General features: G+C 30.8%; 1 protein-coding gene across 6 annotated transcripts; it reads right to left on the bottom strand.

Moving 5' to 3' along the window:
• Nucleotides 1–5,224: 5,224 nt before the first annotated feature.
• On the bottom strand, nucleotides 5,225–26,320 carry Sdb (SAXO downstream of blistered). 6 transcript variants are annotated; one of them, XM_075313914.1, is made up of 7 exons: nucleotides 26,170–26,320; nucleotides 23,230–25,238; nucleotides 17,086–17,361; nucleotides 16,952–17,016; nucleotides 16,829–16,884; nucleotides 12,514–16,758; nucleotides 5,225–12,426 (listed from the first exon to the last, which is right to left on the bottom strand). In XM_075313914.1, exons 2-7 carry the CDS (start codon nucleotides 24,952–24,954, stop codon nucleotides 5,912–5,914), a joined length of 12,882 nt encoding a protein of 4,293 aa, XP_075170029.1. In that variant the 5' UTR covers nucleotides 24,955–25,238; nucleotides 26,170–26,320; the 3' UTR covers nucleotides 5,225–5,911. The 6 variants fall into 6 exon arrangements, with proteins under 6 accessions (XP_075170029.1, XP_075170024.1, XP_075170028.1 ...); XM_075313909.1 differs by having other exon boundaries at nucleotides 5,225–16,758; XM_075313913.1 differs by having other exon boundaries at nucleotides 5,225–16,758; nucleotides 23,230–25,192; nucleotides 26,170–26,302.
• Between the last annotated feature and the right edge of the window lie 34,628 nt (nucleotides 26,321–60,948).

Here is a 60,948-nt window from a genome sequence, read left to right as displayed (position 1 = left end):
GACAAAATTTTCCCTGGAACTAAAATTTTTGACAAAATTTTCTATAGAAATAAAATTTTGACAACATTTTCTATAGAAATCAAATTTTGAAAAAATTTTATATTAGAAATAAAATTTTGGACAAAATTTTCTATTAGAAATAAGATTTTGACAAAATTTTCTATAGAAATAACAATTGGACAAAACTTTCTATTAAAAATAAAATTTTGACAAAATGTTTTCAAAGTTTGACAAAAATTTTCTCAGGAACTAAAATTTTTGACAAAATTTTCTATAGAAATAAAATTTTGACAACAGTTTCTATAGAAATCAAATTTTGACAAAATTTTCTATTAGAAATAAAATTTTGGACAAAATTTTCTATTAGAAATAAGATTTTGACAAAATTTTCTATAGAAATAAAATTTTGACAATATTTTCTATAAGAAATAAAATTTTGACAAAATTTTCTATAGAAATAAAATTTTGACAACATTTTCTATTAGAAACAAAATGTTCTATATAAATAACAATTGAACAAAATTTTCTATTAAAAATAAAATTTTTACAAAATTTTCTATAGAAATAAAACTGTGACAAAATTTTCTATTAGAAATAAAATTTTGGGCAAAAATTTCTAGTACAAATAAGATTTTTACACAATTTTCTATAGAAATAAAATTTTGACAACATTTTCTATTAGAAACAAAATTTTGACAAAATTTTCTATATAAATAACAATTGAACAAAATTTTCTACTAAAAATAAAATTTTGACAAAAGTTTCTATCAAAAATAAAATTTTGACAAAATTTTCTATAGAAATAAAACTTTGACAAAATTTTCTATAGATATAAAGTTTTGACAAAATTTTCTATAGAAATAAAATTTTTACAAAATTTTCTATAGAAATATTTGTTTGGAAGATTTGTGGTAAAAGCTACTGTTCTGGCAACTCTGTTCTGGAGGTCCAATGTTTCCACCACCTTTTCTCCAGAAAAATACCCCATGACAGGTGTTGAATCGTGGATTTTCGAAAGAAAGAAAACGAAACAAAAGTATACATTAAAATCATTATATTATCATACTACATTCATCCTATTTGTTCGAATCACAGCTGGTCACCTTGGTATAACTTGCCAATGATATTTGAATAAAAATAACAGTTGCATATTTTGGGGCTGCTGCTAATATTCGCAATTACGTTACCAATATATAATTCAAACTTGATTCGTTGCCACCACGTAATGCAGATGAATATCAAAGACATTAACCTATTTCGTTTTTTTTATATTCGTTGTAAACCGTTAATATTTTTAAGCTGATGGGAATGAAATTAAAGACTATGGACAAAAGTAAAAATCGCTATTTTACAAAAGAAAAAAGTTTCATCTACTTTAATACTACTTTTATCCAGTTCGTTCGGGTCTTGGTTGCCGTCTCTCTAGTATGAATTGCCAATGTAATGTGAATAAAATATGGTTGGATATTTTACGGCTCATGTTAATGTGCGCCATGACGTTACCAATAGGTATATAATTCAAACTGGCAGCGTTGCCATAACATAATTTCAGATGGTCATCAAAGACACGAACATCTGTTGTTTGTACAAAAGTGATCATAGATGTCGCTATTGAATATTTTTTCATAGCATACAACCAAGCAGCTTACTTGAAGTAAGCAACTCCCTATCGTTAGAAAGTTAGCATGCTTTCAACAGACGGCCAGAACTATGGGTTACAAACAATATGACAAAATTAGCATAACAAGATTTTGGGTATTAATGACATTACGAGATCCACATCATAATGAACGGAACCCACCCTTGTGCAATGGTTAGCATGCCTGCCTTGCATACATAGGGTAGTGGGTTCAACCCCAGTTATGACCGAATACCAAAAAGCCTTTCCCCTCTCAGTAATGCTGGTGACATTTTCGAGTCTTTCAAAGCTTCTCTAAGTCGTACCACATTGCGGTGAAAACACCGCTGAGACTAGGCTATAAAAAAGGAGGTCCCTTGTCATTGAGCTAAACATAGAATCGGGCAGCGCTCATTGATAAGAGAAGTTCACCACTGTCGTATTGCAATTACGATTGCCACTCTAGCCAAAAATAATCTGAAGAAAATTTTACCAAAAACCTACCAATCAAAACACAAAATTTTATTTTGTCAACATTTTATTTCTATAGAAAATTTTGTCAAAATTTTATTTCACTAGAAAATTTTGTCAAAATTTTATTTCTATAAAAAATTTTGTCAAAATATTATTCCTCTAGAAAATTTTGTCAAAATTTTATTTCTATAGTAAATTTTTGCATAATTTTATTTCTATAGTAAATTTTTGCAAAATTTTATTTCTACAGAAAATTTTGTAAAAATGTTATTTCTACAGAAAATTTTATAAAAAATTTATTTCTACAGAAAATATTGTAAAAATTTTATTTCTATAGAACATTTTGCCAAGATTTTATTTCTATAGAAAATTTTGTCAAAATTTTATTTCTATAGTAAATTTTTGCTAAATTTTATTTCTATAGTAAATTTTTGCAAAATTTTATTTCTACAGAAAATTTTGTCAAAATTTTATTTCTTCAGAAAATTTTGTAAAAAAATTATTTCTACAGAAAATTTTGTATAAATTTTATTTCTATATATCATTTTGTCAAGATTTTATTTCTATAGAAAATTTTTAAAATTTTTTTTCTCAAGAAAATTTTGTCAAAATTTTATTTCTATAGTAAATTTTTGCTAAATTTTATTTCTATAGTAAATTTCTGCAAATTTTTTTTTCTATAGAACATTTCGACAAAATTTTATTTCTATAGAAACTTTTGTCACAATTTTATTTCTACAGAAAATTTGCGGAAATTTTATTTCTATAGAAAATTTTGTCAAAATTTTATTTCTATAGAAAATGTAAAATTTTGTAAAAATTTTATTTCTATAGAAAATTTTGTCAAAATTTCTTTCTCAAGAAAATTTTTATTTCTATAGTATATTTTTGCTTAATTTTATTTCTATAGTAAATTTTTGCAAAATTTTATTTCTACAGAAAATTTTGTTAAAATTTTATTTCTTCAGAAAATTTTGTAAAAAATTTATTTCTACAGAAAATTTTGTCAAATTTTATTTCTATATATTACTTTGTCAAGATTTTATTTCTATAGAAAATTTTGTCAAAAAATTTTTTTCTCAAGAAAGTTTTGTCAAAATTTTATTTCTATAGTAAATTTTTGCTAATTTTTTTTCTATAGTAAATTTTTGCAATTTTTTTTTACAGAAAATATAGTATAAATTTTATTTCTACAGAAAATTTTGAAAACAATTTATTTCTACAGAAAATTTTGTAAAAATATTTGCAAAATTTTTTTCTACAGAAAATTTTGTAAAAATATTTGCAAAATTTTTTTCTACAGAAAATTTTGTAAAAATTTTATTTCTACAGAAAATTTTGTAAAAAATTTTATTTCTATAGACAATTTTGTAAAAATATTATTTCTATAGAACATTTTGTCAAGATTTTATTTCTATAGAAAATTTTGTCAAAATTTTATTTCTATAGTAAATTTTTGCAAACTTTTATTTCTACAGAAAATTTTGTACAAATTTTATTTCTTCAGAAAATTTTGTAAAAAAATTATTTCTACAGAAAATTTTGTACAAATTTTATTTCTATATATCATTTTGTCAAGATTTTATTTTTATAGAAAATTTTGTCAAAATTTTTTTTCTCAAGAAAATTTTGTCAAAATTTTTTTTCTATGTAAATTTTTGCTAAATTTTATTTCTATAGTAAATTTTTGCAAATTTTTTTTTCTACAGAAGATTTTGTCAAAATTTTATTTCTATAGAAACTTTTGTCAATATTTTATTTCTACAGAAAATTTGCGGACATTTTATTTCTATAGAAAATTTTGTCAAAATTTTATTTCTATAGAAAATGTTGTCAAAATTTTATTTCTATGGAAAAATTTGTCAAAATTTTATTTCTATAGAAAATTTTGTCAAAATTTGATTTCTATAGAAAATTTTCTCAAAATTTGATGTCTATAGAAAATTTTGTCAAAATTTTATTGCTATAGAAAATTTTGTCAAAGTTTTATTGCCATAGAAAATTTTGTAAAATTTTTTTCTATAAAAATTTTTCTCAAAATTTTATTTCTATAGAAAGTTTTGTCAACAATATATTTCTATGGAAAATTTGTCACTTTTATTTCTATAAAAAAATTTGTTTTTGAATATTTTCTCTTGTTGTTTTTGATTTCAGCTTAAAACCATGCATTGACTAAACTACAAGTCTAGCTTAACCAACAGAGGAAAAGTATGCTTGTCAAATTTATTTGGGCAAAGCCCTATAGACTGCAAGATGGTTGGATGTACAGCTGTTTCGGAATTACCACATTCCTCATCAGCATCCTCTACTTGCAGCAAAACTATCAACCAATTATCAGAATAAATTCGGGTAATTCACTCAACCCAAAGTGAACTACACTTGAACCTTCCGAAAAAAGGTTTGATAGTCGGCTGCTGCCTAAACAACACTTGTAGTTTAGTCAATGCATGGTTTTAAGCTGAAATCAAAAGCAACAACAACGATTGAAGAGAAACCAACAATAACAAACAAAACAAATTTCCTATTTCTATAAAAAATTTTGTCAAAATTTTATTTCCATAGAAAATTTTGCCAAATTTTCAAACCATTGTTATTTTTGGGCTTTTAAGGTCAGGTATTTTTAATGCGAATAAAAGATTAATTTATTCCATTTTTGTCATCTATCGTTTCGCTGGGCGATTTTAGCTTATTCAGAGATGGTATTTTTATTGAATATTTAATCTTTCGTCCGATTATTTTCTATTGCACTTTTAAAGTTTTCTTATTCGCTAACATATAACATGAGACAAACACAAAACTTTAAATATTTGCTGAAAATAATCAGATTTAAAACTAAATATTACAGGGCTTTCCTATTATCTAGATCACAGTTGAATATCGACTGAATTTTTTTTTCTATACAAAATTTTGTCAAAATTTTATTTCTTTAGAAAATTTTGTCAAAATTGAAGTACCTCTTAGTACCGGAATAGTTTAAGTGAGCCTGAAATATCGGGCGGCCACTATAACAAACCTAATCTAACAACCATGATAATAAACAAGAAACTTGTTAACTATTGTCTTTGTGTAGTCATCCTTGGCATTCTGCCTGTCTCCACTCTGTTTTCCTAACATACATAAAGTAAACAAGAGTTTTGCACATTTCCAAAAAAAATTATTGTTATTTATTTTCGAGCAGTGTTCATTTTTTATATTTGTAGTATTATTATTAATTAATAATATCTGGAGTTGTCTTTATTGTTTGAATGTATAAAAATATAATTTGTTTTATAAACATACAAGATATGTAGTATAGTTTTTAGTGTTATGTTTTCTCATTTACTTGGTCAATTAGTAGGTAATTGTGTTGATTATTATAATAAAAAAAAAAACATAGAATATAAATGTTAACAACAATATATGTTTGTATGTGATACAATAAAATTGATAATAAAAAATAAAATAAAAATCATTAAAAAAATCAATATAGCAATTGCTTTTGTTAATCAAACGATTCTGTATTTAATAAAATTACGATATACATATGAACCGTAGATAATGAGAATTAAAAAGAAAAACATATGGAATGGTTCATAAAGGGAAAATATTTAAAATAAAAACAAAACATTTAAACGAAAGTAGGAGATACATAATAAGAACTTAATCCAATTGAATAATACAAATTTTTATTTCATTTTATTTTATATATACACAAATACCGGATATATCCTTTAAGGATATATTCAAATATGTATACAAGTATGTTGTGGATTATTATTATATTTTAGATGTATTATATAGTATGTTACATATGTACTTAGTTATGTTTTAGTTTTAGATTTACTTGGTAGTTTTGAAAAATTTATGATCATGAGTATCCCTAGTGTGTTGGAATGCACCTTGTGTTATTTTATGCACAGCACATGTTGTGACCGGAATTGTTTTATACTCCATTTTGTAATTGCTTGTCGTGGACGAAGATGTGTTATCACCACCCAATGATATGGAGGATTGATTACCACGATGGCGGGTCACTACTCGTTCGCTACGACTATAAGAGGGGAAATCTATGCCACCGGAAGTGTGATGGTGATGATGAATGGCGGATGCAGAGGAGGCAGAAGTGGAACCTTTATTACTCTGTTGTAGTTCCTTGGTTTCACGGTGTATTGTTGAATAACTACGACGTTCACTGGCATTATGAACGGCACACGACGATGAAGAACCATCGGATTCCTTTTGACGATGAATACTGCTATAGCTTTGCCTTTCACTGGGGAACCAGTTGCTCGAAGGTTGTTCATTTAGATTCATTATACTCTTACGATGGATTTTGGCATTCGATGTTAGACTACCAAATTGATTGGATTCGGCTGGAGCATTTTTACGTTGCAATATGGTATTGGCCACATTGGACTCTGAGGAGAATTCTGTTCTACGATGATGGAATTGTTTACTGCCACTGGTCATGGCTGTGGAGGAATTGGCATTATTGCTTTCGGTTATATTGGAGCTTGTGTTGGATGTCTTGGAAGTTGTAATATGACCATTTTCACCACCAGACCTAGAGGTGTCGACTGATCGAGGTGAATTGCCTCCACTTATTAAACTCTTCATATCCGAACCACTACCATTTCTTTGATTTACTGTCCTAAGGGTAGTTGCCGTGGTAGAGGAACTCTCATTTTGTGTCTTCTGGCTAGTGGTTGTCATTTTGCTGGCAATGCATTTAGATTCATGGTCATTATGTTGGGTAATGGTTGAAGTTGTCACAATGCGTCCTCCTCTCAAGACCACTCTTTCACCACTACCACTGCCAAAAGTACCATTGGTAGTATTCCTGCTAGTAACCATTTTGGTGTTATCATTTTGTTGGCCATGTATACGGTTGACACTATTATTGGTATCATGATGGATAACATTTTTCGATGTTTTGCTATCATGATGTTGTATAACAGTTTTATTTATAACATTGCTGCAGGTAGAGCTCTGTTGATTCACCACATTTTTGTTAATAACATTGTTAGTGGTATCATGTTGATTTACCACATTTCTGTTAATAACATTATTTGTCGTATCATGTTGGTTTACCACATTTCTGTTAATAACATTGTGAGTGGTATCATGTTGATTTACCACATTTCTGTTAATAACATTGCTTGTCGTATCATGCTGATTTACCACATTTCTATTGATAACATTACTTGTGGTATCATGTTGATTCACCACTTTTCTGTTATGAACATTACATACACCACTATTTACAATATTCCTGTTATGAACATTACATGTGGTATCATGTTGTGTTAGTTTCCTATTGGTAACATCGGTATTATCATGGCGTATGACATTCCTGTTGATACTGGTGCTATCGATCTCGTTGGTATCATGCTGAGTAATAGACTTCTTCGAGCCTGTTATACGATTTTGTGTTACCGATACATCTTCATTGTAGATATTCTCAACGTTTTTGACATTCTTAACCTTGGTCGATTTTTCCACATTCTCAATGACATTGACCTTACCTTGACGTCGGACATATTGAGTTTCTGGTTCTTTCTTGGCATTTGTTCCAATGACAGTGGTAACCTTTTTGGTTGACACGATAACCATACCATCAGCAGGTTTCTGGGTATTTAAATCGCCAACAGGTACTGCATTCTTGCCCGAAGCATAGCTCATTTGATTGGTGGTCTTGAGAATGGAAGTATCTGTACCCAATGTTATGGAGGAGCTATTGTGTACCACCTTCTTTCTAGTTTCACGAACACTTGTGGTTGTCTGATCTGTCTTTGTTTGATTTTTACGGGTAATATCCATGGTTCCTTCCATTTTGAGATTATCCACTGGTTTCTTGGGTGTAACTCTATCTACCACATCTTTAGGGCCTGGCTCTTTGTCCTTTTTGTAAAATTCACCCTCAGGTTTGAGATTATCGCTAGGTTTGATCGGTGTTGGTCTCTTGACATATTGGTAGGTGTCCTTCTGTTCAAAGGTCATTTCACCCTCTGTACGTAAATTATCTTTATGTACTACACGTTGTACTCGATCAGCCGGTTTATATGAAGGCTTTTCTGGTGTAGTGAAATCTCCTTCGGGTTTCAAATTATCCACCGGTTTCTTGGCCACTGGTCTCTCGCCAGGTCTGAAGCCTTGCTTTTCGGGTGTATAGAAATCACCTTCTGTTTTGAGATTGTCGGAAGGTTTCTTGGGCTTGGGGCGTTCAGCTGGTTTAAAACCTGGCTTTTCTGGTGTATAAAACTCACCCTCTGGCTTTAGATTATCCTCATGGCGTACCTGTTTGGGACGTTCACCTGGAACAAATTTAGTCTTTTCCACGAAGGTCATTTCACCTTCGGTACGTAAGTTATCTTTTCTGATCACTCTTGTGGTTCTTTCTCCTGGTTTATAACCTGGCTTCTCTGGTACAGTGAACTCGCCCTCTGGTTTCAAATTATCCTTAGGTTTCTTCTGCACAGGTCTTTCGGCAGGCTTAAAGCCCTCCTTTTCGGGTTTATAAAACTCACCCTCAGGTTTTAGATTATCCTTGACCTTTACCGGTTCGGGACGTTTAACGTATTTGTATTCTTCCTTTTCTGTAAATGTCATTTCACCTTCAGTACGTAGATTGTCCTTTCTCACAACCTTTTGAGTTCTCTCTGCTGGTTTATAACCTGGTTTCTCTGGTACCGTAAACTCTCCCTCAGGTTTGAGATTATCTTTTGGTTTTTTCTGCACCGGCTTTTCTGCTGGTTTAAAGCCTGGCTTTTCGGGGGTGTAGAAGTCACCCTCAGGCTTGAGATTGTCTTCCGGACGGACCTGATCAGGTCTCTTAACATAACGATATTCTTCCTTTTCGACGAAAGTCATTTCACCCTCAGTACGCAAGTTATCCTTTCTGACAATACGCTCAGTTTTTTCGGCTGGCTTAAACGGAGCCTTCTCGGGACGTACAAAGTCACCTTCGGTTTTAAGATTATCCTTAGGCTTCTTAGGTACAACCTTTTCTGCAGGTTTATATCCAGGCTTATCAGGTGAATAGAACTCTCCTTCGGGTTTCAAGTTGTCCTCTGGTCGTACTGGACTGGGTCTTTCTCCAGGTTTAAACTTGGGCTTCTCAGGTGCATAGAACTCTCCTTCGGGTTTCAAATTGTCGGTTTGTTTCACTGGTTCTGGTCGCTTGACATACGTGTATTCTTCCTTCTCAACGAATGTCATTTCACCTTCCGTACGTAAGTTATCCTTTCTGACCACCTTTTGTGTCCTTTCCGCTGGTTTATAACCTGGTTTCTCAGGTGTATAGAATTCACCTTCTGGTTTGAGATTATCTTCTGGTTTCTTTTGAACTGGTCTTTCGGCTGGTTTGTAGCCAGGCTTTTCAGGTGTATAGAAATCACCTTCAGTTTTGAGATTATCTTGGGGTTTCTTAGCCACTGGTCTTTCGGCAGGCCTAAAACCTGGTTTTTCTGGGCTGTAGAAATCGCCCTCCGGCTTAAGATTGTCTTCAGGTCGTACCTGAGAAGGCCTTTCTCCAGGCATGAATTTGGGTTTCTCTGGTGCATAGAATTCGCCTTCGGGTTTTAAGTTATCCAAACGTTTTACAGGTTCAGGTCGCTTAACATATTGATATTCCTCCTTCTCAGTGAAGATCATCTCACCTTCTGTGCGCAGATTATCTTTTCTTATTATCCTCTCAGTCTTCTCAGCTGGTTTGAATGTTGGCTTATCCGGAACAGTAAATTCACCCTCAGGCTTCAGATTGTCTTCTGGTTTCTTTTGTACAGGTCTTTCAGCAGGTTTGTAGCCCGGCTTCTCTGGTGCATAGAAGTCACCTTCGGGTTTAAGATTATCCTCAGGACGAACTTGTTGGGGTCTTTGACCAGGCATAAATTTAACCTTTTCAGGAGTATAGAATTCACCCTCAGGTTTAAGATTATCTTCCGGTTTCTTCTGAGCAGGCCGTTCAGCTGGGCGATATCCAGGTTTTTCTGGTTTATAGAAATCGCCTTCGGGTTTCAGGTTATCTTCCGGACGAACTTGTTCTGGCCTCTTGACATATTGGTATTCTTCTTTCTCCACAAATGTCATCTCTCCCTCAGTGCGTAGATTATCCTTCCTGATAATGCGTTCAGTTTTCTCAGCAGGTTTGTAAGTCGGTTTATCAGGAACCGTGAATTCACCTTCAGGTCTTAGATTATCTTCGGGCCTCTTTTGCACGGGTCTTTCAGCCGGCCTGTAACCTGGTTTCTCGGGAGTATAGAAATCACCCTCTGGCTTAAGATTATCCTCAGGTTTCTTCTGTACAGGTCTTTCGGCTGGTCTGTATCCCGGCTTTTCAGGTGTGTAAAACTCGCCTTCGGGTTTCAAATTATCCTCTGGTTTTACTTGCGATGGTCTCTCACCTGGTAAGAACTTTTGCTTTTCAGGAGTGTAAAATTCTCCCTCGGGTTTGAGGTTGTCCAATCGCTTAACAGGTTCTGGTCTCTTGACATATTGATATTCTTCTTTCTCCACAAATGTCATTTCACCTTCGGTACGAAGATTATCCTTTCTTATGATTATTTCTGTCTTTTCTGCTGGTCTGTAGCCAGGTTTGTCAGGAGTATAGAAATCACCTTCTGGTTTGAGATTGTCTTCAGGTTTCTTTTGAACTGGCCTTTCTGCTGGTTTAAAACCGGGTTTTTCAGGTGTGTAGAATTCACCTTCGGGTTTCAAGTTATCTTCTGGTCGAACTTGCGAAGGCCTTTCTCCTGGCATGAATTTGGGTTTCTCGGGAGTATAGAATTGACCTTCTGGCCTAAGATTGTCCTCAGGTTTCTTTTGTTCAGGACGTTCAGCGGGTCTATAACCAGGTTTCTCAGGTGTATAGAACTCACCTTCTGGTCGCAAATTATCCTCTGGTCGAACTTGACTTGGTCGTTCTCCTGGCATGAACTTGCTCTTCTCTGGGGTGTAGAAGTCACCCTCAGGTTTTAGATTGTCTTCAGGTCTCTTTTGTACTGGTCTTTCGGCAGGTCTGTACTGAGGCTTGTCGGGAACAGTAAACTCTCCCTCTGGTCTAAGATTATCCTCAGGTCTTACCTGGGACGGTCTTTCGCCCGGCATGAACTTGGGTTTCTCAGGTGCATAAAACTCTCCCTCAGGGCGAAGATTATCTTCTGGTTTCTTTTGTTCTGGTCTTTCAGCTGGTCTGTAGCCAGATTTCTCTGGGGCGTAGAAATCGCCTTCAGGCTTCAAGTTGTCCTCAGGTTTCTTTTGAACAGGCCTTTCGGCCGGTCTATATTGAGGCTTATCAGGGACAGTAAATTCTCCCTCCGGCCTAAGATTGTCCTCAGGTCTTACCTGGGAAGGTCTTTGGCCAGGCATGAACTTGGGTTTCTCAGGAGCATAAAACTCTCCCTCAGGGCGAAGATTATCTTCTGGTTTCTTTTGCTCTGGTCTTTCAGCTGGTCTATAGCCAGGTTTCTCTGGAGTATAGAAATCACCTTCTGGCTTCAAGTTATCCTCAGGTTTCTTTTGAACAGGCCTTTCAGCTGGTCTATATCCGGGTTTTTCTGGAGTATAAAAATCACCTTCTGGTTTAAGATTATCCTCTGGTCGCACTTGTGATGGTCTTTCACCGGGCATGAATTTCGGTTTTTCTGGAGTATAGAACTGCCCTTCAGGCTTAAGATTATCTTCTGGTTTCTTTTGCTCAGGTCTTTCAGCAGGTCGATAACCTGGTTTCTCTGGTGTATAAAAGTCACCTTCGGGTTTCAAGTTATCCTCAGGCTTCTTCTGCACGGGTCTCTCCGCTGGTCTATACCCAGGTTTTTCTGGTGTGTAGAAGTCACCTTCAGGTTTGAGATTATCCTCTGGACGTACTTGGTCTGGTCTCTTGACATATTGATATTCTTCTTTTTCTACAAATGTCATTTCACCTTCAGTGCGAAGATTATCCTTTCTGATAATGCGTTCAGTTTTCTCGGCCGGTCTGTACTGAGGTTTATCGGGAACAGTAAATTCTCCTTCAGGCCTCAGATTATCCTCTGGACGAACTTGAGAAGGTCTTTCTCCAGGCAAGAATTTTGGTTTCTCCGGGGCATAGAATTCACCCTCTGGACGAAGATTATCTTCTGGTCTCTTCTGCTCTGGTCTTTCAGCTGGTCTATAACCAGGTTTCTCAGGTGTGTAGAAGTCTCCTTCTGGTTTAAGATTATCTTCAGGCTTCTTTTGTTGCGGTCGCTCTGCTGGCCTGTATCCGGGTTTCTCGGGGGTGTAGAAGTCGCCCTCTGGTTTAAGATTATCTTCTGGTCGAACTTGTGACGGTCTCTCACCAGGCATGTACTTAATTTTCTCTGGGGCATAGAATTCACCTTCAGGTTTAAGGTTATCTTCTGGTTTCTTTTGTTCGGGTCGTTCAGCTGGCCTATATCCTGGTTTTTCAGGCGTATAGAAGTTACCCTCCGGCTTAAGGTTATCTTCCGGTTTCTTTTGCACGGGTCTCTCAGCTGGTCTGAATCCTGGTTTCTCAGGTGTGTAGAAGTCACCTTCAGGTTTGAGATTATCCTCTGGGCGAACTTGATCTGGTCTCTTGACATATTGGTATTCTTCTCTTTCCACAAAAGTCATTTCACCTTCAGTGCGGAGATTATCCTTTCGAATAATACGTTCGGTTCTTTCGGCCGGTCTGTACTGAGGCTTGTCAGGAACGGTGAATTCTCCCTCGGGTTTTAGGTTATCTTCAGGACGAACTTGGGAAGGTCTTTCACCGGGCATGAATTTAGGTTTCTCGGGAGCATAGAATTCTCCCTCTGGACGGAGATTATCTTCCGGTTTCTTTTGTTCGGGCCTTTCTGCTGGCCGGTATCCAGGCTTCTCAGGAGTATAGAAGTCACCTTCTGGTTTCAGATTATCTTCTGGGCGAACCTGTGATGGTCTTTCACCAGGCATGTACTTTTGTTTTTCTGGTGTATAGAACTGACCCTCCGGTTTGAGATTATCCTCTGGTTTCTTTTGCTCGGGTCTTTCTGCTGGTCTGTACTGAGGCTTATCTGGAACGGTGAATTCACCCTCTGGTCTAAGGTTGTCCTCTGGTCGAACTTGAGATGGTCTTTCACCAGGCATAAACTTGGGCTTCTCAGGTGCATAGAATTCGCCCTCAGGTTTTAGGTTATCTTCGGGTTTCTTTTGCTCAGGTCGTTCAGCAGGCCTGTAGCCTGGTTTTTCAGGAGTATAGAAATCACCCTCTGGCTTGAGATTATCCTCTGGTTTCTTCTGTACTGGTCTTTCGGCTGGCCTGTAACCAGGTTTCTCTGGTGTATAGAAGTCACCTTCAGGCTTAAGATTATCCTCATGTCGAACTTGGGATGGTCTCTCACCAGGCATGAATTTAGGCTTTTCTGGAGTATAGAATTGACCTTCTGGCTTAAGGTTATCTTCTGGCCTCTTCGCCTCAGGTCTTTCAGCAGGCCTGTACCCTTGTTTTTCAGGTGTATAGAAGTCTCCTTCGGGCTTCAGATTATCTTCAGGCCGAACTTGATCGGGTCTTTTAACATATTGATATTCTTCTCTCTCTACAAATGTCATTTCACCTTCAGTACGTAGGTTATCCTTACGAATAATTCGTTCATTTCTTTCGGCTGGTCTATACTGGGGTTTGTCGGGAACGGTGAATTCTCCTTCTGGTCGGAGGTTATCCTCTGGACGAACTTGAGATGGTCTTTCGCCGGGTCTGTATTTAGGTTTCTCAGGAGTATAGAACTCACCCTCTGGCTTAAGATTATCTTCGGGTTTCTTTTGCTCGGGTCTCTCAGCAGGCCGATAGCCGGGCTTTTCGGGAGTGTAGAAATCGCCTTCTGGTTTTAGATTGTCTTCAGGTTTCTTTTGCTGTGGTCTTTCAGCTGGTCTGTATCCAGGCTTTTCAGGTGTATAGAAGTCACCTTCGGGTTTCAAGTTATCCTCTGGTTTTTTCTGTATTGGTCTCTCAGCTGGTCTATATCCTGGCTTCTCTGGTGTATAGAAGTCACCTTCAGGCTTAAGATTGTCCTCATGACGAACTTGAGATGGTCTTTCACCAGGCATGAATTTAGGTTTTTCTGGAGTATAGAATTGACCTTCTGGCTTAAGATTATCTTCTGGTCTCTTTTGTTCAGGTCTTTCAGCTGGCCTGTAGCCTGGTCTGTCAGGTGTATAGAAGTCTCCTTCTGGCTTCAGATTATCCTCAGGTCGAACTTGGTCTGGACGTTTCACATATTGATATTCCTCTTTCTCGATAAAGGTCATCTCACCTTCTGTGCGTAAATTGTCTTTTCTTATGATACGCTCTGTTCTTTCAGCGGGTTTATATGTTGGCTTATCAGGGACTGTGAATTCCCCTTCAGGCTTGAGATTGTCTTGGGGTTTCTTTTGTTCTGGTCTCTCTGCTGGTCTATAGCCCGGCTTTTCTGGAGTATAGAAGTCACCTTCTGGTTTGAGATTATCTTCAGGACGAACTTGACTGGGTCTTTCACCAGGACGATACTTTTGCTTTTCAGGAGTATAGAAATCACCTTCTGGCTTGAGATTATCTTCTGGACGCACCTGGGTAGGTCTTTCACCAGGACGATACTTTTGCTTTTCCGGAGTATAGAAATCTCCCTCTGGTTTGAGGTTATCCTCAGGCTTTTTCTGTATAGGCCTTTCTGCGGGACGATAACCAGGCTTTTCTGGGGTATAGAATTCACCTTCGGGCCTTAAGTTGTCTTCTGGACGAACCTGAGACGGCCTTACCACATACTGGTATTCCTCTTTTTCTACAAATGTCATTTCACCTTCAGTGCGAAGGTTATCACGCTGTATAATTTTTTCGGTTCTCTCTCCCGGGCGATATTGTGGTTTATCGGGTTTAGTAAACTCTCCTTCTGGTTTGAGATTGTCCTGTGGTCTCTTCTGAACAGGTCTTTCAGCAGGTCTATATTCAGGCTTGTCGGGTGCGTAAAAATCGCCTTCTGGACGCAGATTATCTTCGGGCCGTTTAGGCTGGGGACGTTCGGCTGGGCGGTAACCAGGTTTATCCGGAGTATAGAAATCACCCTCAGGTCGTAGATTATCTTCAGGGCGCACCTGAGAAGGTCTTTCACCAGGTTTATACTTAGGTTTCTCTGGGGCATAGAAGTCACCCTCGGGTTTGAGATTATCCTCCGGCCTCTTTTGTTCTGGCCTTTCAGCAGGTCTATAGCCAGGTTTTTCCGGCTTATAGAATTCGCCCTCAGGACGAAGGTTATCTTCGGGGCGAACCTGTGAGGGTCTTTCACCAGGCCTGTATTTCGGCTTCTCTGGAGTATAGAAATCGCCCTCGGGCTTAAGGTTGTCTTCCGGCCTCTTTTGTTCTGGTCTTTCTGCTGGACGATATCCAGGCTTTTCGGGAGTATAAAATTCACCCTCCGGGCGAAGATTATCTTCGTGACGTACTTGTGTGGGTCTCTCACCAGGCTTATACTTGGGTTTCTCTGGAGCATAGAAGTCACCTTCGGGCTTAAGATTATCTTCGGGTCGTTTTTGTTCTGGCCTTTCAGCTGGACGATAACCAGGTTTCTCTGGCGAATAGAATTCGCCTTCTGGTCGGAGGTTATCTTCGGGACGAACTTGCGACGGTCTCTCACCAGGTTTATATTTAGGTCTATCGGGTGTATAGAAATCACCTTCTGGCTTGAGATTGTCTTCTGGCCGTTTTTGTTGAGGTCTTTCAGCTGGTCGGAAACCTGGTTTCTCGGGCGTATAGAATTCTCCTTCTGGTCGCAAATTGTCCTCATGGCGTACCTGTGTCGGTCTCTCACCTGGTTTATATTGAAGCTTCTCAGGAGTATAGAAATCACCTTCAGGTTTAAGGTTGTCCTCAGGTCGTTTTTGTTGAGGCCGTTCAGCTGGTCTGAAGCCGGGCTTTTCAGGTTTATAAAACTCACCTTCAGGACGTAAATTATCCTCAGGACGAACTTGGGATGGTCTTTCACCAGGTTTGTATTTAGGCTTGTCTGGAGCATAAAAATCGCCTTCAGGCTTAAGATTATCTTCAGGCTTCTTTTGTTGAGGACGTTCAGCAGGTCGGTAGCCTGGTTTCTCGGGAGTGTAAAATTCTCCTTCTGGTTTCAAATTGTCTGGCCTAAAAACAGGCTCTGGGCGAGATACATACGTATATTCTTCCTTCTCAACAAAAGTCATTTCACCTTCGGTACGAAGATTATCTTTGTGAACTACACGTTGGGTCTTTTCAGCTGGCCTATAACCTGGCTTATCGGGAGTATAAAATTCACCCTCAGGTTTAAGATTATCTTCCGGTCTCTTTTGCTGTGGTCTCTCGGCTGGTCTGTAGCCCGGCTTATCGGGCGTATAGAATTCACCTTCAGGTCGTAAGTTATCCTCATGTTTAACTGGTACTGGTCTCTCGGACGGACGATATTGTTCTTTTTCCGGTTTATAGAATTCACCTTCAGGCTTAAGATTGTCATGTGGTCTCACTGGCTTGGTTCTGATGATATATTCATATTCTTCATTCTCAAGAATAGTCGTATCCTTCGTAGTATCAGTCGTATAACGATCTGGCCCACCCGGTAATGGTTTGGGAGAGTCCTTGGGACCTTTTCTGATTGTGGTTAGAGATTCATTATTTTCATAATCATCTTTGGACCAGGTATTTGTGCGTATTCGGGTTTCCACATTATCAACCATATCTGTAATGAAAAAGAAAGCATGAAATTGGTTAGAAGACAGAAAGATTAAAACACAGTTTAGATATCAAACCTGTAGATTCGGTTTTAACGGTCTTTGTAGTTTCACTGGTCGTGCAATGATGACGTCTATCAAAAAAAGGAAATATTAATAATTGATATGAATGGATTAAATAGTTGAATATGATGAACTTACCCACAAGTACATATCTCACATATACACATTTCCGTATGGGTACTTTTCCATTTATCGACTCCATCCTGAAATTTTTTTGAAAACCACAATCATTATAGGGAATTTTATTGTGCCCAAGTAATTCTTTGACTTACTTTTCGTGAATCGGTAATTTTCTTATTTTTATTAACGATCTTTAGCCTTTCATCTGTTTCATCATAGATGTTCTCTGTGATATCCTTGCGTTTTGAGGTCTTATTCAAATTATATTCCAAATTCTCATTTTCTTCCAAGATCTTTGAATTTTTTTCAATCTCCGTAAATTCATCTATGTAAACGGTCTTTTTGGGTGCCTCGACAATCTTCTCAATGACATCGGTACGCGTTTTTTCATCCAGAACACGCCAGTCATTTATGCTTGCATCGTAAATCTGTAAATCGGAAAGGAGTAGAGCAAAGAGATTTGCATCAGTGGAGCAAAGAGATGTGTATCAGTTTTCAAGTTTTTATAGGTTTTCTCATCTCAAAACACTATAATGCCAAGGAAATAATTGAATATTTAAATTTATATAGAAGAGCTGAGTCTGTGGCTGCTTAGGGCCCACACTAAAGGGCTAAAGCTATAGGGATCTATACTATAAGTTACAAAATTGCATTATATTTCTATTATCCCAGGGAACCGCCTACAAATTACTCAAGGAGAATTTTGGCCGCATTAGTCACTTCAGTCGGATCAATATTGATTTTATAATTAAGGCACAACAAAGTTACATAAACAATGGTACAAATTCTATCATCTATGGACGAGTATAGTTAATTCGTCGAGAACTCAAAGGGTGTCGTTTTAATTTTTTAATGTACTAACCGCTTGAGTTAACGTATATTGCTCAGATTTTACTTTAGACGCATCTACTGAAATACCATAAATATGTTAAAAACTATAATATTTGGACATATCTTGAGTCAAAGTTATTGCGAGTTTTATGATTGATTGAATATGCGATTAGTTTTTTGTTGCATTTTTTGAGCAAAAAACTGTGGGTAGTAGTTGATTAAAAAATGAAGACTTGGTAACCCAATCAAACTATTCCAAGGCCGAGGTAACAAACTTTACCCCAGCTCTACCTGTTCAAAATTTCAATTAACTCTCTGTACTCATTCACAATTGACTGGATTTTCTTTTGTTTAATCCCACTGTGAAAAGTGGCTGTCTGACAAATATTTTTTTCGTTCAAATATTTTTTATATACGTACGTGAAATCAGTGAAATTTCATAGCGATGACTGTTTTAATGAATGACAATATGTAAATCATCAAAGAATAAAAACAAATCTAAAATTCTATTCAGACTGCATAGCATATTCCATGAAATTTATTATATACCATGAGTTTGTGATTAAGAAAAAATTGCTGACATTTATTAGCAAAGTAGAAAAACTAATTGGGACTTTTATATATATTTTCTTTTTCTATTTCACCGATGAAAATTTTAACAAGATTTGTGTATAGGGTTAAAACAAACACCGAGTTGAATGTTCTTAGGAAAAAAATGCAGCCTATATATTTATTGCCTGAACAAGGGGGGATTTCTCTTATATTAACGGAGACCTTCTTCTTATATCCTAATCTAGAGCATCTTACAGTAAAGTGTTTGGCACACAATATTAGATAGAAATTATGGAATTGTCTGCTGAATTGTCTAAAATGCTGGAATTGAATCTATAACCTATTGCATACAAGTCAGACATGCAAAACTTGTTCTAAGTTGACAATATGTTATAATAATAATGTAAAGAGCGAAATTTTTATGAACAGAGAGATAAATCTATCGTGGTGTACTGCCAGCATGTAAATGGGAGTTTTCAAAAAATAAATAAGCGAACATACGGACGACCAAAGGAGGATATTCGACGCCAAATTTTGCGATTACTTTTGTAACAATTTTGCTGATAGGGTTGGATACAAGTGAAAATCCAATGATATTTGTATATATACAGGAAAGAATAAAAATTTCATTACTGGCACGAAAAACTGACCAAATCTTTGTAAATTCAAACTATATCAGAGTACACCACTTTAAGTAAAAATTTTAACTAATTGTAAGAAGTCGCATAAAGTGCAAAAGAGTTAAAAATAATAATTATTACTTTCATAAAATTATTGAAATTGGAACTATCTAGATAGAAGTGCGATTAACTAAATTCAAAACTTGTTATTAATTACGAGCTACTTTTTTTCTGTGCATACATGGAAGTACCATTAAAATCTAATCAGATTTGAATTTCAATCATCTATGATCATAGCCAGAAGATAGAAAACTAGGTGATATTTTAATTAAAGTTGTCTACATTAACATTTAGACTTATATTAACGGCCATTTTCATGTAGCTCCGTTAGGCTTTAACTGCCAGTTAACAGGAAGTAAACTGCAAATATCTTATCTCCGATTACCTATAACTGAAAAATTTTCTGCAGTTTAGTTTCTAACTATCGTATGAATATATATGCAAGATGACAGATATGTCAATAGTACGGTTTAAAAGTTCGTTAGCTAACGGAGCATTAACGGAGCTTCATGAAAATGGGGGTAAATCTATAAAAAGTGTATTAAATTTGAATTAAACTGAATTTGAATTATTTCTTCATTTTACCCAATTTTTAAACAAAGGCCTGTATTTATTTATTTTTGAAATAACATTTAGAAAAAGTATTCAATAGAAAAATAGAAAAAGATACAATATGAAAGATTATGCAACCTAAATTTTAAGGGCACGCAATTTACATAATATTAAGGACAAATTTCTTTAAAATTAAGAAATTGTAATTGAAAGAAAGTGTATAATATTTGCTTTAAAATGTTTCTTCTTTATATTTAAGACACGAATCTTTGTAATGTGCGTCCCTCTGTTAAAGTCGCAAATCTTTGAAGTAAGGCAAATTTCTTAAAGAAAAACATTTTTGATTTAAGGAATAATCTCTAAATTAACCAGGAAAATGAATTGATTAAATATAGAAAGGCTGCGAATATAGGCTAAGATTTATTTTAAGGATTTTTCCTTTTTAGGTTTGATTTTTTTTAATTAAGAAAACATTTTGTGTCTGTTATAATTTGGATATTTAAACTGGCATTTATTTTTACATGGCATTTATTTGTTAATATATGGCATAAAGAAAATGAAATTTCTAAAATATCAGTATCCTGATTTTTATTTTATAGATCCTAGATTTAAAGATAGATAACTGTCCAAAACCCGTTTTTATTTTAACCCTTAAATGCACAAGGTCGCCGATTCCCCCGAAAAAAATATATAATATGCACTCTGATAAAAAAATAACATCCACATACCAATTAAAAAAAATATGTGTTTTTATGAAAAGAATACTGGTTGAATTAAAAAAAAAATAATACAGTGCACATTAAACTAAGTTTCTATTTACAAACAAACAATTTAATTTTAGTAGAGAACAAAGAAGAGAGATTTTCTAGTAAATATCTAGTAAATATTATACAAGTTCAAATTTGTAGTTTTTTGAATTTTTGGACAAATTGATTTTCAATTTTAGCTACATATTACTCAAAAGTGCTAAAAACATATTGTAGTATAAAAAACATCATATAGTGTTTCATGATGTTTTAAATACAACAAACTTGATTCATACAATTCGGTCAACATTTTAAGACGCAAGATTTTTTTTTCTTAAAAGATACAGGGTTAAATAAGCCGAATCTTTGGCTCGGAATTAATAACAAAATCTCTAGGACAACATCAAAATAAAAAAAAAAACTAAATATATCAATAAAATATATCCTAGAAAAGTTGGAAATCGCCAGCGAAACGTGCCAAGATGACACTCTAGAAATAAAAGTGGAAAAAGTAGAAAGATATTGAACCTGAAACCCTTTAAACATTCGCACAATTGAATTTGCATTAGTTCTTGGGAGCCACCGCGGGGCAATGCTTAGCGTGTCCGACTTTCATACAAATGATCTTGGGTTCAATCCCAGATTCGACCGAACACTAAGAAGTTGTCCAACTGTGATTATTTCTTCTCAGTTGGCTTCAGCGTAATGTGAAAACGACGTTGGAACTTGACTATAAAAAGGAGGTCCCCTTGAGCTAAAATGGTACCAAAATAAACTGAAGTGAGCTTAAAATAACGTCACTGTCATTATATCATATTTAACCTATAAATTCTTCCGATCTGATACTGCTCAGCCTTTCGAAAACATTTTAAACTCTTTAAAAACTATACACAAATTTACAAAGTAAAAGTATGTACGAAAAAGCTTCAATAAAAATATGTACGTCTTTTTCACAAATTTTATGTCAATCTAAAGACCTTCTGAAACATATTATCACACATATTGGAAACATATTTTGTGGTATCGTATTGTATTTTAATTTGCTACTTATATAGGGCAAAAACAAAATGCATTCATTTTGTTGAAGTGAAACTCATTGATATTAGCGAAATTAATTCATAATGATTGCTCAACATGTTTGGACATTCAGCAGTATGAAATTAAAATATTAAGTTTTGGAAGATGTTGGTGGCGTTTTGCAGGAATTTGATGGGAAGAATAATTCTCGTACGTAATTTCCATAAAAAAAATTGCATATAAGTCCCGAAAATAAGGCACAATAGAAAAATGGTTTCAAAATTTCGTATTTTTCGTTTATTTTTAAAGAAGTTTGTAAAAATGCATTTTAGTGCTCACCAATTGGAAAATATTTATATCTTATTTGGATTAAAGTCTCTACACACAAAAAAATTTTTTTCTGATTCAATCACGAAATTAATTGATCCAATTAATTTTTTAATTGAAATGTCTTCAATCACAGAAATGATTGTATCAATTAAAAAATTAATTGACAGTCAATTAAAAAATTAATTGATCCAATTAAATATTTAATTGATACTATTAATTTGTGTGATTGATTTTTATTTCAATTAAAAAATTTGTTGAATCAATTAAATTTTTAATTGAATATTTTCTAAAACTCAATTAAGATTTTAATTGGAAAAATTTTCGTGAAATTTTTTTCTGTGTACGTTAAAATAACAACGAGAAATAAATTCAAACTAAGTGTGGAAATAGAGTTTGGTGTCGTTTCGAATGTCCTCCTAAGTGGACATCGGTAGTCAAAGGGTTCCTGGGAAAAATTCCCTCCATCTTCTTGCCCAATAAGCTTAAGTAAATATTATAATAATATGTAGTAAATAATTTGGACATTAAACCAGCCAGCATTGATATCAGGTTAACATAATTTTTTCTTATTTCAATTTCCTCATAAAATTTCTTCAATTACTCAGAAATATCGCTATCAAAAGAGGACTTTTGCCATTTTTTATTAGAGTTGAATTCTATCCGAACTGAAAAGTCTTACTAGTCTGACTTACTTAAATATAAGGCGATATATTTCTGAAGGGTTTAATCATAATTGACGAAGGTTTTTGGTCTTTTGTCAGAGTTCTGAATTAATTCTTACCCCCATTTTCATAAAGCTCCGTTAGTGGTACGTTAGCTAACGAACTTTTAAACCGTGATATCTACATATCTGTCATTTTGCGTATATATTCCATATGCCAAACTTAACTGCTGAAAATTTTTCAGTTAAAGTTAACCGGAGAACATATATTTACATTTTTCTTTCTGTTAACTGGCAGTTAAAGCCTAACGGAGCTACATGAAAATGGCCGTTAGACGTGTAAAGCTGCATGCTAATGAATCTTTCAATACATATTATTTGTTTTCCCCTAATATAATTTAAAACCAATTTTTGAATCAAATTGGTATCTCTCATCAAATTTTTCTCATAATCAATTAAGGTTTTTTTTAATTTTCTTCGACCTTTTTAGTCGAGTCCCGATTCCCGCAAAATCCTAATTTTCTTCTAAACCAGTAAATTGAAACTAATCAAATGGGTCACGACTAGGATCGGCTAATTATTCGACCAAATGACTGACTATACTATTTTTATTTATGGCTACTAATTTCAGTTCTTTACTCAGGAATAAATATCACTATATTTCATCATTTTCTAAAACTTCTAGAATTTTTTAAAATGTATTCATCAATAACAAAAAAGACCTAACAAACCCATTGTGTTTAAAAATGAATAAGTACTTAATCTCATGCGAGAAAAAAATCTAAAGAATTTATGCAAAAAAACTGTTAAGCCACTCTCTTAAATTTAGAATTCTCTCTTTTTCAGCACTCTTCAAACGATCTCTCAAATATCTCTCTTTATATTTGTTTTCCCGTTTTGTTTTGACATAAACCATACACTACTCACCTTTGTGATTTCCGTCGTTGTTGTAATATTGGCCACATCAGTATTATCTTTCTCAATTTCACGAACAATATCTTGTGGTACATAAGCTTTAGCATCAACAAACGATTGCTCATCGACGACTTTCCATTGACCGAGCTTAGAGTCATAAACTTTGGTTGTATATGTGGTTCTCGTTGTATTAATGACATCATCGGCTATTTCAGGAAAGACACTGGTATCATGAGCATTATCCGTAATTTTCTCCTCAACCACACGCCACCTGTTGTTGCGTTGATCATAGATTTTCTTTTTGTATGTGACCTTACAAGTACCATCCCGACCATGACTGACAAAACGCTCATAACTTGGCTGTTTCGTATTGATGCCGGGGCCAATGTCATCACTGTATTCAGTCCAGGTTTTGGTTTTAACATCGAAAATCTCTTTTTTATTAACAGATTTACTCTTTTTCGTAAGACTTTCGGAGGTGGTGGATTCTTGTTCGGTGATTTGTTTTGATGTTGATGAGGATTTTTTATTTAGGCTTTGTTTGTTATTGGTAGACGAGGAGGTGTTGTTGATCGTTGTCATCGTGGACGAGGTGTTGCTGTTATCTGTCAAGAGGTCAGTGTTGTGAATCTGACTTGTATTAGTCCTTGATGTTGTTGCGTTTTTATTGTTGTTATTCCTTTCAATACTGGTTAGCATGGTGGTGGTGGTGGTCTTATTGTCTTGGATATTGGCAGTAAAATCATCTTTGGAAGACTTTGTGGTTTGGGTATTAAGGATTTGAGTGCCATGGATTTTTGTATCGGAACTGGTAGGTGTTACCGGCATGGTGACCTGATATGGTAGCTGAGGTGTTGATGGTGAGGCCATTGGTGCCATTCCTCCTCCAACATTATCGGTACCTAACATTTTACCATAATTTGGTGTGGAATATGAGGAATATTCTGTGTTGGAGTGATTTTGTTCGTTTATGGTTTTGCCATTAATTGACTCGTTGGCTTTAAACTGGCTTGACAACATCGATGATGATGTCATTTCAGTAGCACCGTTTATGGTTGTGGCAGTCGATTGATATGCCTGTTTTGTGGCCATAGATTCATCTTTGATGATCACAGTTTCAGGCTGGAATTCAACATCGACAATATAACCACCAGTAGTGTTGCCACCATCAATGGCACTCATACCATCTGTTATTGCCGAGGATGTAATAGAGGACATTTGTTGAGATTTTGAAGAGGAAGAAGATTGCATGACCTTCGATGACGAGGTGGATGAGGTTGAATACATTTTCTTGGAACTTCCCATATGTGAACTACCACTTAGCTCTACCACATCTATAGGTACCGAAAATACCGGCTCTTGTGTGGCACTCTCACTGACCAAATCAATGGAGGCTATAATTTTACCACTTGAGGCAAATTCATCGGACATTTCTTGATGATATTGTGAAGAAGATGATATTTTTGATCCTGCCTCATTGCTGGATTGTATTTCCATAACGGTAGATTCACTACTCATCGCTGAGGATTTCTTTGTGGATGATGAAGCTTTATAGATTTTTGATGATCCAGCAACATCGACTTCATAGAAATCCCCTGCCGAAGAGGATTGTAAATTATCCTTGTGTAATTCTTTCACAGCCTTTGATGAGGTGGAGGGTGTAGCTTTAGTCGTTGATTGTGATGATGTTGAAGAGGATGAACCATTCTGTTTCTTTTTGGCGTTTTTTGAGACCATTTTGTCTCTTTTATTTCTCGTTTACACTTTTTGGGTTGATTTGATTGATATGATCTAAGGCACTTTAGGGTGATTTCTTTCTAGGGATTTAAATTTTCTTTTCACTTTATTTCTGTTTTTTTTTTTTTGCAAAAAATATTCCTTTTTAATTATTTTTTGTTAATTTTTTAAAAAATTTTAATTTTTATTTATTTTTTGCGTTGATTAATTCCTTTTAATTTCTTTCTTTTTTTGTTAACTAAAAAATTGTCGTTATATATTCGTCGTTATTTTCGTTAAATTTCCTAAAGGAAATTTTATAAATAAATTATTTCAATTTTTGTTTAAATAAATATTTCGTTTACGTTTTTTTTTCTTGTATTCGTTGGCTGCTAAGGCTCTATTCGATTGCTGACATTTTCTTAAAAATAATTTCTTTTTATTGATTACTTGTCATGAAAAAAAAAAACACAAAAACAGAAACGCACGCAAAAAACACCGAAAAATGTCGAAATGCTTTATTTTTAAATATTATTCACTAAAGTCAAACAGAAACAATTATACAAACACATACACTGCTGAGATACACAATGGACATTAGTCGTTTGACAACAAAAACAAAAATATATCAAAAACAAATCGCTTAGCTCGTTATACCGAACCGAAAAAAATTTTTTAAATCGAACAAAATTAAAACAAAAAACCCATCGCAATGCTATCAAGGTATAAAATACACTAATAATTTGATTTTGTTAACTTAGCAATCAACCATCAGCAGCCAACATTGGTGGCTAGCACAGTCACATAGGCACACTCTCGCACACAAGGCTTTCACTGTTGGGAGACGAAAAAAAAACACTGAAAACCCTTATATTAACACACTCACGCACACATAGCCCCATGTATAGAACTAGGAAGTACTCTTTAATACTCTTCTAAATATTCTAATGGTCTTCAATTGTATTTTCTATTAGACTCTATTTTACGCGCGCTCTCTCTCTCTCTCCAGCACTCACTATCTTTTACTCTCTATCACCGAATTGGAGTATACACTCAAAACGAAATCTCACTCACACTTGATATTGTTTCACTTTAAGGTAGCCCCTATGTTATAGTGCTAGCCAGAGCTTAGTGCTTAGTTTTGTGTCATCATTTGGCTTTAGTAATAGAGGGGTCTATATGGTGTATGTGTGTGTTTTTGTGTGCTTTTGATTTTTGTTTTTTTCTTTTCAATACTTTTTTCTCTCTGTTTCTCTAATTTATATCACTTTTTTCTTTCTCTTTTATTTTTCTCTCGATTACAAATTATAATGTTATGTTAACTATTTAAGTTTCGGAATAAAAGTCGACCGTCGCGTACCAGCACTAAAAATGAACTGATCATTTTTGTTTGGCTGGAGCCGAAATCAACCTGAAATGCTGTCGTTGGCAAATGAAAAAAACAACACACACACACACACACAATGTTAAAGTCAACGTTTTTGCGAGGCGTAAAACAGCGACAGCATACGCCAACGCCACTGCTAAAGTTACCGCACAAAACAAGTGGGTTTTCTATCATCTCTTCTCTCCCTCATATGTGCCAAGAGTAGAAGAGGTAACTATACTGTAAGCGCCAGAATAATTACTAAAAGCTAGACTAGACTGTGAGCAATAAACAAGCTAGCCACCTAGCTAGCCTAACCATTTGAAAAAAAAAACGGCTAGTGTGATATGCGTGGCAAAATCACCAGTAGGGAATTACAAAATGAAAATGCCACACGAATAGCTATAAAATAGGGTAATGTTTTTGGTTTTTTACTTAAGGGTTGACAAAACCTAGCCAATGTAATGTTTACAAATCGTTTTTGTTGTCTGTCTAGAGGAATTTAAATAATTTGAAAAACAATGTGGGAAAATCCCTAACAAATTATTATTGTTTGCTTTGCTTTCAGTTATGAACAAAAAAACTCTTCGAATATTTTTAGGTAAATACTGTGACATGAGAACTAATGATATGACCCAATGACATAACCATATGGCGTATACGTAATATGCGAGTATAGATGTATTTGTTTATTAATCATACGCTCATGTGAACTAGGACAAGACATTAATATGTAACAATTTATTTTAAGGAATTTACAATGACATCCATTTTGAATCACATAGACCTAGGTACGAGGGTTGCCTTCTATATTTCGAGATTAGAAAACAAAAATAACTCAGAGTCGAAGCATTTTTACCACTCTGATTAAGGTATCTCCAAAACATGCATTTTGAACGCATCAACCGCTTCTTTAGGTGTCGAAAAACGTTGACCTCTCATCTTATTTTGTGCGTAGGGGAATAAAAAGAAGTGATTCAATATCAAGTCAGGACTATAGGGAAGATGACCCATAAAATCGATGTTTTGGGTGCTCAAAAATAAGTTGGTTTGAGCAGATGTGTGAGAGGTCGCATTGTCTTCTTCGGCGGATGGTTTTCTGATTTCTTGGAAGACAGATGGCAAACAAATGGTTGCTAAAAAAAAATATTACGAACATTTTTCCAATTAAAATTTTTATTGAGTTTTAAAAAAATATGTAATTAACCCTTTCACTACCGATGTCCACTTAGAAGGACATTCGAAAAAGACACCAAATACTATTTTCCCCACTTAGATTCGATTTATTTCTCGATGTTATTTTAAAGTAGAGGCTTTAATCTAAATAAGCTATAAATATTTCTCATATTGGTGAACACTAAAATATATTTTTATAAACTTCTTTAACAATAAACGAAAAATACGAAAGTTTAAGACAATTTTTCTACTGTATGTCTCTAGTAAATAGACATTTATAAAGGGTGATTTGTTAAGAGCTTGATAACTTTTTTTTTAAAAAAAACGCCTAAAATTTGCAAAATCTCATCGGTTCTTTATTTGAAACGTTAGATTGGTCCATGACATTTACTTTTTGAAGATAATTTTATTTAAATGTTGACCGCGGCTGCGTCTAAGGTGGTCCATTCGGAAAGTCCAATTTTGGGCAACTTTTTCGAGCATTTCGGCCGGAATAGCCCGAATTTCTTCGGAAATGTTGTCTTCCAAAGCTGGAATAGTTGCTGGCTTATTTCTGTAGACTTTAGACTTGACGTAGCCCCACAAAAAATAGTCTAAAGGCGTCAAATCGCATGATCTTGGTGGCCAACTTACCGGTCCATTTCTTGAGATGAATTGTTCTCCGAAGTTTTCCCTCAAAATGGCCATAGAATCGCGAGCTGTGTGGCATGTAGCGCCATCTTGTTGAAACCACATGTCAACCAAGTTCAGTTCTTCCATTTTTGGCAACAAAAAGTTTGTTAGCATCGAACGATAGCGATCGCCATTCACCGTAACGTTGCGTCCAACAGCATCTTTGAAAAAATACGGTCCAATGATTCCACCAGCGTACAAACCACACCAAACAGTGCATTTTTCGGGATGCATGGGCAGTTCTTGAACGGCTTCTGGTTGCTCTTCACTCCAAATGCGGCAATTTTGCTTATTTACGTAGCCATTCAACCAGAAATGAGCCTCATCGCTGAACAAAATTTGTCGATAAAAAAGCGGATTTTCTGCCAACTTTTCTAGTAATAAAATTCAATGATTTGCAAGCGTTGCTCGTTAGTAAGTCTATTCATGATGAAATGTCAAAGCATACTGAGCATCTTTCTCTTTGACACCATGTCTGAAATCCCACGTGATCTGTCAAATACTAATGCATGAAAATCCTAACCTCAAAAGAATCACCCTTTACAAAAATTATATCTGATACTTTTTCGGGTTCTTTTTTGTATTTTTTCTCACACTTTGAAGGATATTATAGGCCAAATAACGCTTCTTTTCGTAAGGCCATTTGGTCACAAATCAAGAATCAAATTTCCAGAACAAGCTCATATAGCTCTTGAAGTAATTGAGGTAGGATCTCAAAATGATAATTTTTGTTTTACATGCTGTTAGCACTAGTAAAAACAGAAGAAAAATTAAGGTTTTTAACATTAAGTTTATTTCGGTAGTGAAAGGGTTAAAAATTTAATTGATTTAACAATTTTTTAATTGAAACAAAAGTCAATCACAAAAGTTAGTTGTATCAATTGATTTTTTGATTGGATCTATTAATTTTTTATATTGATTTTTTTAATTGATACTATCATTTTTGTGATTGAAGACATTTCAATTAAAAATTGAATCAATTTATTTCGTGATTGAAGACAAAAAATAATTGTGTGTGTGTGTGTGTACCACGCAGATTTGACTGTTATGCGTTGTTCTATCGATACGTCTGCGAAAAATTACGTTTTTCCGAAAACAAACAGGCGATCATTTGCTTGGAAGTGATTCTTGTGTGAGCAAATTGAATTTGTTGAATTGGGGTTTTCGTGAAACACCCATATAGTCCACTATTGTTTACTTTCGGTCTCATACGCGTAAATCCAAGATTCATCACCTGCCACAATATTATAGGCGTGTTACGAAGGACCGCGATCGTATTTTTGGAGCATTTCTTTCGACCACACAGAAAAAAATTTCACGAAAATTTTTCCAATTAAAGTCTTAATTGAGTTTTAAAAAATATTCAATTAACAATTTAATTGATTTAACAAATTTTTTAATTGAAACAAACATTTATAGTATCAATTAATTTTTTAAATTGAGTTTCAATTAATTTTTTTAATTGAGTTTCAATTAATTTTTTAAATTGAGTTTCAATTAATTTTTTAATTGTGATTGAAGATATTTCAAATAAAAAATAATGTCGTGATTGAAGACAAAAAATATTTTTTTGTGTGCAATCGACACGAACCTTTTTTGAGCGATTGAAAAATTGTGTTCATACTTTATTAAATATTCCACTAATGGCTAAAGTTGTCTCACCACCAATGTGGTACCACAATGGACTGAATAGTCTAAGTGAGCCTCATACATCGAGCTGCCACTGTACCTAACCTAACCTAAAGTTGCCTCAATTTCACGATGGGTTACGTGGCGATCTTGCAATATCAGTTGGCGCACAGCATCAATTGTTTCCGGAACAACAATTGATTTTTGACGACCTTCACGAGATTCGAAATACTTGACAAGATCTGCGACTTCGGTTGAATTTACCATATCATCGATAAACACTGGTCCTTGACGCACCAGATTCATCGCCAACAATTGAATTAAGTTCATCGATGCACTGTTGTTGATTTAAATCACGCCGAAAATTCGAAAAAATAATCGCACGAAAATGTTTCACGATTTAATACAATTTTTTGATTGAGATGCGCTCCTATGTGAAAACGTTCTGAGTACGTAAAACCTCAAAAATGTCAAACTTTACAATAGAGCTTTTAGTTGGCAGATGGCACACCAACCCCAAAATATAAACGGCAACCCTCGTAAAATGTGTTATTACCCTACAGGAAATTTTCGCAAATTGCCAGACTTATCACTGGTGCCGATGCTCAAGTTTATCGCGGTTTTCAATAAAAAAAAAATGGCACGAAAATGTTTCACGATTTAATTCAATTTTTTGAGCGAGATGCGCTCCTATCTGAAAACGTTCTGAGTACGTAAAACCTCGAAAATGTTAAACTTTACAATAGAGCTTTTAGTTGGCAGAGGGCACACCAACCCCAAAATATAAAAGGTAACCCTCGTAAAATGTGTTATTACCCTACAGGAAATTGGCGCACATTGCCAGACTTATCACTGGTACCGATGCTCGAGTTTATCGCGGTTTTTAAATTTTCGAATAAATAATACAGCAGAGAGTTGTGATATATATTATGAGCTGACAATAGTGACACTTAATTTTATTCTCTACAAGCTTAAAAAAGCATTTTGATCTATTGCATTCAGAAACAAGTAAGGAAAGCCTAAGTTGGGCGGGGCCGACAATATTATACCCTGCACCACTTTGTAGATCTAAATTTTCGATACCACATCACTTCAATTGTGTTGGGTGCTATATATAAAGGTTTGTCCCAAATACATACATTTAAATATCACTCGATCTGGACAGAATTTTATAGACTTCTACAAAATCTATAGACTCAAAATTTAAGTCGGCTAATGCACTAAGGTGGAACACAATTTTAGTAAGAAAAATATGGGAAACATTTAAATCTGAAGCAATTTTAAGGAAATTTCGCAAAAGTTTATTTATGATTTATCGCTCGATATATATGTATTAGAAGTTTAGGAAAATTAGAGTCATTTTTACAACTTTTCGACTAAGCAGTGGCGATTTTACAATGTTGGTATTTTGACCATTTTTGTCGAAATCAGAAAAACATATATATGGGAGCTATATCTAAATCTGAACCGATTTCAACCAAATTTGGCACGCATAGCTACAATGCTAATTCTACTCCCTGTGCAAAATTTCAACTAAATCGGAGTTAAAAATTGGCCTCTGTGGTCATATGAGTGTAAATCGGGCGAAAGCTATATATGGGAGCTATATCTAAATCTGAACGGATTTCAATCAAATTTGGCACACATGACTATACTACCAATTGTACTCATTGTGCAAAATTTCAAGCTAATCGGGATAAAACTCTGGCTTCTGGGTCCATATAAGTGCATATCGGGCGAAAAATATATATGGGAGCTATATCTAAATCTGAATCGATTTCAACCAAATTTGGCACGCATAGCTACAATGTTAAATCTACTCCCTGTGCAAAATTTCAACCAAATTGGGCCAAAATTCTGGCTTTTAGGACCATATTAGTCCATATCGGGCGAAAGATATATATGGGAGCTATATTTAAATCTGAACCGATTTCAATCAAATTTTGCACACTTGACTATACTACTAATTGTACTCCTAGTGCAAAATTTCAACCAAATTCGGCCAAAAATCTGGCTTCTGGGGCCATATAAGTCCATATCGGGCGAAAGATATATATGGGAGCTATATCTAAATCTGAACCGATTTCAATCAAATTTTGCACACTTGACTATACGACTAAGTGTTATGTTTGTACAAAATTTCAAGCAAATCGGTATAAAACTCTGGCTGCTGGGTCCATATTAGTGCATATCGGGCGAAAGATATATATGGGAGCTATATCTAAATCTGAACCGATTTCTTCCAAAATCAATAAGGTTCTATTCTGACCCAAATTAGGAACATGTGCCAAATTTGAAGGCGATTGGACTTAAATTGCGACCTAGACTTTGATCACAAAAATGTGTTCACAGACAGACGGACGGACGTACGGACAGACGGACATGGTTATATCGACTCAGGGACCCACCCTGAGCATTTTTGCCAAAGACACCATGTGTCTATCTCGTCTCCTACTGGGTGTTACAAACATATGCACTAACTTATAATACCCTGTTCCACAGTGTGGCGCAGGGTATAAAAATTATCAACTAAGAATTGCTTAAAAAGGAGGCTTTTCTCTCTTTAAATTTCCAAATTCAGACTCGTCTTCAACAAGAAACTATGCTATGTTTCCAGTAAAAAAGTCTTTAAAGTAAATAGTTGAAAAACATCTCCCTTTTTAACGCTTTTTTTGCTTTCATGTAAATATACAAAAAGTCAAGGATGATTTCATTAATTTTGAAGAATTTTTCTGAATGTTAAGATAAACATTTTTAATTCGAATCACTTAACTATAAGGACAAAATGACTTCATTGAAAAATTTATCAACTTTTGGACAAGGAAAAAAAATTTATATCGGAGAAATGCGTCTGCTACGCTAAGCAAAATTCGTATTCGTATTTTAAGGACATGAAATTTTTGGTCTCACAACAATATTTTTTTTTTTCAGTGTATGTACCCTTCGGGAAATTGGTGCAAATTGCCACTGACGGACCCATCACAGAACTGGTACCGATGCTCCAGTTAGTTGCAATTTTTAAATAGTCGTAATTTATTGATTTCCGTACTCGCTTGATATTAAAATCTGTTTCGATGTACAGATTTGGTGAAATGAAATTAGCAGAATAACCTATTGTTCGACATATTTCAAATGTTCGAATGCGATTCGGATGCCCAAACTGAAACAGTTTTCTAAAAGCTTGCCCAAGTGTGGGTCCTGAGGACCTGTCTATGGAGTGCCCCTGCTAAATTGTCCTAGGACGTGTCGTTTGGAATGAGTCCAAGACGTATCCTAAGGTGTAAATTTACCCCTTCAATGACAAACCCATGTTAAAGTGGCCGATTCTTCCATACATTTTGACCAGAACTGGGACTGGTTCATACACACCAGAGACTAATCCTGTACCGGGCCGTTGGTTGTTCCATTTCCCGTAGGGTATCTAACTGAATTTTGGACAGGAAAAGTAAAAGCTAATATTGTATAACATCTCTAGGTAAATTTACGTACCAAGCTAGGGTCGCGAAAAGGGTATTTGTAATCAATCAACATTTCGTAAAAATTTTTGCAAAAATCAAAAAGTCGCAATGCAGATTTTTTCAAATTTCAAAATGCTAAGTAGATTTTTGATTATGATTACAACCAATGATCCAATCCTACTCTACTTCACCAATTTCATAGCGTTACCTTCAATTATTACACTTCCCTCTGAACAATTCATTAAAGTATTAGAAAAACAAAACTTGTTTCTACTCAATAAGGTAACGACATACAAAAACCCGAAAAAAGCACAGACTTTTTTTATTAACACGACAATGGTGTGTGCCTTGTGTAGGTATTAGACAGAAAATGCGTAGGAAACAGAACGAACAGAGCAACTCAATGCGGCGACACCATATACTAATGAAGCTTGAAATCTGCGCCGATGTCGATATCTGAGTCTCACAGCATCAGACAGGCAGCACGAATCATTCATCTTAGATTGAAGATTTAAGCTAAGATACACCACCACACATTCTCCCCAAAATTCCCTATAGGCTAAAAGTATACACATTGGGCCATAATTTTGGCCACATTTAAAAGAATTGGCAAAAGACTGTTTGGGGGGCTAACAGACATAGAATTTAAAAACACAACCCAAATTTCAAGAACTCTGCGAAAACAGAATACGAAACATGATTGTTCGCTTTATCTAGATTTAATTTTTTTTTTCTCCGGAATTTAAAATATTTTCTGTAGTATTTCGCTTGTTTTGTTTTCGTATTTTCAAATCATAGCAAAAACAATTATTCTCATTAGTAGCAAACTTTGACCATTTGACTTTGACAATTATTCTCATTAGTAGCAAACTTTGACCATTATATGATAATTGGACAAAATCCATCCGGCATTTAAAATTTTGCATAGCTCAAATCTTTTAAAATAAAATAAACAAAATTTTAAGATTTCTTTTGGGACTTAAGGGATTTCTTTAGCCTTTCTGAAACCCCTCGATCCAAAAATAATCTACCAAAATTTTGGAGAAAATTTTGTAAAAATTTTATTTTTATAGAAAATTTTGTCAAAATTTTCTTTCTATAGAAAATTTTGTCAAAATTTTCTTTCTATAGAAAATTTTATCAAAATTTTCTTTCTGTAGAAAATTTTGTCAAAATTTTCTTTCAATAGAAAATTTTGTCAAAATCTTCTTTCTATAGAAAATGTTGACAAAATTTTCTTTCTATAGAAAATTTCGTTAAAAATTTATTTCTACAGAAAATTTCTTCAAATTTTATTTCTAAATAATATTTTGGCAACATCTTATTTCTATAGAACATTTTGTCAAAATTTTATTTCTATAGAAAATTTTGTCAAAATTTTCTTTCTATAGAAAATTTTGTTAAATTTTTTTGATTTGGTCAAAATTTTATTTCTAGAAAAAAATTTCTCAAAACTTTAGTTTTTTAGAAAATGTTGTCAAAAATTTATATCTACAAAAAAATTTTGTCAAAACTCTATTTCTTTAATAAGTTTTGTCAAAATTTGATATATATAAAAAATATTGTTAAAATTTTGTTTCTATAGAAAATTATGTTGTCAAAAATTTATATCTACAAAAAAATTTTGTCAAAACTCTATTTCTTTAAGAAGTTTTGTCAAAATTTGATATATATAAAAAATATTGTTAAAATTTTGTTTCTATAGAAAATTATGTTAAAATTTTATTTCTATAGAACATTTTGCTTCTACTTTCTGCTTTGTTCCTACTTTGTCAAAATTTTATTTTATAGGCAATTTTGTCAAAATTGTATTTCTATAGAAAAATGTGACAAAAATATATTTCTTTAGAAAATTTTGTTTAAATAATTTTGTTAAATTTTATTTCTAAAAAAAAATTTGTCAAAACTTTATTTTTTTAGAAATTTTTTTAAAATTTTATATCTATAGAAAATTTTGTTAAAACTTTATTTCTTTTGTAAATATACCTACAAAAAATATTGCTAAATTTTTGTTTCTATAGAAAGTTTTAATAAAATTTTGTTTCTATAGAAAATTTTGTCAAAATTTTATTTCTATAGAAAATTTGGTCAAAATTTTATTTCTATAGATAATTTGGTCAACATTTTATTTCTATAGAAAATTTTGTCAAAAGTTTATTTCTATAGAAAATTTTGTCAAAATTGTATTTTATTTTATAGGCAATTTTGTCAAACTTTTATTTCTATAGAAAATTTGGTAAAAATTTTATTTCTATAAAAAATTTTGTCAAAATTTTATTTCTATTGAAAGTTTTTCACAATTTGTTTTTTCTATAGAAAATATTGTGAATTTTTTTATTTATAAAAATTTATAGAAATTTTGTCAACTATTTATTTCTATAAAAAATTTTGTCAAAATTTTATTTTTTAGGCAGTAGCCGACTATCAAACCTTTTTTCAGAAGGTTAAAGTGTAGTTCATTTTGGGTTGAGTGAATTACCCGAATTTATTCTTGGATGCTGATGAGGAATGTGGTAATTCCGAAACAGCTGTACATCCAAACATCTTGCAGTCTATAGGGCTTTGCCCAAATAAATTTGACAAGCATACTATTCCTCTGTTGGTTAATCTACACTTATAGTTTAGTCAATGCATGGTTTTAAGCTGAGATCAAAAACAACTATAATGATTGAAGAGAAACCAACAATAACAAACAAAACGGAAACATTTTATTTTTATAGAAATTTTTTTCCACATTTTATTTCAATAGAAAATTTTGTCAATTTGTTTTCTACAGTAAATTTTCTCAAAATTTTATTTCTATAGAAATTTTTGTCAAAATTTTATTTCTATAGAAAATTTGGTGAAAATTTTATTTCTATTAAAAATTTGGTCAAAATTTTATTTCTATTGAAAGTTTTGTCAATTTTTGTTTCTATAGAAAATATTGTGAATTTTTTTATTTCCATAAAAAATTTTTACCAAATCTTATTTTTATAGAAAATTTTGTCAAAATATTATTTCTATATAAAATTTTATTTCTATAGAAAATTTTTTCAAATATTTATTTCTATAGAAAATTTTGTAAAAAGTTTTGTCAAAATTTTATTTCTATAGAAAATGTCAAAATTTTGTCAATTTTTTTTTTTCTGTAGAAAATTTTGTCAAAATTTTATTTCTAAAGAAAATTTTTCGATAGTCTTATTCCTACGGAAAAATTTTTCAACATTTTATTGCTAATGAAAATATTGCCAAAATAGTATTGCTATAAAAAATGTTGACAACATTTTATTTCTATAGAAAATATTTTCAACATTTTATTGCTGATGAAATTTTGTCAAAATTTCACTTCTATAGAAAATTTTGGCAAAATTTTATTTCTATAGAAAATTTTGTCAAAATTTTATTTATATAGAAAATTTTGTCAAAATTTTATTTCTATAGAAAATTTTGTCAAAATTTCACTTCAATAGAAAATTTTGTCAAAATTTTATTTCTATAGAAAATTTTGTTGAAATAATTTTGTTAAATTTTATTTCTATAGAAAATTTTGTCAATTTGTGTTTGTTTTAGTCAAAATTTTATTTCTAAAAAAAAAATTGTCAAAACTTTATTTTTTTAGAAATTTTTTCTAAAATTTTATATCTATAGAAAATTTTGTTAAAACTTTATTTCTTTTGCATATATACCTACAAAAATTATTGCTAAATTTTTGTTTCCATAGAAAATTTTAATAAAATTTTGTTTCTATAGAAAATTTTGTCAAAATTTTATTTCTATAGAAAATTTGGTCAAAATTTTATTTCTATAGAAAATTTGGTCAAATTTTTATTTCTATAGAAAATTTTGTTAAAATTTTATTTCTATAGAAAATTTTGTCAAAATTGTATTTCTGTAGAAAATTTTGTCAAAATTTTATTTTTATAGAAAATTTTGTCAAAATTTTATTTCAATAGAAAATTTTGTCAATTTGTTTTCTACAGTAAATTTTCTCACAATTTAATTTCTATAGAAAATATTCTCAAAATTTTATTTCTACAGAAAATTATGTCAAAATATTATTTCTATAGAAAATTTTATTTCTATAGAAAAGTTTGTCAAATATTTATTTCTATAGAAAATTTTGAAAAATTTGACAAAATTTTATTTCTATAGAAACGTTTGTCAAAGATTTATATCTATAGAAAATTTGTGCAAAATTTTATTTCTATAGAAAATTTTGTCAATTTGTTTTCTACAATAAATTTTCTCAAAATTTTATTTCTATAGAAGATTTCGTTAAAATTTTATTTCTATAGAAAACTTTAGCAAAATTTTATTTCTATCGACAATTTTGTCAAAATTTTATTTCTATCGAAAATTTTGTCAAAATTTTATTTCTATAGAAAATCTTTTCAACATGTTATATTGTCAAAATTTTATTTCTATAGAACATTTTATTAAAATTTTATTTCTATAGAACATTTTATTAAAATTTTATTTCTATAGAAAACTTTAGCAAAATTTTATTTCTATCGAAAATTTTGCCAAAATTTTATTTCTATAGAAAATTTTTTTCAACATTTTATTGCTGATGAAATTTTGTCAAAATTTCACTTCTATAGAAAATTTTGTCAAAATTTTATTTCTATAGAAAATTTTGTCAAAATTTTATTTCTATAGAAAATTTTGTCAAAATTTTATTTTCATAGGAAATTTTTCAAAACGTCATTTCTTTGGAAAATTGTGTCAAAATTTTATTTCGTTAGAAAATTCTGTCAAAATTTTATTTCTTTAGAAAGTTTTATCAAAATTTTATTTCTATAGGAAATTTTTCGAAACTTAATTTCTATAGGAAATTTTGTTAAATGTTTATTTCTATAGAAAAATTGTGATGTACCTCTTAATTGAAGAGGACTATTTTGCAAAATCTACCAAAACATCAAGAATCCAATCCACCAATCTATCAAACAATGAAAAATCTACCAATTTTAATAGAATTCTACCAACTGTGGCAACCGTGATAATGACCCTCAGTTGCTTATTAGCATTTGCCAAATTTTACTAATTTATACTTTCACTTCAATTTAAAAGTTGTGGCAAAAAATACACTCACACGAAACCTCCAAAACATTTGAAAGTCAAATTAAATTTGGCTTTGGATCTTCTCTTCTGTTCCCGCGTGGTAAGGGGAAGTTAATGGCCGCTTGTATTTTTATGGAAGAATTTTGTAGCTTAAACAGAGTCCCCATTTTTGGATATTTATGAGGGGATTTTTGTGTTTGACTTGTGGGAGGTTATTGCAATGGCTTATCTCTTGATGGTATATTTGGCCAAGAAATTATAATTTTTATAAACTTACCCTATAGGGTTATTTATCTCTTTATACAAGCACGAGATTCACTTAAAGAGACATTGTAATACAAAGAAGGAAATCCGCTTCATTAGTATGGGATGTTGATAATTGAATTAAAATTTTCACAAAATAAATTAGTAACTAAATTGAAAAATTTATTGACTTAATCAAAATTAAAGATTTTGAATTAAGTTTTTTATTTAATTGTAAATTTTTTTAACCTTAATTAACATAAAGACTATGTAGTATAATTAAAAAGATATTGACTTACGGCTATTTTCATGTAGCTCTGTTAGGCGTTAACTGTCAGTTAACAGAAAGTAAATTGCAAATATCTTCTCTACGGTTAATTTTAACTGACAAATTTTCAGCAGTTAAGTTCCTAACTGGCATATGGAATATATAGGAAAGATGACCGATATGTCCATAGTACGGTTTAAAAGTTCGTTAGCTAACCTAGCACTAATGGAGCTTTATGAAAATAGGGGTTAATATGAAAGAATATGCAACATACATTTTATGAGACAAAATTGAATCAATGTTAAAGACAAATTGTTACTTTTTCTTTATGAAAATGTATATCACTTTTTGTGCCACGTTTTTTAATTAATGTGCCCCCTTTTAGTGCAAGTGACACTTTTTTAAGCACATTTACTTTATAGCGCCTGAAAGTAGATAAATAATTTTTCAAGTTCCGAGTTCTTCCCCTCATGCTTCACTACTTCAAATTGAACGATAGAGTTACGAACTGCAACCACATTCTACGTATTGTCATCATTTGGTCTACGATTTCTTTTTCTTTGTCCCACGGCTGTCCCATGGACCATTTTCTGAGATCAGAACGTGCTATACACACCGACTGCCAGGTAGAGTGGTACCACATTCACAAGGCTCTACTTTGCTGAATAATTGACCGGATTTCACGATGAATTAAAGAACGATCCTAGTTTTCAGTCACCATGACAATTCCTAAAAAAATATTTTATAACAAAGGGAACTTTTGTTTGTCTAAAATTTCGGTGGACGGTATTTTTTTGGATATTCTCCTATTTGCTACAGTGCGAGTTTTTTGTCCAAACTTAAACAATTCACTCGCTGGGAGGAAATATCAGTCGATTCTGAAACTCATCGAGTTTCCCAGAGTCCTATTTTGCAGGACTCTTCACTTTTTAACTGGTTAGCAGATTTTTAGATCAAATTATTGTGTCTGGATTTAAATATTGTAAAACAAAAGATTTAATAAAAAAATTTAATTCGTATTCATACCCCCAGAAAATGGTCCACGTTAATCTCGGAGCGAATCTGTTTTTAAATTCATCTATTTTTTTATCTATCTATCTATCAGTCATAGTGCACCCGTCCTTTAATCTAATTTTCAGTTTGTTCGTATGTCTGTTCCTTCAGCAGTCCGTCTGTCTGTTCATTCTTCTGCTGATCTGTGCATCTATCTATTAGTCATAGCTCCGTCCGTTAATCTGTTTGTCTGTTCGTCCAGCAAGCCGTCCTTTGGTTTATTCTCCTGCTGTCGCTTTCATCTATCTTCCAATCATAGTTCCGTCCGTCCGTTAATCTGTTGGGAATTCATCTGTTTTTCTGTTCGTCCAGCAGTCCGTCCGTCTATTCACTATTTTGCTAACCAGTCCATTTGTCTATTTGTCATAATCCCGTCCGTCCGTTTATATGCTTATCGGTCATAGTTCTGTCCGTCCGTCCTTTCGTCTGTTTGTTCTTCCACTAATCTATCCACTATCTACCAGTTATAGTTTCGTCCGTCGATTCTGTTTGTCAATTCATCCGTATGTCTGTTCTTCAAGCAGTCCGTCCGTCTATTCGACTATTCTGTTTACCTGTCCATTTATCTATCAGCCATAGTTCCATCCATCCATCCGTACATTGTTCTTGTGCTGACCTGTCCATCTATCTATCAGATATAGTTCCGACATTCCGTTAATCTGTTTGTCAATTCATCCGTATGTAAGTCCGTTCAGTCGTCAGTCCGTCTGTTCTTTATTTTGCTAAACTGTCCATTTGTCTATCAGTTATAGTTCCGTTCGTCCGTTTATCCGTATGTCTGAGCGTCCAGCAGTCGGTCCTTCTATTCGTTTTTCTGTTGACCTGTCCATCTGTCTATCAGTCATAGTTCCGTCCGTCCGTCCGTTTGTCTGTCCATTTATCTACCAGTTATAGTTCTGTCAGTTGATCTGTTTCTCAATTCATCAGTATGTCCGTTCGTCCAGCAATCCGTCCGTCTGTTCGTTTTTCTGCTCACCCATCTATCCGTCTATCAGTCATAGGTCCGTCCGTCTGCCTGTTCTTCTGCTGACCTGTCCATTTATCTACCAGATATAGGTCCGCCCGTCCGTTAATCTGTTTTTTTTTTTTTCAATTCATCCGTATGTCTGTTCTTCCAGCAATCTGTCCGTCTATTCGTTATTCTGCCTACATGTCCATCTGTCTATCAGTCATAGTTCTAACCATCCGTCCTTCTGTTTATTCTTCTGCTGACTTGTCCATCAATCTACCAGATATAGGTCCGCCCGTCCGTTAATCTGTTTGTCAATTCATCCGTATGTCTACGCGTTAAGCAGTTAGTCAGTATGTTCGTTATTTTGTTAACCTTTCCATTGGTCTATCAGTTATAGTTCCTTTCGTCCGTTTATCTGTCTGTCTATGCGACCATCCGTCTGTCAGTCTTAGTTTCGTCCATCCGCATGTAAATTCTTCTGCTGACCTGTCCATTTATCTACCAGTTATAGTTCCATCCGTCCGTTGAACTGTTTGCCAATTCATCCGTATGTCTGTCAGTTCAGACGTCAGTCCGTCTGTTCGTTATTTTGTTAACCTGCCAATTTGTCTATCAGTTAAAGTTCCGTCCGTCCGTTTATCTGTCCGTTCGTCCAGCAATCCGTACGTCTGTTCGTTTTTTTGCTCACCCATCCATCCGTTTATCAGTCATAGGTCCGTCTGTCCGTCTGCCTGTTCTTCTGCTGACCTGTCCATTTATCTACCAGATATAGGTCCGCCCGTCCGTTAATCTGTTTTTGTTTTTTCAATTCATCCGTATGTCTGTTCTTCCAGCAATCTGTCCGTCTATTCGTTATTCTGCCTACATGTCCATCTGTCTATCAGTCATAGTTCTAACCATCCGTCCTTCTGTTTATTCTTCTGCTGACTTGTCCATCAATCTACCAGATATAGGTCCGCCCGTCCGTTAATCTGTTTGTCAATTCATCCGTATGTCTACGCGTTAAGCAGTTAGTCAGTATGTTCGTTATTTTGTTAACCTCTCCATTGGTCTATCAGTTATAGTTCCTTTCGTCCGTTTATCTGTCTGTCTATGCGACCATCCGTCTGTCAGTCTTAGTTTCGTCCGTCCGCATGTAAATTCTTCTGCTGACCTGTCCATTTATCTACCAGTTATAGTTCCATCCGTCCGTTGAACTGTTTGCCAATTCATCCGTATGTCTGTCAGTTCAGACGTCAGTCCGTCTGTTCGTTATTTTGTTAACCTGCCAATTTGTCTATCAGTTAAAGTTCCGTCCGTCCGTTTATCTGTCTGTCTGTGCGTAGGTCCTTCTGTTCGTTCTTCTGCTGACTTGTCCATCCGTCCATCAGTCTTAGTTTCGTCTGTCCGACCGACCGTCTGTTTGTTCTTTGTTTGTACTCCATTTTCATAAAATTTGCTAAAGGGTGATACGGTCAACATTTGGTCAATATAAATTTGACGTATTTCTTTCAATTTTGCATTTAAAAAACCTGAACACCCCTCATTTTGAAGGTGTGTGTGTGTGTAGAATGTTGCTCCTATTTTGATTTTGGAATTCACTCTTCAGTTGTCAAAATGCCGTCCAAGCAAGAAGAGCAGCGTATCAAAATTTTGCTCGCGCATCGCGAAAATCCGAGCTACTCGCACGCAAAGCTGGCAAAATCGCTAAAAGTTGCCAAATCAACCGTTACAAATGTAATTAAAGTGTTTGGGGAACGTTAGTCGATAGCCGGGAAGTCTGGATTGGGGGGAAATCGAAAACCGGAAGCCGCTGAGACGACAAAGAGAGTTGCCGGTAGTTTCAAGCGAAACCCTAACCTCTCTCTCTGAGATGTCGCAAATAAGCTGGGTGTATCGTCTACAACCGTGCATCGAGCCAAAAAACGAGCCGGACTATCGACTTACAAGAAGTAGTGACTCCAAATCGCGATGATAAAGAAAATACGACGGCCAAAGCGCGATCCCGGAGGCTGTACACGACGATGCTGACGAAGTTTGACTGCGTGGTAATGGACGACGACCCCTACGTCAAAGCCGACTACAAGCAGCTTCCGGGACAGGAGCTTTATACGGCAAAAGGAAGGGGAAAGGTAGCAGATATTTTCAAGCACATAAAACTGTCAAAGTTCGCAAAGAAATATATGGTTTGGCAAGCCATCTGTACCTGTGGCTTTAAAAGCAGCATTTTCATAGCTTCCGGGACTGTCAACCAAGAAATTTAGGTGAAAGAGTGTTTGAATAAATGTCTGCTGCCTTTCCTGAAGAAACACGGTTGTTCCGTACTGTTTTGGCCGGATTTGGCATCTTGCCATTACGCTAAAAAGGCCATGGAGTGGTACGCCGCCAACAACGTGCAGGTGGTTCCCAAGGGCAAGAACCCTCCCAACACGCCAGAGCTCCGCCCAATTGAGAAATACTGGGCTATTGTCAAGCGGAACCTAAAGAAGACCAAAAAAACTGCTAAGGACGAGCAGCAGTTCAAGGCAAACTGGCTTTCTGCGGCAAAGAAGGTGGATAAGGTGGCTGTACAAAATCTGCTGACAGGTGTCAAGCCTGAGGCCCGGCAATTCGGATTTGGAAAAGCGAAAGCCTAACTGAATATTTTTCCTGAATTTTACACTAATTGAACTTGAAAAAGAAATTTAATTTGATTTTTTAAATAAACGATTTCACCGATTTACACGCGTTTTCCCTTGACCAAATTTTGACCGTATCACCCTTTATAGTATTTCTCCAAGGAAGGGATTAAACGTGGCGATAATCAGACATATCGGCTTATATTTGGATACTGCTACCACCAACACTGGAAAACCACATCCAGTTTCAAAGATTTTTTGCCATGTTACAAGTAAAAACATCTTTAAAGTCATTCAAAACGTCTCATATTTTACCTTAAAGCTAAAAGATACAAAAAATCATGGAATTTAAAGACGGCTTCAATAATATCGAAATTTTGTTCCCAATTTTTTCATGACAAATTGACTTCAGTTCTATAGAATTTTCTTTTATGTAAATGGGTATGTTACCCATTTTAAAACCGAATCTCCTAGTTCTAAGGTTCCTTGAAGAATTTATAGATTTTTGGTTAATGAAAAAATTTTTAGTCAATGAAATTCGTCTTCTATGATAAGCAAAACTCGCATTCGCATTGTAAGGACATGGAATGTATGTATATAAAAAAAAAGTTGATCTGCATAAATTCGCTTGGCTTTTACTCCCTATTTTGTTTAAATCTGGTTCATGTTCTTGGAAATTCACCATAAAATGTAGATAATATTTTCGTGTGTTTTTAAAATTATTTGTCGATATATTTATATAATTTTTTTCGAATATTTTGCCTAATGTAACATTACATGACTATTCCCATAAAATATTGATTTGTTCGCTATAATCATGGAGCCTATCACTTGTCAATACTTCTATGAATTTCATGGCACCTAAACTATCATGAAAGCTGTCAATGGACAAACCTTCAATCTCTCCTAATCACCTGAAAAATTATTGCACATCAATGTGCACCAAACTCTTACGTATACGGACTTGGATATCAAAATCTATAGAACACTTGTATGATGATTTACATTTCCTGTCGGTTTATTGACGCTACAACGTAACGTTAATCCATGCATTAATAATTTCCTGTTTCGAATAGAAACAAATTGATTTTTAATTTTGCCATTTTTAGTTGAGATTTTAAACATATCGCTACACAAACATCCACCCTCTTCAATATTGACTTGCATAAAGTTCAAAATAAAATTAAATTAAAATTTTCTTAACAAAGACAAGATTTCTCTCGAACAACGAAAACGACTCATTTCGAATTAACTCGATTCGAATTGATTCTAAGTGGGCGAGAGGACACCCACATGTCGCGCATGCGCTGCAGACACTATACACCCGCTTCAATTATCTGCTCGATATTTGGAAGAGTTGATTTCTTTTATGTTTTCGTTTTTTTATGAGAAATTCAATACAGATTTATTTGTCTTTCATGGAGGTTGTCTGCGACCAGTCTCCAACGTCCCAGATTTATGACTATAGTTCATATTCAACATTTTCGTTTATTTTTTGTTTTTATTTTTTCTTTTCAATTTGTCATGATTTTGTTATGATAAATATTTTATTTTTTTAATAAATTTTCTGGCAAAACAATAACATTAGTCACTCACAGACTTGACTTGGCTTGGCTCTAATAAATTTGTACAATAGTTATGAATAGTTCGGTCGATTCGTTTTTTTTTTTTTTTTTTAATTTGTATTCCTTCATAGATTTCAAATTCATTCTCTATATCGATAGAAATATGTAAATTTTCTTTTCTAATAAACTCCACTATGACAACAATAAGTCAACGAAAATGGTTACAGCTAAGATTTCCAACATTACCAAGTCCATATTTTTTTGAATGGTTGGCGTTTTAAAGCGACGCTGTGAATATGCACAGAGAAACCTGAACTCAATAAATTGGAAAATGAACGTGGGCGCCTGTCTATAAATTGAATGTGACACAGTGATACGATGACATGTAAAACAATAATTAAATTTAATATCCAATCCAGGTCTAATGGCTTGAGTGTATATTACAATTGTTTAAATTAATGAATGATATGAGATCTCTGGGCGGTAGATGTAATAAAAATGATTAATTTTACAAAAAAATGGTATCAAACGTAATTTACTCATATTTTTGTATCTTATCGGCTAGAGGCCTTCCCTTTGTCTGACATTTTTTTACACTCGAAAATCTTAACTTCTCTACACAGAAAAAAATATCACCAAAATATTTCCAATTAAAAAGTTAATTGAAGTTGAAAATTTTTTCAATTAATAAATTAATTGATACAATTAACTTTTTAATCATGATAGAAAATTAAGTTAATTAAGTCAATGATTGAACATTTTAAAATTTCTAATTAAAAAATTAGTTGATACAATTAACTTTTTAATCAAATTCGGAAGAATAATTCAGTTAAAAAAAGTGCTGATTTTTTTTTAATTTTAATGTATTTCAACCAATCATTTGTTAATCCAAATAAAAACTTTAAGCCAATTCAGAAAGTAATTAAAAATAGTTACCTTTTTTAATTAATAAGTTATTTGAGTTCTGCAATCAACATCAATTAAATTTTTAATTGAATCAATTAAAAAATTAATTGAAATTTGCTGAAAAAAATCAATTAATTTTTTGATCAAGAATTTTTTCTATGCCCAATTAAAACTGTGATTGATACTATCATTTTCGTGATTGAAGACATTTCAATCAAAAAATTAATTGGATCAATTAATTTGGTGATTGAATCAGAAAAAAATTTTTTTGTGTGTATATATAACATAAATATATTCTTGATCAGATATACATTCTGATATGCCGTCTGTTTGAAAATTTTTTGTCAAAATTTTATTTCTATAGAAAATTTTGTCAAAATTTTATTTTTATAAAAAATTTTGTCAAAAATTTTATTTCTATAGAACATTTTTGACAACATTTTATTTGTATAGAAAATATTGTTAACATTTTATTTCTATAGAAACTTTTTCGAAAGTTTTATTTCTATAGAAATTTTTGTCACAATTTTATTTCTATAGCATTTTTTTTTCAAAATTTAATTTCTATAGAAAAGTTTGTCAAAATTTTATTTCTATAGAAATTTTTTCAAAATTTTATTTCTATAGAAAATTTTGTCAAAATTTTATTTCTATAGAAAATTTTGTCAAAATTTTGTCAAAAGAAAAAAAGAAAATATTTGACAAAATGTTATTTCTATAGAAAATTTTGTCAAAATTTTATTTTTATAAAAAATTTTGTCACAATTTTTGTTTCTATAGAAAATTTTTGACAAAATTTTATTTCTATAGAAAATATTGTCAAAATTTTATTTATGTAGAAAATTTTGTCAAAATTTTATTTCTATAGAAAATTTTGTCACAATTTTATTTCTATAGAAAATTTTGTCAACATTTTATTACTATAGAAAATTTTGTCAAAATTTTATTTCTATAGAAAATTTTGTCAAAATTCTATTTCTTTAGGAAATTTTGTCAAGATTTTATTTCTAATTTTTGACAAAATTTAATTTCTATAGAAAATTTTTCGAAAGTCTTATTCCTGTAGAAATTTTTTTTTTTCAATATTTTATTGCTAATGAAAATATTGTCAAATTTTTATTTCTATAGGAAATTTTGACAAACTTGTATTTCTAGAGAAAATTTTGTCAAAATTTTATTTTTATAGAAACTTTTTCAAAAGTTTTATTTCTATAGAAATTTTTGTCACAATTTTTTTTCTATAGAATTTTTTTTTCAAAATTTTATTTCTATAGAAAATTTTGTCAAAATTTTATTTCTATAGAAATTTTTGTCAAAAATTTGTCAAAAGAAAAAAGGAAAATATTTGACAAAATTTTATTTCTATAGAAATTTTTTTCAAAATTTTATTTCTATAGAATTTTTTTTCAAAATTTTATTTCTATAGAAAATTTTGTCAAAATTTTATTTCTATAGAAATTTTTTTCAAAATTTTATTTCTATAGAAAATTTTGTAAAAATTTTATTTCTATATAAAATTTTGTCAAAATTTTATTTCTATAGAAAATTTTGTCAAAAGAAAAAAAGAAAATATTTGACAAAATTTTATTTCTATAGAAAATTTTGTCAAAATTTTTGTTTCTATACAAAATTTTTGACAAAATTTTATTTCTATAGAAAATATTGTCAAAATTTTATTTATGTAGAAAATTTTGTCAAAATTTTATTTCTATAGAAAATTTTGTCAAAATTCTATTTCTTTAGGAAACTTTGTCAAGATTTTATTTCTATAGAAACTTTTGTCAAAATTTCTATTTCTTAAGTTGATTTTGTCAAGATTTTATTTCTAATTTTTGTCAAAATTTTATTTCTATAAAAAATTTTGTCAAAATTTTTGTTTCTATAGAAAATTTTGACAAAATTTTATTTCTATAGAAAATATTGTCAAAATTTTATTTCTATAGAAAATTTTGTCAAAATTTTATTTCTATAAAAAATTTTGTCAAAATGTTTGTTTCTATAGAACATTTTGTCAAAATTTTATTTCTATAGAAAATTTTGTCAAAATTTCTATTTCTTTAGTTAATTTTGTCAAGATTTTATTTCTAATTTTTGACAAAATTTAATTTCTATAGAAAATTTTTGAAAGTCTTATTCCTGTAGAAATTTTTTTCAACATTTTATTGCTAATGAAAGAATTGTCAAATTTTTATTTCTATAGAAAATTTTGACGAACTTTTATTTCTAGAGAAAATTTTATTGCTATAGGAAATTTTGTCTAAATGTTATTCCTATAAAAAATTTTGTCAAAATTTTATTTCTATAAAAAATGTTGTCAAAATTCGTTTCTCTACAATTTTTTTAAATTTTATTTCTATAGAAACTTTGGCCAAAGTTTCATTTTTATAGAAAATTTTGCCAAAGCTTTATTTCTATAGAAAATTTTGCCAAAATTTCATTTCCATAGAAAAGTTAGTCAAAGTTTTATTTCTATCGAACAAATTTTATTTCTGTATAAAATTGGCAAAATTTCATTTCTATAGAAAATTTTCTCAAAATTTTTGTTTCTATAAAAATTTTTGTCTGAATTTTATTTCTATAAAAAATTTTGTCACATTTTTTGATTTCTATAAAAAATTTTGTCAAAATTTGTTTCTCTAGAATTTTTTTTTGTAATTCTAATTCTATAGAAACTTTTGTCCAAATTTTATTTTCATGAAAAATTTTGTCAAAATTTTATTTCTGTAGAAAATTGTCAAAATTTCATTTTTATAGAAAATTTTCTCAACATTTTTGTTTCCATAAAAATGTTTGTGACAATTTGATTTCTATAAAAAATTTTGTCAAATTTTTATTTCTATAAAAAATTTTGTCAAAATTAATTTCTCTCTAGTATTTTGTTTTTAATTCTATTTCTTTTTTGTCACAATTTTATTTTCATGAAAATTTTTGTCAAAATTTTATTTCTATAGAAAATTTTGTCAAAACCTCACAGTGAATTCTTTATTTTCATCTCTTGTTATACTCTTCATATTTTTACATATCTCACCGTCATGCTCAATATTTAATTTGGTGTTAAAACACTTTTTCGCCTTCATTTTAATTATCAAAGTGGTTTGACCACTAACAAATGTAATTTGTTTATATTTTTCTCTATCTCAATTTATGATGAATGAGTAGCCATTAGACGCTATGGCTACATTAGAAGGGCAATAGATTTTGCCTAAGGCCACATGAATTAAAAATTTTTATAATTTTTGTAATTATTGAGAGGGCAATCAAATACTTGTGTTTTAATCTCTTGTACGATATTCATAAAAGTATTTCGTTATGCCGATTTAAAACTGGTTTTTATTATTAAATGGACTCGGGGAATTAACTCAGATTTTAATTTTATGGTAAATAATTTTTATTTGTGTAATTATGGTCATTTGAATAATTTGATGTAAAAAAGTTTTCCAACAAGAGGTGTTATTTCGAATCTATCGGTATTCTGGTGGCTGTCATTTTGTAAACTTTTTTTCGGATATTTGACCATAAAACTACTCTTTTACTTATAATGCAGTGATACATGCTTCAAAAAATCATTGATATGATTAAAATTCACTTATTGCTACAGGCAAAAAATCCTTCCAAACGATATTTTAGACCAACTAACATTGTTCGGCAACATTTTTTTTTTTGCAAAAATAGTATATTAAAAATAGTAAAAAAATAGTATATGATAAAAATAGTATATGCAAAAAATAGTATATGATAAACGTTCACGTCATTTAAGGATATAAGAATAGTTTAAAAACCACCTGCTCAAAAAATTAATATTTTTTTTAAATATTTTTTTAATTTCGTTTTATCTATCCCATTTCTCGTCAAATTGCACGGTCTGGAAAATTTAACAGTAAAAGACCAACGTTTTCGTTGTTTGTGTGGTAAGTACACACAGAAAAGGATATGATCACACCCATGTTTCAAGAGCAAGATGTTATTTTTGGATGGTGAACATGGAATATTTTTGTTGCAAAAATGGTTGCCGTAATTCGATACATAATTTTCCAGATAATGGTAGATTTTTTACTGTTTGATAGATTGCTCGAATTCTTGATGTGTGGCAAGATTTTGCACAATATTTTAAATACTTAAATTTTCTATAGAAATAAAATTTTGAGAACATTTTCTGTAAAAATAAAATTTTGAGAAAATTTTCTATAGTAATAGAATTTTGAGAAAATTTTGTATATACAGTGAAACCTCTCAAACTTGGACACTCTGAAAACCGGACTCCTCTCAAACATGGACTGTTGTCTGGGAACGTTTGCTATATTAACACATTAATATTCTTCTCATTCTTGGAAAGGTGGACAAAATTTAAGCGAACGTGGGTGTCCAACTTTCAGAGCTTTCACTGTAAATAAAATTTTGAGAATATTATCGATTAAAATCACATTTTGAGAAAATTTTCTAAACTAATAAAATTTTGAGAATTTTTTCTTAGAAATAAAATTTTTCAGAAAATATTCCATAAATATAAAATTTTGAGAAAATTTTCGTTAGAAATAAAATTTTCAGAAAATTTTCTATAATAATAAAATGTTGGAGAAATTTTCTATAGAAATACAAATTTATCTACATTTTCTATAAAAGTAAAATTTTAACAACATTTTCTATAGAAATAAAAATTTTTATAACATTTTCTATAGAAATAAAATTTTGACAAAATTTTCTTTAGTAATAGAATTTTGAGAAAATTGTGCATATATATAAAAATTTGAGAAATTTTTCAGAAAATATTATATAAATATAAAACTTTGCAAAATTTTTCTTTTGGAATAAAATTTTGAGAAAATTTCCTATAGTAATAACACTTTCAGGAAATTTTCTATAGAAATAAAATTTTATCCAAATTTGCTATAAAATAAAATTTTCAGAAAATTATCTATAGTATAGTAAAATGTTGGTGAATTTTTTTATAGAAATACTAATTTGTCCACATTTTGTATAAAAATAAAATTTTAACAACATTTTCTATAAAAATAAAATTTTAACAACATTTTCTATAGAAATAACAATTTTTATAACATTTTCTATAGTAACAGAATTTTGAGGAAATTTTGTATATAAATAAACTTTTGAAAATTTTTTCAGAAAATTTTATATAAATATAAAATTTTGCAAATTTTTTCTTTAGAAATAAAATTTTGAGAAAATTTCCTATAGTAATAACATTTTCAGGAAATTTTCTATAGAAATAACATTTTGTCCAAATTTTCTATAAAATAAATTTTTAACAAAATTTTCTACAGAAATAAAAATTTTTATAAATTTTCTATAGAAATAAAAATTTGACAACATTTTTTATAGAAATAAAATTTTAAGGAAATTTTCTATAGAAATAAAATTTTTGCAAAATCTTCTATAAAGACATAAATATAAAATAAATTTTTAACAAAATTTTCTACAGAAATAAAAATTTTTATAAATTTTCTATAGAAATAAAAATTTGACAACATTTTTTATAGAAATAAAATTTTAAGGAAATTTTCTATAGAAATAAAATTTTTGCAAAATCTTCTATAAAGACATAAATATTGAAAAAAAAAATCTTTCGAAATAAAATTTTGAGAAAATAAAATTTTCCAGAAAATATCTAAATGAAATAAAATTTTAAAATTTTTTTTATAGAAATAAAATTTTTACAAAATTTTGTATAGAAATAAAATGTTCACAAATTTTTCGATAGAATAAAAAGTTTTTATTACATTTTCTATAAAATTAAATTTTGAGAAATTTTTTATGGAAATAAAATCTTGACAAAATTTTCTGTAGAAATATAATTGTGACAACATTTTCTATAGAAATACAATTCGACAAAATTTTCTATTGAAATAAAATTTTGACAAAAAATATTGTGTAGAAATAAAATTTTGACAAAATTTTCGATAGAAATAAAATTTGGAGAAAATTTTGTATAGAAATAAAATTTTGACAAAATTTTCTATAGAAATAAAATTTTGACAAAATTTTTATAGAAATAAAATTTTGACAAAATAAAATTTTTCATAAATATTCTGTAGAAATAAAATTTTGACAAAATTTTCCATAGAAATAAAATCTTTGACAAAATTTTCCATAGAAATAAAATTTATCAAAAAATATTTTGTAGAAATCAAATTTTTCAAAAAATATTCTGTAGAAATAAAATTTTGACAAAATTTTCGATAGAAATAAAATTTGGAGAAAATTTTGTATAAAAATAAAACTTTGACAAAATTTTCTATAGAAATAAAATTTTGACAAAATTTTCTATAGAAATAAAATTTTGACAAAATAAAAATTTTCAAAAAATATTCTGTGGAAATACAATTTTGACAAAAATTTTTATAGAAATAAAATTTTATCAAAATTTTCTATAGAAATAAAATTTTGACCAAATTTTCTAGAAAAATAAAATTTTTAAAAAATTTTCTATATACATAGATATTTTTCTATATATAGAAAATTTTATAAAATTTTTATTTCTATAGAAAATTATGTAAAATTGTTAATTCTATAGAAAATTTGCTCCAAATTTTATTTCTATCGAAAATTTTGTCAAAATTTCATTTCTATAGAAAATTTTGTCAACATTTTATTTCTATAGAAAATTTTGTCAAAATTTTATTTCTATAGAAAATTTTGTCAAAATTTTATTTCTATAGAAAATTTTGTCAAAATTGTATTTCTAGAAAATTTTGTCAAAATTGTATTTCTACAAAAAATGTTGTCAAAATTTTATTTCTATAGAAAATTTTGTCAAAATTTTATTTCTATACAAAATTTTCTCCAAATTTTATTTCTATCGAAAATTTTGTCAAAATTTTATTTCTACACAATATTTTTTGTCAAAATTTTATTTCAATAGAAAATTTTGTCGAATTGTATTTCTATAGAAAATTTTGTCACAATTATATTTCTACAGAAAATTTTGTCAAGATTTTATTTCCATAAAAAATTTCTCAAAATTTAATTTTATAGAAAATGTAATAAAAACTTTTTATTCTATCGAAAAATTTGTGAACATTTTATTTCTGTACAAAATTTTGAAAAATTTTATTTCTATAAAAAAAATTTTAAAATTTTATTTCATTTAGATATTTTCTGGAAAATTTTATTTTCTCAAAATTTTATTTCGAAAGATTTTTTTTTCAATATTTATGTCTTTATAGAAGATTTTGCAAAAATTTTATTTCTATAGAAAATTTCCTTAAAATTTTATTTCTATAAAAAATGTCAAATTTTTATTTCTATAGAAAATTTATAAAAATTTTTATTTCTGTAGAAAATTTTGTTAAAAATTTATTTCTATAGAAAATTTTGTCAAAATTTTATTTCTATGAAAAATTTTGTCAAAATTTTATTTCTATAGAAAATTTTCGTCAAATTTTTATTTCTATAGAAAATTTTGTCATAGAAAATTTTGTCAAAAATTTATTTCTATAGAAAATGTTGTCAAAATTTTATTTCTATAGAAAATTTTGTCAAAATTTTATTTCTATAGAAAATTTCGTCAAATTTTATTTCTATAGAAAATTTGGTCAAAATTTTATTTCTATTGAAAATTTTGTCAACATTTTATTTCTATAGAAAATTTTGTCAAATTTTATTTCTATAGAAAATTTTGTCAAAATTTTATTTCTATAGAAAATTTTGTCAACATTTTATTTCTATAGAAAATTTGTCAAAATTTTATTTCTATAGATTTATTATTCTATAGAAATATATTTTCTATAGAAATAAAATTTTGTCAACATTTTATTTCTATAGAAAATTTTGTCAAAATTTTATTTCTATAGAAAATTTTGTCAAAATTTTATTTCTATAGAAAATTTTGTCAACATTTTATTTCTATAGAAAATTTTGTCAACATTTTATTTCTATAGAAAATTTTGTCAAAATTTTATTTCTAGAAAATTTTGTCAAAATTTTATTTCTATAGAAAATTTTGTCAAAATTTTATTTCTATAGAAAATTTTGTCAAAATTTTATTTCTATAGAAATTTTTGTCAAAATTTTATTTCTATAGAAAATTTTGCCAAAATTGTATTTCTATAGAAAATTTTGTCAAAATTTGATTTCTATAAAAAATGTTGTCAAAATTTTATTTCTATAGAAAATTTTGTCAAATTTTATTTCTATAGGCTTTTTTTATGAAGTACCTCTTAGTTGGAGAGGAATATTTTGCGAATTCTACAAAAATAAATTTTCTATGATTAGAAACACTGTCCACTGGCGACATGTGTTGTAATTTAAATTTTAATAAAAAAAACAACAAAATCGTATACATCATGCAATCTGCGCCACTTAGATTGTTTTTTTTTTTTGCTCACAGATTTGCCTGAGATGGTGATGGAGGTTTATTTGTGTAACACAAGCGATCGATTCATATTGACCACATCAGAAGCTGTTTGCAAATGGCCCGGCATTTGTATGCCGGTTCGATACCGGTGACACTCTTCTAATGGCTGATCGATACCAGTCGCCATTATACCCAGACGAGACGAAAGAAAAAAATCAATAGCAATCCAAACCCATAATCGTTGAATGTGAATTCATTTTCATCGCAATTCAAACCAAATGGGATGATAATATCAAATAAATCTTCAAATTTTCTCAGAATATTCAAATATTTCGAAACAGATGTGAGAGGCCATATTTAAGAAGTCACAAAAGCCATGACGGGAGTGGATGATGATGACGATGATGATGATGAAGAACGAATTGACATAAATTAGCCTTAAATGTCAATTAAAATAAAGTTTTTCTTAAATGTGAATAACGTCATATCGCCTCTTCATTTCGTAGAGCGTGAGTGAGTGAGAATTATCAGCCACTACAAGCATAGAGAATTTTCGAAGCTGCATGCGTGTCTATGTGTGACAAATTTCAAATGTCATAAAAGTAATTTTCTATTTAACTAGAAGATCGTTTTTTTTTTTTTTTTGTTGATTTCAATTTTGAAAAAAAGAAGAAGAGAAAGACGATCTTTACCGACCATGAAGGTAACGAAGAAGCTCAACTGTATGGTAATTGAAATTGAAATTGACTTGAATATGAATATGGAACGCCTGCGTATTGACGATTTATGTGCGTCTTGAACCATTCGTATAGGCATTGTACTTTGTATGTATGAAAAATTGAACTCATTGCAGGTGATGGCGTCATCATCAACATCAGCTCCGCAATCTCAGAGGAAGTCCTTGTCCATAAATTAAAACAACTTGTCCAGGAGACAACCACCATAATATAGAAGGTCATCTTTTTTATTGTGTGTTATTTTCGGGGGTGATGTCATCGATACTTTATTGGTTTCCATGGGTGATCATGATGATATATGAGGCATAAAATAACCGAAACGAACAATTATTGACAATGTCACATGATTTTGTACCTTCGATCGTAGAGATGCATAAAGTAAATTTTGTCAGCCATAGTCACGGACAAAAACATATATTACAACTGTTTATCCCAAGTTTGATTGAAATCGGTTCAGATTTAGATATAGCTTCCATATTTAGCTTTCGCCCGATATACACTCATATCATCCCAGAGGCCAAAGTTTTATTCCGAGTTTCCTGAACTTTTGCACAGGGAGTAGAATTAACATTATAAATATGGATACCGAATTTGTTTGAAATCGGTTTAGATTTAGATATACATAGCTCCCATATATAGCTTTTGTCCGATTTACACTCATATGGCCTCAGAGGCCAAAAGTTTCATTCAGAAAATATTGAAAGTTTGCACAGAGAGTGCAATTAAAATTTTAGCAATGTGTGCCAAATTTAGTCAAAATCTGCTCAAATTTAGACAAAGCCCCCATACATATATTCTTCCGATTTGAGCAAATATGGCTCAAAATACCCACATTTTCCTTGTAAAATTGCCACGGCTGAGTAAAAATGATTCAACTTTACATATACAATATTTGACCAATTATAGTAAAGCAATGGCTTTAAATTTAAAAATTTCCAAACATGTTTATTCCACCATAGGATCATTCCGTTTGTAACACATCGAAATACTACTCTAAGACTCCATAAAGTATATATACTGTGCATATATATATTCTTATTTCTATAGAAATTTTTTGCAAAATTTTATTTCTATAGAACATTTTATCAAAGTTTTATTTTTATGGAAAATTATGTCAAAATTTTATTTCTATAGAAAATTTTGTCAAAATTTTATTTCTATAGAAAATTTTGTCAAAATTTTATTTCTATAGACAATTTTATTTCTAAGAAAATTTTATTTCTATAGAACATTTTTGCAAAATTTTATTTCTTATGTTAGCCTGATACCGAAACAGGCAATTGACGTCCAAATGCATTATATCTAATTATACATTATTTTTCGAGCATTATGGCCAGATATAGATTAAGCAACATGGTTAATAGAGCCATTGAAAAGAAAACGCCAGATACAAATCTATACACGCCTGGACTGTACATGTTTCGGTTCGGGCGAATGAACCTTTCCACAGCCTTTAGTATAGATCTGGAAAAGATTTGCAAAATTTTATTTCTTTACAAAAATTTTGCAAAATTTTATTTCTATAGAAATTTTGTAAAAATGTTGTTTATGTAGAAAATTTTTGCAAAATTTTATTTCTATAAAAAATTTTACAAAATTTTATTTCTATAGGAAATGTTTGCAACATTTTATTTCTATTTCATATTTTGTCAAAGTTTTATTTCTATAGAAAATTTTATTTTTATGGAAAATTATGTCAAAATTTTATTTCTATAGAAAATTTTGTCAAAACATATTTGCAAAATTTTATTCCTATACAAAATTTTGCAAAATTTTATTTCTATAGAAAATTTTGTAAAAATTTCGATTCTTTAGAAAATTTTGTCAAAATTTTATATTTATAAAAAAAATTTTGCAAAATTTTATTTCTATAGAAAATTTTGTCAAAATTTTATTTCTAAGGACATTTTTGCAAAATTTTATTTCTAAAGACCATTTTTGCAAAATTTTATTCCTATACAAAATTTTGCACAATTTTATTTCTACAGAAAATTTTGTAAAAATGTTGTTTATGTAGAAAATTTTTGCAAAATTTTATTCCTATACAAAATTTTGCAAAATTTTATTTCTACAGAAAATTTTGTAAAAATGTTGTTTATGTAGAAAATTTTGTCAAAATTTTATTTCTATAGAAAATTTTTGCAAAATTTTATTTCAATAGAAAATTTTTGCAAAATTTTATTTCTATAGAAAATTTTGTAAAAATTCTGTTTCTGTAGAAAATTTTGTCAAAATTTTATTTCTATAGAAAATTTTTGCAAAATTTTATTTCTATAGAAAGTTTTTGCAAAATTTTATTTGTATAGAAAATTTTGTAAAAATTTATTTGTATAGAAAATTTTGTAAAAATTTTGTTTCTGTAGAAAATTTTGTCAAAATTTTATACCTATAGAAAAATTTTGCAAAATTTTATTTCTAAGAACATTTTTGCAAAATTTTATTTCTAAAGAACATTTTTGCAAAATTTTATTTCTATACAAAAATTTTGCAAAATTTTATTTCTATAGAAAATTTTGTAAAAATTTTGTTTCTATAAAAAATTTTGCAAAATTTTATTTCTATAGGAAATGTTTGCAACATTTTATTTCTTTTTCACATTTTGTCAAAGTTTTATTTCTATTGAAAATTTTATTTTTATGGAAAATTATGTCAAAATTTTATTTCTATAGAAAATTTTGTCAAAATTTTATTTCTAAGGACATTTTTGACAAATTTTATTTCTATAGAACATTTTTGCAAAATTTTATTCCTATACAAAATTTTGCAAAATTTTATTTCTATAGAAAATTTTGTAAAAATTTTGATTCTGTAGAAAATTTTGTCAAAATTTTATATTTATAAAAAAATTTTGCAAAATTTTATTCCTATAGAAAATTTTTGCAAAATTTTATTTCTAAGAACATTTTTGCAAAATTTTATTTCTATAGAAAATTTTTTTACAAAATTTTATATTTATAGAAAAATTTTGCAAAATTTTATTTCTATACAAAAATTTTGCAAAATTTTATTTAAAAATGTTGTTTATGTAGAAAATTTTGTCAAAATTTTATTTCTATAGAAAATTTTTGCAAACTTTATTTCAATAGAAAATTTTTGCAAAATTTTATTTCGATAGAAAATTTTGTAAAAATTCTGTTTCTGTAGAAAATTTTGTCAAAATTTTATTTCTATAGAAAATTTGTGCAAAATTTTATTTCTATAGACAATTTTTGCAAAATTTTATTTTCCATTTGTTTTGTTTTGTTATTGTTGGTTTTGTTCTTTAAGCATTGTTGTTATTTTTTTTTTTTTATTTCAGCTTAAAACCATATATTGACTAAACTACAAGAGTAGCTTAACCAACAGAGGAAAAGAATGTTTGTCAAATTTATTTGGGCAAAGCCCTATAGACTGCAAGATGGTTGGATGGACGCACGTTTCGGAATTACCACATTCCTCATCAGCATCCTCTACTTGCAGCAAAACTATCAACCAATTATCAGAATAAATTCAGGCAGTTTATTAAACCCAACAAAAACCACACTTGAACCCTCCGAAAAAAGGTTTTACATTGATAGCTGGCTTATGCCGAAATAAATTCGAAACAAACATATCTCTTTTCCTATGCCACTGTCAAATCATCGATTTGAATTCACATGGCTGGGTTTATTTCGAGCGTGCCTCCTCTCCTTTTTTCGGAGGGTTCAAGTGTGGTTTTTGTTGGGTTTAATAAACTGCCTGAATTTATTCTGATAATTGGTTGATAGTTTTGCTGCAAGTAGAGGATGCTGATGAGGAATGTGGTAATTCCGAAACGTGCGTCCATCCAACCATCTTGCAGTCTATAGGGCTTTGCCCAAATAAATTTGACAAACATTCTTTTCCTCTGTTGGTTAAGCTACTCTTGTAGTTTAGTCAATATATGGTTTTAAGCTGAAATAAAAAAAAAAAATAACAACAATGCTTAAAGAACAAAACCAACAATAACAAAACAAAACAAATGGAAAAAGAAGAGGAGGCACGCTCGAAATAAACCCAGCCATGTGAATTCAAATCGATGATTTGACAGTGGCATAGGAAAAGAGATATGTTTGTTTCGAATTTATTTCGGCATAAGCCAGCTATCAATGTAAAACCTTTTTTCGGAGGGTTCAAGTGTGGTTTTTGTTGGGTTTAATAAACTGCCTGAATTTATTCTGATAATTGGTTGATAGTTTTGCTGCAAGTAGAGGATGCTGATGAGGAATGTGGTAATTCCGAAACGTGCGTCCATCCAACCATCTTGCAGTCTATAGGGCTTTGCCCAAATAAATTTGACAAACATTCTTTTCCTCTGTTGGTTAAGCTACTCTTGTAGTTTAGTCAATATATGGTTTTAAGCTGAAATAAAAAAAAAAATAACAACAATGCTTAAAGAACAAAACCAACAATAACAAAACAAAACAAATGGAAAAAGAAGAGGAGGCACGCTCGAAATAAACCCAGCCATGTGAATTCAAATCGATGATTTGACAGTGGCATAGGAAAAGAGATATGTTTGTTTCGAATTTATTTCGGCATAAGCCAGCTATCAATGTAAAACCTTTTTTCGGAGGGTTCAAGTGTGGTTTTTGTTGGGTTTAATAAACTGCCTGAATTTATTCTGATAATTGGTTGATAGTTTTGCTGCAAGTAGAGGATGCTGATGAGGAATGTGGTAATTCCGAAACGTGCGTCCATCCAACCATCTTGCAGTCTATAGGGCTTTGCCCAAATAAATTTGACAAACATTCTTTTCCTCTGTTGGTTAAGCTACTCTTGTAGTTTAGTCAATATATGGTTTTAAGCTGAAATAAAAAAAAAAAATAACAAAATTTTATTTCTATAGAAAATTTTTGCAAAATTTTATTTCTATTGAACATTTTGTCAAAGTTTTATTTTTATGGAAAATTATGTCAAAATTTTATTTCTAAGAACATTTTTGCAAAATTTTATTTCTATAGAAAAATTTTGCAAAATTTTATTTGTATAGAAAATTTTGTAAAAATTTTGTTTCTGTAGAAAATTTTGCCAAATTTTATACCTATAGAAAAATTTTGCAAAATTTTATTTCTAAGGACATTTTTGCAAAATTTTATTTCTATAGAACATTTTTGCAAAATTTTATTCCTATACAAAATTTTGCAAAATTTTATTTCTATAGAAAATTTTGTAAAAATTTTGATTCTGTAGAAAATTTTGTCAAAATTTTATATCTATAGAAAATTTTTGCAAAATGTTATTTCTATACAAAAATTTTGCAAAATTTTATTTCTATAGAAAATTTTTGCAAAATTTTATTTCTATAGAACATTTTGTCAAAGTTTTATTTTTATGGAAAATTTTTTCAAAATTTTATTTCTAAGAACATTTTTGCAAACTGTTATTTCTATAGAACATTTTTGCAAAATTTTATTTCTATACAAAAATTTTGCAAAATTTTATTACTATAGAAAATTTTGTAAAAATGTTGTTTCTATACAAAATTTCTGCAAAATTTTATTTCTATAGAAAATTCTTGCAAAATTTTATTTCTATAGAAAATTTTTGCAAAATTTTATTTCTATAGAAAATGTTGTAAAAATTTTATTTCTATTGAACATTTGGTCAAAGCTTTATTTTTATGGAAAATTATGTCAAAATGTTGTTCATGTAGAAAACTTTGTCAAAATTTTATTTCTATAGAAAATTTTGTCAAAATTTTATTTCTAAGAGTTTTTTCAAAATTTTATTTCTAAGAAAATTTTGTCAAAAGTTTATTTCTAACAAAATTTTGTCAAAATTTTATTTCTATAGAAAATTTTTGCAAACTTTATTTCAATAGAAAATTTTTGCAAAATTTTATTTCTATAGTAAATTTTGTAAAAATTCTGTTTCTGTAGAAAATTTTGTCAAAATTTTATTTCTATAGAAAATTTGTGCAAAATTTTATTTCTATAGACAATTTTTGCAAAATTTTATTTCTATAGAAAATTTTTGCAAAATTTTATTTCTATTGAACATTTTGTCAAAGTTTTATTTTTATGGAAAATTATGTCAAAA

This window comes from Haematobia irritans, chromosome 5 (assembly GCF_050003625.1).
Source record: "Haematobia irritans isolate KBUSLIRL chromosome 5, ASM5000362v1, whole genome shotgun sequence".
Classification (NCBI taxonomy): domain Eukaryota; kingdom Metazoa; phylum Arthropoda; class Insecta; order Diptera; family Muscidae; genus Haematobia; species Haematobia irritans.
The sequence above is the reverse complement of the archived record's forward strand: the minus strand, read 5'-3'. Positions and strand labels throughout refer to the sequence as shown.

Excerpts from the sequence above, each read along its gene's own strand:
- Sdb (XM_075313909.1), bottom strand. The coding sequence starts at position 24,954 with ATGGTCTCAAAAAACGCCAAAAAGAAACAGAATGGTTCATCCTCTTCA. Across the intron at positions 16,885-16,951 it reads TGTGAGATATGTACTTGTGG|ACGTCATCATTGCACGACCA; the intron begins GTAAGTTCATCA and ends TTTTTTTGATAG. Across the intron at positions 16,759-16,828 it reads CGTTAAAACCGAATCTACAG|ATATGGTTGATAATGTGGAA; the intron begins GTTTGATATCTA and ends TTTTCATTACAG.